Source organism: Schistocerca gregaria, chromosome 2 (assembly GCF_023897955.1).
Source record: "Schistocerca gregaria isolate iqSchGreg1 chromosome 2, iqSchGreg1.2, whole genome shotgun sequence".
Taxonomy (NCBI): Eukaryota; Metazoa; Arthropoda; class Insecta; order Orthoptera; family Acrididae; genus Schistocerca; species Schistocerca gregaria.
The window spans coordinates 194718562-194790650 of record NC_064921.1 but is presented as its reverse complement, the minus strand read 5'-3'; the positions used below and the strand labels follow the sequence as shown (position 1 = coordinate 194790650).

At 43.8% G+C, this 72089-nt stretch overlaps 1 pseudogene; it reads left to right on the top strand.

The window, feature by feature from the left end:
- Window positions 1-44554: 44554 nt before the first annotated feature.
- LOC126335617 (stress-induced-phosphoprotein 1-like) lies at window positions 44555-46601 on the top strand (annotated as a pseudogene).
- The last annotated feature ends 25488 nt before the right edge of the window (window positions 46602-72089 follow it).

Sequence of the window (72089 nt, the reverse complement as noted above, 5' to 3'; positions counted from 1 at the left end):
AAACGGACCTCATCAGGATACCGTACCTCCCCACTGGGAGTGATGGATGCGGCGCGCGCAGCTGACTTTTATTTGCAACTCGCGACTGGAATGTTCTCCTATTTTGCAGCGTGATAACCCTTCTGCAGGGCAGAAGTTCATTTTACCATACGGTTTTATCTGATAAAATTAGCAACTGCAAGCTGTTTAGTAAATACACCACTGGCCATTAAAATTGCTACACCAAGAAGAAATGCAGATGATAAACCGGTATTCATTGGACAAATATGTTATACTGGAATCGACATGTGATTACATATTTCGCAATTTGGGTGCATAGATCCTGAGAAATCAGTACCCAGAACAACCATCTCTGGTCGGAATAAAGGCCTTGAAACGCCTGGGCATTGAGTCAAACAAAGCTTGGATGGCGCGTACAGGTACACTTACAGGTACACGATACCACAGTTCATCAAGGGTAGTGACTGGCGTATTGTGACTAGCCAGTTGCTCGGCCACCATTGACCAGACATTTTCAGTTGGTGACTGATCTGGAGAATGTGCTGGCCATGGCAGCAGTCGAACTTTTCTGTATCCAGAAAGGCTCGTACAGGACCTGCAACACGCGGTCGTGCATTATCCTGCTCAAATGTAGGGTTTCGCAGGGATCGAATGAAGGGTAGAGCCACGGGTCGTAACACATCTGAAATGTAACGTCCACTGTTCAAAGTGCCGTCAATGAGAACAACAGGTGACAGAGACGTGTAACCAATGGCACCCCATACCACGGCGCCGGTTATACGCCAGTATGGCGATGACGAATACACGGTTCCAATGTGCGTTCACCGCGATGTCGCCAAACAACGGATGCGACCATCATGATGCTGTAAACAGAATCTGAATTCACCCGAAAAAATGACGTTTTGCCATTCGTGCACCCAGGTTCGTCGTTGAGTACACCATCGCAGGCGCTCCTGTCTGCGATGCAGCGTAAAGGGTAACCGCAGCCATGATCTCCGAGCTGATAGTCCATGCTGCTGAAAACGTTGTCGAACTGTTCGTGCAGATGATTGTTGTCTTGCAAACGACCCCATCTGTTGATTCAGGGATCGAGGCGTGGCTGCACGATCCGTTACAGCCATGCGGATAAGATGCCTGTCATCCCGACTGCTAGTGATACGAGGCCGTTGGGATCCAGCACGGCGTTCCGTATTACTCTCCTGAACCTGCCGATTCCATATTCTGCTAACAGTTATTGGATCTAGAGCAATGCGAGCAGCAATGTCACGATACGATAAACCGCAATCGCGATAGGCTACAATCCGACCTTTATCAAAGTCGGAAACGTGATGGTGCTCATTTCTCCTCCTTCCACGAGGCATCACAACAACGTTTCACCAGGCAACGCCGGTCAACTGCATTTTGTGTATGAGACATCAGTTGGAAACTTTCCTCACGTCAGCACGTTGTAGGTGTCGCCACCGGGGCCAACCTTGTATGAATGCTCTGAAAAGCTAATCATTTGCATATCACAGCATCTTCTTCCTGTCGGTTAAATTTCGCGTCTGTAGCAACTCATCTTCGTGGTGTAGCTATTTTAATGGCCAGTAGTGTATAAGTGGGAAGTGGAACATACGACTGATATTACTTGTCAGTTCATGTAATGATACTAACAGTCTTTCTGCTCTACTCCGTAAACCTTGCTCTTGCTTGTGAACTCCTTGTCACTTTCCATGTATCTAAGATTAGACCCTGCCTTCAGTGTACCTCCAAGCTGAAATGTAACCACCTTGGATAGCTAATAACTTATTACACGATCCAATTGTTTAGTGAAGAACCCGATTCACATACGTTTTGACCCTTTACTTGTCACTTCAGGGTTTTGGCAGAAAAACAGAATTTTGAATAGACAATTGCCACTTGGCGTTAATAATTTCAGCGTGAAATTTGATTCTGAAAATAATTATCGTAATTGGCGTAACTAATAATGTCAAAATAATACGCGGATAGCAGGTACTTAATTGGATATTTTTTTCGTTTCTTTTGTCCATACTGCCGCCAATGAAAGGAACCTACTCTACAATTAAAGCAAACAACAGTGCTGGTACACATATACCATTGTCAGAGGTATGAGAACGATTTTCGCTTATAACTTTCGACTCGGTCGTTTCTGGACATGGAGGGCCCACTACCTCAAACTGATACATTTACCCTTCTCCATGAACGGGTTGCCCAGACGCGTATTTATTCCAGATTTGTTTTAGCTCATAGCATCCATAGTACAGGATAGCGCCTTAGACTAACGGTGAAAACGTTTAATAATACGGTACCAACAGCCGTTATTGGCTGCTGCTGCAGTATTATTACACTTCATCGACCAGCCGCCTTCCCACGCTCCTTAGCCCATGATAGAGTCACAGTTAGTCGTCCTTGGTCCCGAGTTCGAACCTCTCTAAATTCTGAATAAATATCATCAGCAATGGCGGCCGACGAATTCCAGGATAACAGATCTCACTCGTTCTGCCAACGGCCTTGTCAAAGAAGGCGGATGAGCGGACAAATGCTCAGGTCACTCTCTTGGCACTGCAGTGAGAAACTTTCCCCTAAAGGCGGAAGACTCAGCAATAATCAACGGCGTTAGCATGGAGAAGGGAATGGAAACTACTGCGTTAAAGATAACGTGTATCCACAGGAAATGTGGCCTGTAATTAAAAATGTGTCATGATCATCGCTCCATTGGCAAAAAGTTCTAGAGCAGTCCTCCATGAAAAATAGATTGAATAACCAACGAAAGGATGGTGTTGTACGAGTCGGGGCGTGGAATGTCAGAAGTCTGAATGGGATAGGAAAGCTAGAAAATCTGAAAAGAGAAATGCTAAGATTCAGTCAAGATTTAGCGGGGATCAGTGAAATGGAATAGAAAGAAGATAAGTATTTCTGCTCAGATGGGTAATAGGGTAATATCGACAGCGGCAGAAAATGGTAAAACGGGAGTAGGATTCGTTATGAATAGGAAGGTAGGGGAGAAAGTGAGTTACTGTGAACAGTTCAATAACAAGGTTGTTCTCAACAGAATAGTCAGTATACCAATAGCGACAACAGTAGTTCAGTTATACATCCCGAAGTCGCAAGCAGGAGACGAAGAGATAGAGAAAGTAAAAGAGGGTACCGAACGAGTAATTCAGTTCGTAAAGGGCGATGGAAGTCTAATAGCCATGGCGGATCGTAATGCGTTTGTAGAGGAAGGAGTGGCAGAAACGGTTACGGGGGAATATGGGATTGTCGTTGGAATGAGACAGGAGAAAGAATAATTGAGACCTGTAATAAATTTTAGCTAGTAATAGCAAATACTCTGTTCAAGAATCACAAGATGAGAAGGTATACTTGGAAAAGGCCGGGAGATCCGGAACGATTTGAGTTAGATTGCTTTATTGTCAGGCAGAGATTCCGGAAGTAGATACTGGATTTCAAGGCGTAGCCAGGAGCAAATGCAGACTCAGATAACAATTTGGTAATGATGAAGGGTAGGCTGGATCTTCACTGCCTGGAAAGAATTAATGCCCAAAGATGTGGGATACGAAAATACTAAGAAATGAAGTGATAAGCTTAAAGTTTGGGCTATAGATACTGCGATAATGGCCATCAGGCATTTCAGATGAAGAGGAGTGGAGTATCTAAAAAGGGCAATCACAAAAGTTGGGAAGGTATAAGGTATAAGGGAGGCAACTGTTATGTCCATCTCATACTGCCCCCTCTCTGTCTGACCATGTCCTCAAAGTTGCCTATCCTGACTCACTTAACACGTCCAACAACATAGAGGAGTTTTTCTGGTTCTTACCCCCCCCCCCCCCCACACACACACACACACGCACCATTTCTTTTCAGATCGTACCACATTCGGTTGAAATCAATCAACTGCTTTAGGTGCAATGGTAGCGCATATTTAATATACACACATCAAAAAAAGTCTTACAACACCTCGTTCCGAGAGTTCCGGAACCTGTACAGAAAATTGAAATAGGTATCAACATATGAGTCGAAACAAGGCCCCCGTAGTAGACAACATTCCATTAGAACTACTGACGGCCTTGTGAGAGCCAGTCATGACAAAACTCAACCAGCTGGTGAGCAAGATGTATGAGACACGCGAAATACCCTCAAACTTAAAGAAGAATATAATAATTCCAATCCCAAAGAAAGCAGGTGCTTACAGATGTGAAAATTACCGAACTATCAGTTTAATAAGTCACAGCTGCAAAATACTAACGCGAATTCTTTACAGACGAATGGAAAAACTGGTAGATGCGGACCTCGGGGAGGATCAGTTTGGATTCCGTCGAAATGTTGGAACACGTGAGGCAATACTGACCTTACGACTTATCTTAGAAGAAAGATTAAGAAAAGGCAAACCTCCGTTTCTAGCATTTGTAGACTTAGAGAAAGCTTTTGACAATGTTGACTGGAATACTCTTTTTCAGATTCTAAAGGTGGCAGGGGTAAAATACAGGGAGCGAAAGGCAATTTACAATTTGTACAGAAACCAGATGGCAGCCATAAGAGTCGAGGGGCATGAAAGGGAAGCAGTGGTTGGGAAAGGAGTGAGACAGGGTTGTATCCTCTCCCCGATGTTATTCAATCTGTATATTGAGCAGGCAGTAAAGGAAACAAAAGAAAAATTTGGAGTAGGTATTAAAATTCATGGAGACGAAGTAAAAACTTTGAGGTTCGCCGATGACATTGTAATTCTGTCAGAGACGGCAAAGGACTTGGAAGAGCAGTTGAACGGAATGGACAGTGTCTTGAAGGGAGGATATAAGATGAACATCAACAAAAGCAAAACGAGGATAATGTAATGTATTCAAATTAAATCGGGTGATGCTGAGGGAATTAGATTAGGAAATGAGGCACTTAAAGTAGTGAAGGAGTTTTGCTATTTAGGAAGTAAAATAACTGATGATGGTCGAAGTAGAGAGGATGTAAAATGTAGACTGGCAATGGCAAGGAAAGCGTTTCTGAAGAAGAGAAATTTGTTAACATCGAATATAGATTTATGTAACAGGAAGTCGTTTCTGAAAGTATTTGTTTGGAGTGTGGCCATGTATGGAAGTGAAACATGGACGATAACTAGTTTGGACAAGAAGAGAATAGAAGTTTTCGAAATGTGGTGCTACAGAAGAATACTGAAGATAAAGTGGATAGATCACGTAACTAATGAGGAGGTATTGAATAGGATTGGGGAGAAGTTTGTGGCACAACTTGACTAGAAGAAGGGATTGGTTGGTAGGACATGTTTTGAGGCATCAAGGGATCACAAATTTAGCATTGGAGGGCAGCGTGGAGGGTAAAAGTCGGAGAGGGAGACCGAGAGATGAGTACTCGAAGCAGATTCAGAAGGATATAAGTTGCAGTAGGTACTGGGAGATGAAGCAGCTTGCACAGGATAGAGTAGCATGGAGAGCTGCATCAAACCAGTCTCAGGACTGAAGACAACAACAACAACAACAACATCAACATATGATTTCTGCTCTTTTTATTGCTCATGAAAACCACATATTGCATGTTGTACCATCATACAGCGAGACCTTCAGAGGTGGAGGTATAGATTGCTGTACACATCGGTACCTCTAATACCTAGTAGCACGTCCTCTTGCACCGATGCATGACTGTATTCGTTGTGCGTAGCATATTATCCACATATTCATCAGGGAACTGTTGTTACAGATTGCCCTACTCCTCAACGGCGATTTTGCGTAGATCCCTCAGAGCGGTTGGTGGGTGATGTCGTCCATAAACAGCCCTTTTCAATCTATCCCAGGCTTGTTCGATAGGGTTCATGTCTGGAGAACATGCTGGCCAATCTAGCCGTGCGATGTCGTTATCCAGAAGGAAGTCACTCACAAGATGTGCACGAAGGAAGCATGAATTGTCGCCTGGGAAGACGAATGGCTCGCCCATATGCTACCGATATGGTTGCACTATCGGTCGGAGGACGGCATTCACGTATCATATCGCCGTTACGGCGCTTTCCATGACCACCAGCGGCGTACGTCGGCCCCACGGAGTTGTCACCCCAAAACAGCAGGGAACCTCCACCTTGCTGCAATCGCTGGACAGTGTGTCTAAGGCGTTCAGCCTGACCACGTTGCCTCCAAACACGTCTCCGACGATGGTCTGTTTGAACGCGTATGCGACACTCATAGGTGAAGAGAACGTGATGCCAGTCCAGAGCGGCATGATGTTGGGCCCATCCGTACCGTGTTGCAATGTGTCGTGGTTGAAAAGATGGACCTCACCATCGACGTTGGGAGTGAAGTTGTGCGTCATGCAACTTATTGCGCACAGTTTGAGTCGTAACACAACGTCCTGTGACCGTACGAAAAGTGTTACTCAACATGGTGGCGTTGCTGTCAGAGTACCTCCAAGCCATAATCCTTAGGTAGCGGTCATCCACTGCAATAGTAGCACTTGGGCGGCATGAGCGAGGCATGTCATCGGCAGTTCCTGTCTCTCTGTATCTCCTCCATGTCCGAACAACATCGCTTTGGTTCACTTCGAGACGCCTGGACACTTTCCTTGTTGAGAGCTCTTCCTGCCACAAAGTAACCATGCGGACGCTATCGAACCGCGGTATTGACCATCTAGGAATGGTTGAACTACAGACAACACGGTCCGTGTACCTCCTTCCTGGTGGAATGACTGAAACTGATCAGCTGTCGAACCCCCTCCTTGTCATAGGCGCTGCTAATGCATAGTTGTTACGTCTTTGGGTCAGGTTTAGTGACATCTCTGAACAGTCAATGGGGTTTGGTCTTTTATACAATATCCACAGTCAACGTCTATCTTCAAGAGTTCTGGTAACCAGGGTGATGCAAAACGTTTTTTGATGTGTGTATAACTGCATAGGCGTCCGCGCCCAGAGCCAGTCGCCATAAAAGTGGCCGAAACGTTGATTTTCTCCAGCAGTAGTTTTATACAATATCATGCAGTACCATACCCAAAAAACTTTTATGTCGATCTTTAATATATTTCACATGTATTTTTGTATATAATTCACCTGTATCTCTAGCGAATCTCGCCAAAGAGTTTCGTTTTCATGCAGCTCATTGTTTATGACGTCATTTGTCTTGAACTATGGGTCTTACAGCGATAAATTTTGAGGAAACATTCAGTGATATATGAGAATACTGTCTGCAAAATGTGTTTGAACACAATTAGTAGTAAACGAGTAATACTGCAATAAGTTGAAATATCATGCCTGACGCGGCAATTTTAGTGCATGAGCAGCGAAAATGTAAGCGATAAACATTTCCCCTTTCATCATTTTGTGGGGCTTTTTAGAAAAAGTTACGCAAAGGTCTGAGTGTATGTGTAAAGTGTACTGAGTCTTACTAAACACGAATAGCACATCCAGCAATTTCGACTTAAAAGTGCATACTTTAACAGCTATGAGCAGTTGTTCACCTTCATTACTGTGAAACACATCTCTTCTCTGAACAAGTGCTGATAACTGTTAAGGTATAGCCGGCCCGTGTGGCCGTGCGGTTCTAGGCGCTTCAGTCTGGAACCGCGTGACCGCTACGGTCGCAGGTTCGAATCCTGCCTCGGGCATGGATGTGTGTGATGTCCTTAGGTTAGTTAGGTTTAAGTAGTTCTAAGTTCTAGGGGACTGATGACCACCGATGTTAAGGCCCATAGTGCTCAGAGCCATTTGAACCATATGAACTGTTAAGGTATCCATTTTAGGGCCCATACTTACTGGGCGTTTTTTCTTTTGTTAGTCCCTTCTATTTCCTCCCAAAATACGGAAAGCAGAAAGCTTGCAGTTGAAGGCATTGGTTTCACAGTATCTAAGACGAACAGATGTTAGTAGATATTAAGGGTTGCATTTTACTGCTCACGTTTACTAGACATTTTTGGATTGTTTCGGTCCATACTATCATATTTGGCAGTTTAGCTGTGGAGTTCTGGTTAACCATCTGTTTGGGGCAGGAGACGACAGTGTTATAATGCATAAGGGGCACACAAGAAGAAATTATCCGACACATACAACTGTTTTAAGCACCTTTTAAGCACATATTTTGAGCTTCACGGTCCATTTAAATTTCTGATGTATTTCTGGTACACGTAAACAGGTATATATCGCATTTCTGTGCGTATGTGACGTAAAAAAAGTACAATAGTGTACATGATTACGTCCATCAGTCGACACAAACAGCTAATCGACGAAATACTGTATACTATTTTTGTGACACATACGCACAGAAATACGATGTGTATACCTGTACACATGTGCCAGCTATGTATTATAATGTGAAATGAAGCGTGAAGATTAACATATGTGCTTGTAAATGACAAACGGTTGAAATTGACGAACTGCAAGGATAATAAATTGCTTGGGCCATGTTTTCAATCTGAAAACGCGTTGGGGCTGTGGACGCACACAAAAATGAAATTTTTAAAAAATGTTCAAAATCTACATGTTTGCTCGGAGGTTCGATGACATATTCTCTTATGAAGTCCAATGTCTTAACCTCCGTATTACCACATTTCGTTGTATTATGGACTGTGCGACTGGTGCCGGCAGAGGTTCGGGTCCTCCCTCGGGCATGGGTGTGAGTGTTTGTCCTTAGGGTAATTTAGGTTAAGTGGTGTGTAAGCTTAAGGACTGATGACCTTAGCAGTCAAGTCCCATAAGATTTCACACACATTTGAACATTTTATTCCGTTGTTGTCAACAGTTTAGTAATGAAATCAGACGCTAGCAGACTTGCAGAAGTGGATACAAGGGCCACAGAAATGAGTTCATTGAGCAGTAGCTGCGAAGGTCGCGAGTGCCGGGACTCTCGGAAGGGCAGCGACATTGGGAGGTACAAAGCCTCAGCGAGCGGCGGACAGCCATTGAGTGACGCGGGACCGACAAGTGAATAGCCAGCGGGCGGTGCCGGCGGAGGGGTCGTAGTCTCGTCGCTGTCGCCATTGTCACTTAAACGACGCACCTTTTCTCTAAACTGAGACGCTCTGGAAACTGCCAGCAGGGTCCATCACCTGCTAACAGGCGTCAGAGAACGGTGAAGGGTGAGGCGCATGAAAGTGACTCACGGAAAGGTTCCCTTCATAGAGCGGCATGGACCTTATCCGACATACCTATACAGATTGAAACAAAGTTTGTTTCCTTTAGTGTTATTTCCCTCGCCCCTTTGAGAAGGGACCGAACGACGACGGTACATTACGGCTCTCCAGACGAGAACGTTAATGAAATACTCGTCCTAGCGACGCCCCAAAAATGTATTTATTTAAAGAATGCAGCTCTCATGTATAAAACAACTTCAAACGCTTGATTGTTTTATAAATGAACTAATGTATTAAATATTTGGCGCCAAGCATGTAAAATCTCCTCTAGTTCGCATGTGACTTCGTGTCCCTAGACCTGTACTGCAATCTCCAGCCCCCATCTCGTGGTCGTGCGGTAGCGTTCTCGCTTCCCCCGCCCGGGTTCCCCGCCCGGGTTCCCGGGTTCGATTCCCGGCGGGGTCAGGGATTTTCTCTGCCTCGTGATGGCTGGGTGTTGTGTGTTGTCCTTAGGTTAGTTAGGTCTAAGTAGTTCTAAGTTCTAGGGGACTGATGACCATAGATGTTAAGTCCCATAGTGCTCGGAGCCATTTGAACCACTTTCTTGCAATCTCCATAAATCGTAGTGATTCCTTCAACTCCATTTCAACCACTACAGTTCCTGGTGTAACTAGTGACTTTTCAAGATCACCTATTCCAAGAACCAATCAAAGATTATGGTCGCAGAAGCGAGAACCTAATTATGTTGCTTTTATTTGTTTCGGATTATTCACCCGTAGAATAACTAAAATTTAGCCGCTTAGTAAGTTCTAAGAATAGTTTTCCACGTATCGCAATGTTTATGACATCATATCGTCCAAACTGTGTGTCGTACAATGATATCACGTAGCAGGTACATCATTTGGCATATGTTCTTACTGCCTGCAAAACGTGTAGCGAATATTGTAGGTAATAAAGAAGTAATAAATTTAAACGTCATGCCTGATGATGAAGTTTTACTACATCACCAACTAAAACGTACTAAACGATAAACCCTTTTTCTTTCAAAGTTTTCTGTTGGGTATCAGCGACAAATGTTTCAAAAAGAAATAAAATTACTTGTAAACTGTGTTGGAAGTCGCTTAACACTTTCTTTCTCAAATACTGGATGAATTTCTATATCTACATTAATACTCTGCAATTCGCACTTAAGTGCCTGCCAGAGCATTTCAGAGACTATTTCTCTACCGTTTAACTTTCTAACAACGCTTCCGTACTAGCTCTGATTTCACTTCCTTCATTATGATGGTCATTTCTCCCTATTTACGCTGACAACAGTAAAATATTTTCACATTAAGAGGAGGAAGCTGGTGTTCTCGCCGTAACGAAAAGCGCCTTTGTTATAATGATGTCCATCCCAACTCTCTTATCATATCCGTGACACTTTCTCCCTTATTTCGCGAAAATACAAAACGAGCTGCTCTTCCTAGAACTTTTATCGATGTCCTCCGTCAGTCCGTCAGTCTTTTTGTTAAGTATCCCATGTAGCGCAGCAGTACTCTAGCAGAGGACGAACAAGCGTAGTGTAGGCAGTTTTAGGCAGTTTCTTTAATAGACACGTTGCATCTTCTAAGCGTTCGGTGAACCAATAAAACGCAGTCTTTGGTTTTTGCTTTCTTACAACATTATCTATGTGATACTTATAGTTTAAGTTGGTCATAACTGTAATTCCTAGGCATTTGAATTTTTGTGAATTACCGTGTAAATGAAATTTAATGGATTTCTTTTTGTACTCATGTGAATGATCTTACATTTCTTCTTATTGAGAAACAGTTGCCACTTTTCACGCATTCAGATATCTTGTCTACGTCATTTTGTAATTGGTTTTCACCTTCAGTCGACTTTGCTAGACTAAATGACACGATAATCTGGAAACAATCTAAGAAGACAGCTCAGACTGTCTCCTAAATCGATTATGTATACTAGAAACAGCACAGGGCCTATGACACTTGGGGAAAGCTAGATATAACTTCTGTTTTAGTTGATAATTTTCGGTCGGTTGTTACGTACTGTGAGCTTTATGACAGGAAATCACGAATGCAGTCGCACAACTGAAGTGATATTCCATGGGTACGCAATTTGATTAGATGTCTCTTGTGAGGTGCGGTATCAAAAGCCTTCTGGAAAGCTAGAAATATGGAATGAATTTAAGATTCCCTGGCGATATCACCTGTTACTTAGCTATTGTGTTTCACGAGAGCAATATTTTCAAAATCTGTGCTAACTTTGTGTCAATAGACCGTTACCTTTGAGGTAGTTCATAATGTTCAAACACAGTATATGTTACAAAATCCTACTGTAAATCGAAGTTAGTAATTCAATGGAGTACGTCTATTTTCTTTCTTGAGTATTGGTGTGACCTGTGCAACTTTCCAGCCTTTTGGTACAGAGGTTTTGGATGATTTATATCTACGGGATTATTTTATCGGCTTACTGTGAAAGGAGCCTTATTGATATGCTGTCTGAACGGGAAGACTTGCTTCAAGCTGCTTCGCTACATGAAGGATATCTAATTCTACGTCATTCATGATGGCAGTTGTTCTTGGTTAGAATTCTGGAATATTAACTTCGCCTTCTTCGGTGAAGAAATTTCGGAAAACTGTGTTTAATAACTACGATTTAGTAGTGCTGTCATCGGTAGTATTGTACGTAGGCTGTTTAGGTTTTTATGTTGGTAACGCCACGTAGCGCTCTCTATTAAAATCGCTGACTGCGCTGCGTGCAGTCTGTGGCTGGTTGGACTCGCTGTTGGAAGTTTGTAGCGTTGGGCAGTTGGAGGTGAGCCGCCAGCATTGGTGGATGTGGGGAGAAAGATGCCAGAGTTTTGAGATGTTAATAGAAGCGGACGATCTGGAGATGTGTCCGTCAGAAAAAGAAATTTGTTAAACTGGATGTTACGAATATGCTTATCAGTAGTTTGAATCTTTTATTTAGCTGTTAGAATTAGCGCTCACTGTATTGCAGTAGTTCAAGTAACGAAGACTTTTGTGAGGTAAGTGATTCATGAAGGGCATAGGTTATTGTTAGTCAGGGCTATTCTTTTGTTGGGATTACTGAAAGTCAGATTGCGTAGAGCTAAAATATTGTGTTTCAGTTTAGAAATGATCAGAATAAGTGAAGATAAAACAGTCTCAGTACGTTCAGTTTCACTCTGGATTCTGAAAATCAAGTAAGGTAGAAGTTTTACCAGCACAGTCATTCTTCACTTTCAAAGGGGAAGTTTCAGTATTAACACTGATATCGCCCGTTGAAGGTATTTATTGTGTGTTACTGCTGGTGTGATTTACATACGACCAGAATCTCATTGGATTTTCTGTCAGATTTCGAGACAGAAGACTGCAGTGATTTGCATGAAGACCTATGGAGGACTAATGAATGATGCAGAGACTGGTAGTTGGCCGTGAAAGTAAATAAAAGTAACATATTACGCATACGTAGGAGAAGAAACCCACTACTGTACGACTACACGGATGATGGGGTATTGCTGGCATCAGTCTCTACCGTAAAATATTTAGGAACAACCCTCGCCGCTGTCTTATATGGAATAACTACGTAAAATAAACAGTAGGAAACAAGATGCGAGACTGAGATTCGTAGAAAAAATCTTACTGAAACATAATTCATCCACGAAAAAAGTGGCTTACAAAACACTTGTTCGACAGACTCTTGAGTAATGCTAATCACCCTGGGACCCTTACCAGATGGGGTTGATAGGAGAGGTAGAGAAGATTCAATTAAGAGCAGTGTGTTTCGTCAAGAGCGCATTTAGGTGGCGCAAGAGCATTACAGAGATGCTCAACAAGTTCCGGTGGCAGACGCTACAAGAGGGGCGTTGTGTATCACAGCGAGGTCTACGATCGACATTCTCAGAGTACGCTCTGAGAAGAGTCGGGCAACATATTACTTCTTCCCACATATGTCTCGCGAAATGACCACAACGAGAAAATTCGAGAAATTAGAGCAAATACATAGGTTCACTGACAATCGTTCTTCCCCTGCGGTATTCACGAATGGAACAGGGGAGGGGAGATCATTTAGTGGTACTAGTAGCCTCTGCTAGGCGCCGTCAGTTGGCTTGCGTATGATTCATGAAGATGTGAATATTGTCTGTGGAATATGCGCACCGTGAATTGCGCTGTCTCAACACGCATACACAGATTCTAACTTAAGTACTTGTTATCGTGTATTAAATCTTTTACGTAAGATTATACCCCTCCATGAGTAGATTATGACAGCATTTTAAATTTTCACGTTCGGCGACAACTTTTATCAAACGTTGAAAATTAAATTTTTATAGTTCCCGGAAACTCTTACACAGGCAACCTGAAACGTGAACTGGATGAGTGTTTTAGCTGTTGCAGTTATTACTCTATAAAAATATAAAATATGTATATGCGCTTAGAATCCTTAAAATGGATTGTTGTACACTGAAGTTTTTAAGTAAAATATTGATGTTTTTTTTCCTTCAATACAGGAAATTTATGGTAGTATTTTAGTAAAGTCAGCAGCTAGTGGTCTCGCGGTAGCGTTCTCGCTTCCCGAACAGAAGGTCCCGTGTTCGATTCCCGCTGGGGTCAGAGATTTTTACCTGCTCCGTGATGATTGGGTGTTGTTGTGTCGTCTTCATCATCATCATTCATCCTCATTACGGTCGGAAGAAGGCAACGGCAAACCACCTCCATTTGGACCTCGCGTAACACGGGGGTGCTCATCGTCCGCCTACCCTCTGTCAAAAAGAATGGGATTTCGTCATCATTTTTGAAAAATGAAGCACTTCACTACTTTGCTACAGGAAGTGAGCGGTAGGTGAGGTTTTTTGGAGGAAGAGTGTTTTGAAATGGATCTGGGATGTTAAAATTAGGGAAGAGGTCACCAAACTAATCCTTCGGAAATGGAGGAGGCTTAACTGGGAGTATCTATGACATGGAGAGGAAGAGGAGTATTGTTTAAATCTGGAAGGATCGCCAGAACTCTCGATGGATTTCGTTGTAACGTTGGAAGAGTTAGTTATATTATCATTGGGATTCGATACACTGAGTGTCATGGGTTACAGTTGTTGATAGGGATTGGAGGGAGTCATTTGTTGGTACAAGCGCCGCAGAGGCGATAATGAGGGATGAAATATTAGGGCGAGCGGATTCAAATTTGCGGAAAGTGTAGAAAGTGCAAACGTGTTTGGTGTGTGTGTGTGTGTGTGTGTGTGTGTGTGTGTGAGAGAGAGAGAGAGAGAGAGAGAGAGAGAGAGAGAGAGAGAGAGAGAGAGAGAGAGAGAGAGAGACAAAGAAAACTGATAAGTTCATAGAGGAACCTGGTGTGGTAAGACAGCAAGATATGGAAGGGAAGGCGGTGTGCATTTTATTGGAGAATTTGAAGGGAGTGGAGCAGAAGAGCAGAAATCAAGCTGACATCGGCAGAGTCAAGGACTGGTCGGATTACGGCTTTGTAAGTGTGGAGTATGGCAGAGGAATACTTCCTATGTTAGCCCGGTTAGTAGTTTCAGTTGTTTTAGTCTTTTATTATATGGTTAGAAGGTGTCACTTCCAAATAAGTTGACGGTCGACGGTTAGTAGAATAGGCAGAAGTCGTGGATCCGAATGCTTCGGGCGTTTCGTCCTATTATTATTTTCTGTTTCTTGGAATAGGTGATCTTGAGGAGTCACTAAGTTGCACCAGGAAGTAAAGTGGTTGAAATGTAGTTAAAGGAATCACTACGGATTATGGAGAATGCGGTACAGGACTAGGAACACGAAGTCGAAGGAGTACTAGAGGAGAGAGACAAGAGGAAGGAGTTTAGGTACATCAGCAATGTGGAAGATATAAGTACAAGAGTTGAGAAAGATCAGAACCTTGAGGCATACCTGCAGTGGGACGGAAGATAAGGAAATAAGAGCTGCTGATTGGTATATAAGAATCGCAGGTAAGGCAACAATAAGCGTCAATGTGATGTTGTTAATATTTTTGTCTCGTATCTTTAAGACACATAGGCCTCGCAGTGAGCAACTACAAGTGGTCATATTGTTACCTACACATGACTACTGAATACTACACTACAATCTACGAATACGCGACTAATATTCTCCGTCCTTAGAGTGATGAACAAGGCGAAATACAGCTGTAGTATTCCTGCTTTTTAGCAGTCTCATTATATGGCTATTTTAAATCTGTCCATTAAAAGTTTTTGTTTTTCATGATCATGGACGAGGGTTATCATAGACAGATTTACATCGTCGCGGACAGGAGTCTGAGAACAAAAATATAAACATGGATTAATAATGTATAGAAGATTAATTATATCTTTCCTCGAAGGTATGCAGCTGGATAAGAATAATGGGATAAGGACGGAAGAACAGAGTTGATGGGACTTATGAATATTGGGGCTGGTTTCATTGCCTGGGAGAGTGAGTGGACTGAAGTTTCGTTGGGAAAGGATATGGAATATATGAGTGTAGGATTGATGGAACATGTCGGTAGTAGACGCGACAGCGTAGCATGAGTGGAAATTAGAGGGGAAAAATAGAACTGTTGCAGTGAAGTTTGATGTAGGATGAGCCTATGAGGTAGTAAAGGGTATGTAAGGCGGCAGGTACACGGTATCGGAAGGCTAGGCGGAATGCAAGGCGTTCTAGGGTTTGATGACCGGCTCTTCAGTCCATTTCAGTTAATTATTTTGTACCCAGTACTGGCATTGAGCAAGCTGTAAAGCCCTCTTGATTCCGAACTGAATAGAAGCGAACGTGCGACAGTAAACGAGAATCCACTCTGGTGTAGACGCTAAGCGCGCATGAGAAAACGACTTTTGATGGTGTTCGGTTCTCATTCGCTTGTGTCCGCTCCTGTTTATTTGATTGTCCATCTTTTAGCGAACCATCAAATGAAGCTCACGTCCTCTCAGCTTCGGTTGCTCTTAGTATAGAATCTTTCATCTGCTATATTGTCATGTAATGATCCTAATAGAAAGATATAGATACCATCACCGGGTTGCAAGAGATCCACAGTACAAATGCCGAAGGGAAAAAAAAAAAACACTATTGGTAGAAAATTGCTGAAACACAACTGCTACTGGGAACGTGAGAAAGACGATACATTCATTAGACGCTTGCATCATGTGGGAATGAAGTGCCTAACCACAAGCTTCATAAGTTTTTTTATTGTGAAGGAAAAGCAAGCTTACTTTCTACTACTACTGCTACTACTACTGGTACTATTTCTACTTTTCTTTGGATTCTATTTCGCAATTTAAGGGAAGTTAATCCATGAAGAATACCTATTATTAATAGCGTGAGTAGTTCAACTAACCATGGTCTTTGATACTTGCCCTAGAGTAATAAATAGAGGAAGCAAGTTGTTGTTGTTGTTGTCTTCAGTCCTGAGACTGGTTTGATGCAGCTCTCCATGCTACTCTATCCTGTGCAAGCTGCTTCATCTCCCAGTACCTACTGCAACCTACATCCTTCTGAATCTGCTTAGTGTACTCATCTCTCGGTCTCCCTCTACGATTTTTACCCTCCACGCTGCCCTCCAATGCTAAATTTGTGATCCCTTGATGCCTCAAAACATGTCCTACCAACCGATCCCTTCTTCTAGTCAAGTTGTGCCACAAACTTCTCTTCTCCCCAATCCTATTCAATACCTCCTCATTAGTTACGTGATCTATCCACCTTATCTTCAGTATTCTTCTGTAGCACCACATTTCGAAAGCTTCTATTCTCTTCTTGTCCAAACTAGTAATCGTCCATGTTCCACTTCCATACATGGCTACACTCCAAACAAATACTTTCAGAAACGACTTCCTGATACATAAATCTATATTCGATGTTAACAAATTTCTCTTCTTCAGAAACGCTTTCCTTGCCATTGCCAGTCTACATTTTATATCCTCTCTACTTCGACCATCATCAGTTATTTTACTTCCTAAATAGCAAAACTCCTTTACTACTTTAAGTGTCTCATTTCCTAATCTAATTCCCTCAGCATCACCCGATTTAATTTGACTACATTCCATTATCCTTGTTTTGCTTTTGTTAATGTTCAGCTTATATCCTCCTTTCAAGACACTGTCCATTCCGTTCAACTGCTCTTCCAGGTCCTTTGCCGTCTCTGACAGAATTACAATGTCATCGGCGAACCTCAAAGTTTTTACTTCGTCTCCATGAATTTTAATACCTACTCCGAATTTTACTTTTGTTTCCTTTAGTGCTTGCTCAATATACAGATTGAATAACATCGGGGAGAGGCTACAACCCTGTCTCACTCCTTTCCCAACCACTGTTTCCCTTTCATGCCCCTCGACTCTTATTACTGCCATCTGGTTTCTGTACAAATTATAAATAGCCTTTCGCTCCCTGTATTTTACCCCTGCCACCTTTAGAATTTGAAAAAGAGTTTTCCAGTCAACATTGTCAAAAGCTTTCTCTAAGTCTACAAATGCTAGAAACGTAGGTTTGCCTTTCCTTAATCTTTCTTCTAAGATAAGTCGTAAGGTCAGTATTGCCTCACGTGTTCCAACATTTCTACGGAATCCAAACTGATCCTCCCCGAGGTCCGCATCTACCAGTTTTTCCATTCGTCTGTAAAGAATTCGCGTTAGTATTTTGCAGCTGTGACTTATTAAACTGATAGTTCGGTAATTTTGACATCTGTCAGCACCTGCTTTCCTTGGGATTGGAATTATTATATTGTTCTTGAAGTCTGAGGGTATTTCGCCTGTCTCATACATCTTGCTCACCAGCTGGTAGAGTTTTGTCATGACTGGCTCTCCCAAGGCCGTCAGTAGTTCTAATGGAATGTTGTCTACTCCGGGGGCCTTGTTTCGACTCAGGTCTTTCAGTGCTCTGTCAAACTCTTCACGCAGTATCGTATCTCCCATTTCGTCTTCATCTACATCCTCTTCTATTTCCATAATATTGTCCTCAAGTACATCGCCCTTGTATAAACCTTCTATATACTCCTTCCACCTTTCTGCCTTCCCTTCTTTGCTTAGAACTGGGCTGCCATCTGAGCTCTTGATGTTCATACACGTGGTTCTCTTCTCTCCAAAGGTGTCTTTAATTTTCCTGTAGGCAGTATCTATCTTACCCCTAGTGAGATAAGCTTCTACATCCTTACATTTGTCCTGTAGCCATCCCTGTTTAGCCATTTTGCACTTCCTGTCGATCTCATTTTTGAGACGTTTGTATTCCTTTTTGCCTGCTTCATTTACTGCATTTTTATATTTTCTCCTTTCATCAATTAAATTCAATATTTCTTCTGTTACCCAAGGATTTCTAGCAGCCCTCGTCTTTGTACCTACTTTATCCTCTGCTGCCTTCACTACTACATCCCTCAGAGCAGGAAGCAAGTAATTTACGTAAATTTTGTCTCACTCTTGTCCATCGTGCATCGAATGTCGACCGTTCAGACCACTTTGTAGCTTCATGAAAACTCTGATATTTCATTTTACTGTGTATGTTACAAAAACATTCATTACACATGAAATTAGATTAAATGTTATTTTGAGTCTAAAAGGACTTGATTCATTCCTCTTTTAGTGGGAAGAGCTGGAGGATGCATGACTGCACAGTGTGGGCCAAAGTTTGGAAAGCAACTCTGAGTGAAACTGCTAATTTATTATAATGAGCAACAACCCACATGAAACACATGAACTCATATCAAACCATTGGTAACAACATACAGTCCTTTAGCGCATGATAACCATGGTTAATTAAAATTGCAGTATGAATTACTTCAAAGGCAAGGGCATGAAAGCTGGGAGACCACGCAGGGAGGAGAGTAATACTGCACAGACGTTAGAGTAATCACACGCAACGTAGTGACTGAAATAGACACAAGGACAGCACGCTCACTTACACGACATGCACCGTGCTTGTGTTTGGCTGGCAGTCGTCCCTCGCCATATGACTCCGCTATGCCTGGACGGTTATATATCGACAGTAGGTCGGTGGTCATAACGTTCTGGCTGATCACTGTAAGAATGAGGCGCATCACACCATATGATGGATCTGCTTACTTTGCAAGCAGATATCACAAACTCTTTGATATATAGCAGCTATTGAAATACTAAACAAATAGTAACGTAAATTTATCCGGTTACTAACAGGCTTTCTTCGTGTTGGTCGTCAGTAATTAGTGTTCTGCTTTTAAATTCCCTCTTCAGTTGTAATGAGAAACCAGCGAAAAGCGTCAGCCGACATATGTAACAATAATTAGATCAATGATAAGAAAAGTTGGAGCTGCAATTGCGTATTTACATACACACTTTAACATATTCACTGAGACATGTAGACTCTTTTACCATACGCCACTTCGCTGACTACGTTAAAAATAGTGTCTCTTCATTTCAAATAATCCTCACTGAATATCACAGCTTTACATCGTGGCTCTAACTGTATGGAGTTGTATCTGTGTGCTGATTATTAGCACCAAAAATTTAATAACACAGCATCCATAGGTTCCTTATGTCATGTCGTGTTCTCTTCTATCCCCTCAACTGAACTGTTATTCGCAGATACAGGCGAATGGTAGTGAACACTGACATATTGTCGGCTTTTCGGCTTGTGTTCGGTTCCATGGTGTAAAGAGGCTTGCTGGCCGGGGTGGCCGAGCGGTCCTAGGCCCTTCAGTCTGGAACTGCGCGGCCGCTACGGTCGCACGTTTGAATCCTGCCTCAGGCATGGTTGTGTGTGATGTACTTAGGTTGGTTAGGTTTAAGTAGTTCTAAGTTCTAGGGGACTGATGACCTCAGAAGTTAAGTCCCATAATGCTCAGAGTCATTTGAACCATTTTGCTCTGATTTGGTGCAGATCTCTGTGCTACTCTAGCCTTTCCAAGCCTCTTCATCTCCGAGAAACTACTGCTTATTGTATTCGTCTCTTGGTCTTCCTCTACGATTTTTACCTCCCACGCTTCCCTCCAGTACTAAATTGGTGATCCCTTGATGCCTCAGAACGTGTCCTACCAACCGATCCCTTCTTTTAGTCAGCTTGCACATTCTTCTGTAACACCACGTTTCAAAAACTTCTATTCTATTCTTGTCTAAAGTGTTTATAGTCCATGTTTCACTTCCATCCACGGCTACACTCCATACAATTACTTCCTGACACTTATACCTATAATCGAGGTTAAAAATTTGTCTTCTTCAGAAATTCTTTCCTTACCATCGACATGCTACATTTTATATCCACTTTACTTCGACCATCATCAGTTATTTTGCTGCCGAAATAGCAAAACTCATGTACTACTTTAAGTGTCTCATTTTCTAATATAATCCCTTCAGCATCCTGATTTAATTCGACTGCATTCCAGTATCGTCGTTTTGTTTTTGTTCATATTCATCTTATATCCTCCTTTCAAGACACTATCCATTCCATTCAACTGCTCTTCCAAGTCCTTTGCTGTCTCTGACAGAATTACAATGTCATCGGCGAACCTCAAAGTTTTTATTTCTTCTCCATGGATTTTAATACCTACTACGAATTTTTCTTTTGTTTCCATTACTGCTTGCTCAATATACAGACTGAATAACATCAGGGGTAGGCTACAACCCGGTCTCACTTCCCTCTCAGCCACTGCTACCCTTTCGTACCCCTCGGCTATTATAACTGCCATCTCGTTTCTGTAAAGATTGTAAATAGCCTTTCGCTCCTTGTATTTTACGCATGCCACCTTTATAATTTGAAAGACAGTATTCCATTTAACACTGTCAAAAGCTTTCTCTAAGTCTAAAAATGCTATGAACGTAGGTTTACCTTTACTTAACCTTTCTTCTATCTGAAGTTGTAGGGTCAGTATTGCCGCGCGTGATGCTACATTGCTCCGAAATCCAAATTGATGTTCCCCAAGGTCGGCTTCTACCAGTTTTTCCACTCTTCTGTAAAGGATTCGTGTTAGAACTTTGTAGCCGTCACTTATTAAACTAATAGTACGCTAATTTTCACACCTGACAGCAGCTGCATTCTTTGCAATTGTGATTATAATATTCTTCCTGAAGTCTGAGGGTATTTCGCCTGTCTCATACATCTTGCTCACCAGATGAAAGAGTTTTGTCGTGTTTAAGGGTTGAAATGAACTGTATGTAAAGAAAAATTAGAACAGTACATATATGTGAAAACGTATACATGATACGCAAATGAAAAGTAAATGAACATCACAACATTGGTAGATATATGAGACCGAAGCCTTGCGCGACAGAACTGTTGAATACAACATTCTCAGTGTTCTTGGCGCGTCAGTTCAGTGTAAAGCCTCGAGTTTTCGACGATTACCTCATCGTCTTCGTCAGGGACTGTTGACGAAGACGATGGAGGTAATCGTCGAAAGCTCGAGATTTTACCCTGAACTGACGCGTCAAGATGCCCAAGAATGTTTTAACACAGAGGTAGACGCAGTTACGCATAACTGACAAGTTATAATGATTCACTCTGCCTTCCCCCGCGCTCCCGTCGTACTCTTAACTCTCGTTCTTAAACACGAGTTTACGTACATACAGAAACAAATGGTTATGACAACAGCAATGTAAAGGTTGAAATGAACTGTATGTAAAGAAAAATTAGAACAGTACATATATGTGAAAACGTATACATGATACGCAAATGAAAAGTAAATGAACATCACAACATTGGTAGATATATGAAACCGAAGCCTTGCGCGACAGAACTGATACTAGATACTAGATGCAAGAAAAATGTATTTTCATTTTGTGTCTCTCTTACTTTATCTTTCTGATTCTACTTGCACTTTTAAAATACAATTTTATTTTACATGTACTAACATAATTTAATTATTTAATAATAAAGTGATAATAATAATAAATTAATAATAAATTAGTTAATTGGTTGGTACGTAAAGAGTATTTTTCCTTACAGTCAAAAGTTCTAAACTGTAGGGAGAAACAGTCTGAAAAGCTTGTAAGGTGTTGCAGGGGAGGCTGTGCTAGAAACAGTTGTTAAGGAAAAGATTCATATGGTGCACCGCTATAGAGTTATTTAGCATCGAAGTTACCCAATCACATCGTCGCGCCCACAGATGCAAGCAGCCTACTAGAGACAGAGTCGGCAAACTTGTTATCGCTTGGGTCCTTAAAACCGAACAAACTTAGCTCTTGCCCACCCAGTTTAAAACTATTTCTTCCGAAAAAGACAAATTTTAATTGGTAATGAGCATTTGAACATGTAGTAACAAACGAACACAGTAATGTCCCTGCTGCATCGCATTTTAGCGAGTGCGGATGCTTGAATTTGCGCTCGCAGCGATCTGAGTGGCTCATTTCAATATTTAATAACTCGGGAACAGTGCAGCGCATCGAATGTTTTCTTAACAGTTAGTTCTCCGCACAACCTCCCACGCAACAAGCTTTTCAGACTGTTTCTGACCACCCCCGGTATTCATTTTTTCCTTTCCCATGCACTTCGCAACGGTATGGAAAGATGTAGATGTAGATATCGTGAGAATTTTTATGAAATTCGATCTGAATTAGACTTTGGAGCTATTGTTTTTATGATTAGATTGGTTGGTTGATTTTGGGGAGGGGACCAAACTGCGATGTCATCGGTCCCATCGGATTAGGGGATGGTTGGGAAGGTAATCGGCCGCGCCCTTTCAAAGGAACCATCCCGGCATTTGGCTGAAGCGATTTAGGGAAATCACGAAAAACCTAAATGAGGATGGCCGGAAGTGGGTTTGAACCGTCATCCTCCCGAATGCGAGTCCAGTGTGCTAACTACTGCTCCACCTCGCTCGGTGTATGATTAAATATCTCCCGCAGCTGTCATTTTTCCTATATTTTTAAGCTACTATGTAATTTCAGTAATGAACAATTTTCAAGTATCTCCATAAAAATTCAGCGCATTACGTCACGGCAGTCTCTTCACATGTTACATTTCATTGACGTCCACAGCCATTGTGCTTTTGAGGATAAGTGTTGCCGTACGAATAACAAGTTTAATACTGGTGCGTGTCAAACATTTAAAATTATCTGTAATTCCACGTACAATAGCAACCATATTATACGTTATGACTGTATAGTGGTTAATGTGGACGTAGCCCTACTTAAAATGCTGCTGAAAATAGTATAAGCTCTTAAATGGAAGTGAAAGGAAGACGGTGGACTCTGCCGATAAGATAAGAATATAAGTTTTTCAAATCTGGTGTTAACGGCAAAGTACTGTAGAGTAAATGGATAGATCGAATAACTAATATCGAGGGACTGAATCGAATTGGAGAGAAAAGAATTGTGTGGCACAACTGAAATAAAAGAAGGCATATGTCGTAGGATACATTTTGAGGCCATAAGGAGTAGTTAATTTGGTAATGAAGGGAAATGTCAAGCGTAAGAATTGTAGAGGGAGATCAACGATTGTGTGCAGAAGTGGGTTCAGTTGGACGTACGTTGCAATAGTTATGCTGAGATGAAGAGACTTGGACAGTGTAGACTAGGGGGGAAAGCTCCACCAAACTAATCTTCAAACTGAAGACCACAACAACAGCAGTCAGAAATTTTAGTAATTTAGGTTCCTGGCGCAGCTGTGGGTTAGGGTGGATTTATTTGTCCATTTCCTGCCTCGAAGTTGGTATAAAGGAAAGGGTTTTACCCGTTCCCAAATTCTTTCGCGGATAGGTAGCTGAAAATCATAGCAAGTCTGAGATAGTCTTTTCTAATAACAAATTTCGACTAGTGCCCATTATCTTAAGATACAAATTATCATCTCAAAAGTGCACTTTCAGCACTTGGAAACATTTAAAAAAATTGTGGAATATAGCTGTGTTCCTGGCTGTGCATTATAAGAAATGCATTATGAAAGGATTCTGCATCTTAAATTTCCCTAACTCTATAAGCGTCTTTTTAAGGGCGTAAGGGTGTCGTTAAAAACCAGCAGCATCCCCCCCCCCCCTCTTTCCCTACCCCAGTACTGTAGAACCCTCGTTTTTTGGGGTGGCGTCACAATTCGGAAAAGTTATTTCGATGTCTTGAACAGATATGGAACATTAGAGATGTTAAATTTGGAACGCTCCATACAACACGGCTTGGACAGATGTACAGCTCTTAACTGAGGTTATCTGAAATCCGAGACCATCGGGAGCGAGGCGAGGTCGCTTCCGAGGCAAGTGCTGGTGGTCCTCTCTTTGCAGCGAGCCGTCCGCCTGAAAACTGCTAACATGTATCCACTGCACGCCAACGACAGGTATCCAGCGGACAAATGGCGAAGCAGGGGGTACGAATAAGTTGTCACTTCGCATCATGTCAGGTGACTTCTTCACTGTAGACGACAAGCTGTGTTGGTACGCAGCGGCGTGTTCAGAATCGGCGTAATGCCGCCCAGCAAGCGGTGCCGCGTCTCCATTCTGAACGCGCGGCTGGTCGCGCAGAATGCTGGCGCCCGAGGAGGGCTAAAGGGCCCGCCCCGCAGCCGGCCCTTTGAGGGCAGCTGCCCTTTCTGCCCTTTGTACCGTCCGCGGCCGCGGGCCACCGGCGTGGGCAGTCAATGGTCAGCGCAGCCTCCTCAAGGCGAAGCCGATGCGATCACCACCAGAGCTAATCCAAGGCGCCTGCAGCAGTACAGACGTACAAATTCTTTTAATGCTTTTTGCTAAGCGATCTGTTCCGAGGACGTTGGGTGTACTGTCGGAAGTAATTCGATTCTCCAGCCAGCTTAAGGCCATGCTGATAGACCCCTGGGTACAGACTTCTTCGGACTTCAATGAAATACTATACACACTCAGATCCAAAGTATGCGGACACCCCTACATAACGCAGAACTTACCAGTAGATGTCACGAGAGGCGGACCAGTGGAGCACACTATAAGAGGAGGTGGGGAGTACTGTGTTGTCAACAGAGAAGCAATAACAGAAGAAAACTCAGTGACTTCGAACGTGGAATAGTTATTGGACGTCACCTGAGTAACAAATACATCAGAGACATTTCAACCCTTAGCTGCCCAGATCGAAATATTTCTAAGATATGGGAACGAACACGACCCTTCTTACATAATAATTCTATGGCAAATTGTTAGGTTTCCATAAAAGTAATCATCACACCACACAAAATAAACTACAGATAATCATAAATGAAAATGATGCGGTGCTCGAGATCTACACACGGGCGTGTTCATTTAAGAAATATTGACAAGGTATCATGGCGAATCCGGCTTTTAAGAATATACAGGAGTTATTCATTAAGCCATGTAACTAAGAGATACCTCACGACAATGCGACAACATGGTAATTCCCGATTTATGCTGAGCCGCTAAGGCAGTGTGTATTTGAATGCTTATGATGGTATATACACACATCAAAAAAAGTTTTGCAGCGGCTCAGTACCGAAAGTTCCGGAACCTGTACAGAAAAATGGAATAGACACCAACATAAACATCATTGCCGCCCTTTATATTGCTCATGAAAACCACACATTCCATGTTGTACCACCATACAGCAAGATCTTCAGAGGTGGTGGTCCACATTGCTGTACACAGGTACCTCTAATATCCAGTAGCACGTCCTCTTGCATTGATGCATGCCTGTATTTGTCGTGGCATACTGTCCACAAGTTCATCAAGGCACTGTTGGTCAAGATTGGCCCACTCCTCAACGGCGTTTCGACGTAGATCCCTCAGAGTAGTTGGTGGGTCACGTCGTCCATAAACAGCCTTTTTCAGTCTATCCCAGGCATTTTCGATGGGGTTCGTGTGTGGATAACACGCTGGCCACTCTAGTCGAGCGATGTCGTTATGCTGAAGGAAGTCATTCACAAGATGCGCACGTTGGGGGCACGAATTATCGTCCATGAAAGCGAATGGCTCGCCAATATGCTGCCGTTATGGTTGTACTAACGGTCGGAGGGTGGCAGTCACGTCTCGTACAGCCGTTACGGCGCCTTCCAAGACCACCAGCGGCATACGTTGGTCCCACATAATGCCACCGCAAAACAGCACGGAACATCCACCTTGCTACACTCGCTGGACAGTGTGTCTAAGGCGTTCAGCCAGACCAGGTTGCCTCCAAACACGACTCCGACGTTTGTCTGGTTGAAGGGATATGGGACACTCATCGGTGAAGAGAACCTGATGCCAGTCCTGAGCGGTCGATTCGGCATGTTGCTGGGCCCATCTGTACTGTGCTGCATGGTGTCGTGCTTGCAAAGATGGACCTCGCCATGGAAGTCGGGAGTGAAGTTGTGTATCGAGCAGCTTATTGCGACAGTTTGAGTCGTAACAAGACGTCCTGTGGCTGCACGAAAAGCATTGTTCAACATGGTGGCGTTGCTGTCAGGATTCCTCCGAGCCATAATCCGTAGGTAGCGGTCATCCATTCCAGTAATAGCCCTTGTGTGGCCTGAGCGAGGTATGTCATCTACAGTTCCTGTCTCTCTGTATCTCTTGCATGTCCGAACAACATCGCTTTGGTTCCCGCCGCGACGCCTGGGCTCTTCCCTTGTTGAGAGCCCTTCCTGGCACAAAGTAACAATACGGACGCGATCGAACCGCGGTTGAACTACAGACAACACGAGCCTTGTACCTCCTTCCTTGTGGCTGTCAGAGCCCCTAATAGTCGCTGCTCATGCATCGTTTTTTGAATCTTTGGGCGGATTAGTTACATCTCTGAACAGTCAAAGGGACTGTGTCTGCGATATAATAACTACAGTCAACGTCTATCTTCAGGAGTTCTGGGAACCGTCGCGATGAAAAACTTTTTCAGTGTAGTTTCAGTACAGGTGGTCGCAGCAAAGGGTGAAATCCAGCACACACAATGGAACTCTAAATTTGTTGTGCACGAGTAAAAGTAGAACAAAGATGTATCAAAATCAACTAAGATCCTTCAAAATAGTTCCCCGGTGGATCCAGACAGCTTTGCCAACGACGTGGAAGGCGCTGAATGCCATTCGCATTGCCATCAATGTGTCCCACCCGTCATCGAAATGCCGTGAGGAGATCTGCCCTTTCTGCAAAGCGTCTCCCACACAATGGTTTATTCGGCCGCGGAATGAGATCTAAGTCACATGCATTGGGGTCTGGTGAGCACGTTGGGCCAGTGAGGGTTTACAGCCCGAACGCTGTACACAGTTCTTGATGACGTCTGCTGTGTGGGCTGCAGTGTTACCAGGCACTATGACTGCATTATCCAGCAGTTCCGCATGTTTTCGCCGTCACCCAGGACTGCTCGTAGTTTCGCAAGACAATGAGTAGCATTCCCGCTAGCAAGAATGCCAATTTTTACGTTTTCTCGCTGTTCCGCTCTGCTTACATCCATCTTCTAGCACGGCCAAGCTTACAATGAATATTTCAGGCGCTGGTATCGAGCCATCCTCGTATCTGGTAGCAATTGTCGGTTGATTTCAGTGCAGTTTTCCGCTGACTTTCAAATACAGTTACTGCCGATTACAACAGTGGCACATGTTCGCACGATTTACCATAGTTGCCACGGCTTTTTGATGGCCCTTGTATAAAGTCTCCGTACTTTTAGTTCAATTCCGTTGAAACCTGTTGCAACTGGCAATGGAATAATGCGCGCCATTTCAGAAACGTTACTGTTCGTACCACCAGTTTCTTCACGTGCTACATCCCGGAAAATTTGGCACAAAATGCATCTTGATGTACAGAACAATGAATCCCGTCTGCCGAGCGTTGTAAATTTTTGCTCTTTCATAGTTACCTAAACCCTTAAATTCTTTCTGCCTGATACTCTAATATCGTTTCACAGTTAATTTACAGTACCCATCATTTACGTGACTGCTTAATATGTACTTAGAATTCCATCCCTCTCATCTGTCCTTCCCATTTATGTTTGAAGGCTTGTGACGATCGATTGCTAGACTGCTTATTTTTGTGCATACACCCACTGGACTTGTGAACTTCCTTTGTACCACGATCAAACAGCGAAGGGTAAACAGCGCTGACACTATAAAACGAAACGATCGTATGGCGCCGGCCGGGATGGCCGAGCGGTTCAAGATGCTACAGTCTGGAAGCGCGCCACCGCTACGGTCGCAGGTTCGAATCCTGCCTCGGGCATGGATGTGTGTGATGTCCTTAGGTTAGTTAGGTTTAAGTAGTTCTAAGTTCTATGGGACTGATGACCTCAGAAGTTAAGTCCCATAGTGCTCAGAGCCATTTGATAACGACGTGAAAGGTAGGAATTGAACAAAGAGACATTTTACACTGTAGCTGATGTGCCCATAAAGTAAACACTGTTCAACGAAAGCGCCGCTGGTGTAGAGACCAAGGTGGAGTGGAGAACCTCTTTCCAATTCCGAGTTGTATTCTGCAGTTATTTTTTGGTACTTTTTGCATTTCGAAATTAGCAGGCGTAGAAAGGTTAATTCGGTAAGCAGATCAATAGAAATAATTAAAATGTATTCAAATTAATTTCTCAAACGACTTGGATCAGTAAAGGATTAAAAATCTGCTCTTGGTCGATTTACGATATGTTTTTCACTCACTGTTACATGTCCTCATTTTACTTCAAACAACTAGATGGATGGCACTTGTCGTATAAAAATTCGCAGCAGATATACTCGCTTCACCAAGAACAGCTAACGAATGCAACCTTTGTGCAACTACATCGTTCTTTCCGAATATTCGGAGGAAAAGAAACTTGGTTTATTTTTAAAAACATTTCTTTGTTGGGAATTAATTTTGATACACACCGCGCATACGATAACATTGTATGTAGCCGTGCGGTCAGGGGCGCCTTGCCACGGTTCGCGCAGCTACCCCCGTCGGAGGTTCGAGTCCTCCCTCGGGCATGGGTGTGTGTGTTATTCTTAGCTTAAGTTAGTTTAAGTTAGATTAAGTAGTGTGTAAGCCTAGGGATCGATGTCCTCAGCACTTTGGTCCCATAGGAACTTACCATCACCACCGAAATATCGACACTGAATTATGCTACGAATCGCTATTCCATCTTCTCGGTTGTGCAATTCCTGCTGCGTTTCCAGAAGTGAACTGTAATTTCGAAGTCTCGAACCAAATTTTTTAACTTGGCGATAAAAATAAACATCAGACGTCACTTCCACCGCACAAGTCGGTTGACCCTCGTCATCTACAAACGTGCTATCGTGCATGGCGATGATAGTTTGTCCACGCTAGGAATCTAATATCAGACAAAACTTGTTATCAGCAATGTGCAGTTTTAAAATGTTCTCAAGATAGGTTTTGTGAACTGAATTCTGTTATTTCTCGGATTGTTACATAAACATTTTCTATAGAGACGACTAAGCGACTGACCTCTCCTTTACCCCGAGGACTAAATTAATGATTACTTTCTTATAAGCTCGGGAAAAGTTTAGAACATCAATTATCCAGACGCTGAGATGGAATATTGTGCTGTGTACGAAAGTGTTATTTTAGGCACATTACAACTGCAACAAGGGTTACTTTTTCTCCCATGTGCGATAGCGTGCATCGAACGCTCTTCTTCGCAGCAATTTTAGTCGGATTATATTCGCACAACGACGCTTAAAATTTTTCTTTTTTGCTAATTCAAGAAGTTTGAGAAATTTATTTGTCCATTCTGTTATGATTCCGTGTTGATTTACTTATCTTACTAAAACTCCTATTCCTGCTAGTTTCGACGCGGAGAAAATACAAATGAGAAAAAAAGCAGAATGCAACTGGAAATCGAACAAAGGTTCACTGCTTACCATCCGGATGCATTGGTCGCTACGCCAGCAGCCTTTGCGTTTAACAGCAAATATATACCTTATGGTAAATACGTCGACATTGTGAATTATAACATTTTCACGGCGAATTGACTGTTCAAACAAATTTCGGGCTTGCAGCCGGTCGTCGTTCAATACCTCGCACGATATTTCAACTGGGCACCTGCCACTCTTCTTCAGGTGCGCGCTGTAACTATTCTGCGCATGTGTCGAAAACTTGATAGATGGACCACACAGCCCACCGGCAGCGCCCTCGCTGGTGGAGTAGCGGAACTCAGTCGCCCTCAGCGTTGCTGTTTGCCGCGGCCGTCGGCGCACTCTGTCTTCTTCGATTTGAGCAAATCGTGGAGATGATGGGATTCCATGCACTGTCCAGTTGGCAGCCGCTGTCACGGTTCAACAGATTTTCCGCCAGGCGTATTTCTACGGATTCTTTAATAATGGAGTCCCAGAAGGACGTTGCTGTGGACAAAATCATTGTATTTCTACTGGACATTCAATGGAGTATGAGAAAACAATGTTCAGCAATAGCGGATTAGCTTGGCTGCAAAAGGCGGGTGTAACGTTAATGTTTCAGTGCAGCCTTCTTTCACGATGCAAGTGTTTGACCTATGTAAACCATACTACATTGGTACTGTATCTTGCGAATTCCGGTCTTTCGTAGTAACAGATTGTCCTTCACTGATTCCACAAGGCCCGCAATCTTCGATGGTGGGCGGAAAACCACTTTTACCTGAAATTTTCGGAGGATTCTTGCTATTTTAAACGCATTGATGCCAACGAAAGGAAGAAAAGCTAAAGATTGTTCAAGCATGTTCTCCTCTTTATCAACTTCCTGCTTCTCAGTTTTAACTGTTAGTGGCCTGTTAATCTGCCGGATAGAATACCCATTTTCACTGAATACTGTCTTTACATGGCGAGTTCTTTAGGTAAGCTCTCTAGATTTGAGACAGTTGAGCTCAACGAACAAGTGTTTTAAGCACACTCACGGTTTGCGATGGGTGATGCCAACTCGATGATTGCAGGTACAAATTAGTATGAGTGGGCTTCCGATAAACTGAACGCCCTAGAGAACCATCATTCTTCCTTCGAACCAGGACACCCAAGAAAGGCAAACAACCATCTTTCTCTATTTCCATGGTGAACCGGCTGGAATGGAGTTGAGGTGATGTAGAAACCTCATTAATTTGTCTTCTCCATGAGGCCATACTATGATAGTATCATCTACATACCTCCAAAAAACTGTTTCAGGGCAGCTGATTCAAGCGCTCTCTCCTCAAAATCCCCCAGAAAAAGGTTGGCCACCAAGGGAGACTGGGGGCTACCCATGGCGACACCGTCAGTCTGTTCAAAATATTCTTGATTAAACATAAAATAAGTTGAGGAAAGAGCGTGCCTAAACAAAGCAGTGATATCAACAGGAAACATGTTACCAATCAGTGTCAAAGAATCTGCAAGAGGAGTTTTTGTAAAAAGTGAGACCACATCAAAACTTACTAGAAACTTGCTTAAGTTTCTTTCTTCGATTTTTAGGCAAATATTTCTGTGCGGTCCAAGATATGTTGATGAAAATGCTTATTCCATCAATTCTGAGTGATTGCGTATCATGAACTTTAGATCCCGTCTCCGGCCATCCTGATTTAGGTTTTCCGTGATTTCCCTAAATCGTTTCAGGCAAATGCCGGGATGGTTCTTTTGAAAGAGCACGGCCGATTTCCTTCCCAATCCTTCCCTAACCCGAGATTGCGCTCCGTCTCTAATGACCTCGTTGTCGACTGGACGTTAAACACTAACCACCACCACCACCACCACCACCACCATGAACTTTAGAGGGGGGAGAAGAGGGGGAGGAGCAAAATGTCTTAGTCCTTCATTTTAGGTCTTACGCAAGCGACCTGCCAAATATGAGCCGAACTGGTTGGTGATGTCTCAGATCTTCCCCTTGTGTGTGGCTAAGAGTCATGGGAAGGTCTTCCGCTTGTCAGTGTAATGTAATAAAGTATTCGACCTTTTTATTTGAACTCTGACGGACAGGAAAGTCTTCTCGACGATAGTTGCCTGGGTTTAGTATTAACTCTTGCTCTAGTGGATTCAGTGCTTTAAGCTGCATTATTTGTGACAAAGCAAGAAAAGCGCGGCACACATTTCTAGCTGCTCGTTACAATCTAAAAGGACAGTACACGTGAAGCGGCACGTATTTCTTAGCAGTTTACGATGCGCCTGCTCTCAGGAATGTGTACACTTGTGCAGCTAGGGCGTTCTTTGCCAGCGACTTTCCGCAAAGTCGTAAAAGTTGCGGAGGTCAGCAGTGCGGAGAAGACAGTAAGGTAAGGCGCCGGGCCGACCAGTTCATTGATCTGCGGCCTTGGGGCAAGCACGAAGTTCAGGATACCGCAGGGCTGACACTCTGTAGCAAAAACAGTAGTGACAGCTAGCTGGCGTACGACGCAGCTACCTGGACGTTTACGAACGTAACGTAATTCCTGGACGATTATTAAAGTATTCTGTCACAGTTATACAGTTCGTTATTTTTCTGCCTAAGGTGTACCATTTCGTCACCAGTGCAAGAATAGGGATGAGGTAATCTAAAGAAGCAAAAGGAAGAACACAGAAAGTATACAGTAAGTGACCAGCTACAGCTGGGCTAGAAAAACAAAAATCTTCGAATTCAGTTTTTCGCTTTTACACACCTTGAAATACTGTCCGGAAACTTAGCAATGGCGGCCGGCCGGAGTGGCCGAGTGGTTCTAGGCACTACCGTGTGGAACCGCGCGACCGCTACGGTCGCAGGTTAGAATCCTGCCTCGGGCATGGATGTGCGTGATGTCCTTAGGTTAGTTAGGTTTAAGTAGTTCTAAGTTCTAGGGGACTGATGACCTCAGAAGTTGGGTCCCATAGTGCTCAGAGCCATTTGAACCATTTGAACCTAGCAATGGCAACAAGTAAAATTAACATTTTGAAAAGAAGGGCTTCAAATATCTTAGGCAAAATAGAATGCAGCTTACAGTAAAATTAAAAGAGTCAACACATTAAATATTTTGGTGAGAGAATCCAGAAGAATGGCCGTGATAAGGAGTTTAAGGTACTCAGAGCAACGAAAACGGAAACTGGCCTTTCAGTTAGCTAGAGATATGTACAATATATCAATATCCTGTCAAGCATAGTTCCAGCTCTACTAAAAGCAGAATATTTATACTCAGCCGAATGCTTGAATTTGACTATGGCAGGACAAATAGAAAAGCTGGAAAACAAAGAGAGGAAGATGGCAAAAAAAATACTGGGAGCAAATTAAAAACAAGGATGAATACACGAACAGAAGTAATGAAGTTCTGCACAAGAAAACTGAACAGCTAAATGTAACGATGAGAAAACGCAGTTTGATGTTTTATGGTCATCTGGTTCGAATGAATGAGAATAAGATATGCAAGAGAAATGAAAAGTGATCTAAAAGAGAAATATGTTTCGCAAGGTTTTAGTACTGACACCAGAGAAAAGCAAAAAACCAAAACAACGTGCTTAGAAATCCGGAAACAACATCGATAATAAATAATAATGAAAAATTATTGGAAAAACCGGAAGCTCAGTCATAAGCAGTTATGTACATGGTCCATATGCCCAAACTGGGAAGAAGGAAGAATCAATCATCAAAAATAGCCGCGGCATTTTGAATGTGAACACTCTGTGATAGGTACAGGGTACACATTTGAATACTGTGAACATCAACTGAAACAGAAGAATATCGTCATCACTTCATTTAAATTTCCACTACACGTTTCCAAAAGTTGTATCTGTCTTAAGAGCAGTCATTTTTAATAAACTTAACAAACAATTTTGTCTATACGTTCCTGTGGCGTCGTCTGACCGTTTGTAAAACAATATTATTTTGTCTTCTCTCCGACCAACGTACCTCACCTCGTTTAAATATGCACGAATTGACGACCGATAAATTTCTACTTGTCTAAGTTTCAGGTAAGCACATTGCTGGCGCATTCGCACACAAAGTTATTTCTGCGAGAGATCTTTCCCGGAGTAAGATTACGTTCGGCGGTGCTTTCCGCTGTAAGCTCGAAGGGAGCGCGTGGCGTGTTAGCAATTGTTTCCAGAGTTCGATGAGCTCCACGCAACCGATCAGAGTCTTATGGACTAGCAGGTATCGCTCAGGAAGCTGATTCACTTTGTTCATTTTGTTGTTTCCAACCAGTCAAATTACAAACCAACTATTCAGTCGAAATTTCTGAAACATGTTAGTCGTTCACTTTACGTACGTACAATGTAAAACTAATTTGCAAATACCTGCTAAAACATCAGACTAAATGCTCCTGTTGTCTCAAAAGAGAGTTATCCGATATGCGTGTTGCATTATTTTGCCTGTGAACTGGTATTAAGAGAAACATTAGGATGAACGGTCACAGCTTCCAGAAAGAACCCATGGAGTTCAATGAGTGCAGTATAAGACATATCAACGCACACTGTAGCACGTTCTGGCTTTTAGCCAAATCCACTTTGCTTCTCGCCTGACCAGCTGAAGCACGAGTCGCACGTGAAGTGATTGAATGGTCTTTCACAATACTGTTGGTAGCAGGATGGACAGAATGAAGAAGAAGGAACGTGGTCGTTGGTGTGTTCGTGCACAAATGTAACACAAAGGGCATTGAAACTCCTCGGCACATTAAAACTGAATGTCGTAGTGAGACTCAGACCTAGGACATAGGCAAAGGTACCAGGTTCGAGTCCAGATCCGGCACACAGTTTTAATACGCCGGGAAGTTTCAAATTAGCGCACACTCCGCTCCAGAGTGGAAACACATTCTGAATATTGCACATTATCGTGCATATGGTGATGAATCACTGGGGATAGTAATGTGAGTAAAGTATCTAGGTTTGTGCGCCTAAAGCGACCGATAGCGGACCGATGTGATAACGATAGCTGCAGGAAAAGCAGACGGCTCACTGAGGTTCATTGAATGAAATCTAAGGAGATGAATTCAACCACGAAATAAGTGCCTTGACTTATAAAAACCTCGTTTGCCTGGTTGCTGAGTCTTGGTCGTCAGCCAGTCGCCCTCATTAGGTAACAATAGGTAGAGGAGATGAAGAAGTTCCAAAGAAGAGCAGCACCTTCTGGCACGGTTTAGTTTAGTAAGCGCGGGAGCCTAGCGACGATGCTCATCACAGTGCAGTGGCAGACGCAGTTTTGAAGTTTGCTGGCAAATTAATACTGCTGTTCACGTCGGGGCTCGAACCCGGAATCTCGCTTCTCGCGAGAAAACCACCCATCTAAGCATGCCTCGTGACTCGTCCTCACAGTCTTTCTTACGCTAGTGTCTCCCTTCTTAATTCCAAACTCTTCGACACAATGATCTTTCAAATGTAAGCAGCAATCTGCGGTTTTTTTGTTGATGATGCTGTGGTGTGTGGGTTGGTGACGCAGATGAGTGACTTTAGCAGGATACAAGACGACTTAGACAAAATTTCTAGTTAGTATGATTAATGGCAGCTAGCTATAAATGTAAGTTAATGCGGAGGAGTGGGTAAAACGAATCCGTAATGTTCAGATACAGCGCTGACCCAGTTACGTCGTTTAAATATCTGGGCATAAGGTTGCGAAGAGATATGAAATGGAACAAGGATGTGAGGACGCTCGTAGGGAAGGCGAATGGTCGACTTCGGTTTACTGAGAGAATTTTAGCAAATTGTGGTTCATCTGTAAAGGAGACCGCATATAGGACGTTAGTGTGACCTATGCTTGACTGCTGCTCGAGTGTTTGGTATTCCCACCAGCTCGTATTAAAGGAAGACGTTGCAGCAATTCATATGCGGGCTGCTAGATTTGTCACCGGTAGGTTGGAACTACACACAAGCTTCACGGAGACGCTTCAGGAACAGAAGTGGGAATCCCTGGAGGGAAGGCGGTGTTCTTGTTGAGGAATATTACTGAGAAAATGTAGAGAACCGGTATTTGAAACTAACTGCGGAATGATTCTACTGCTGCCAAAGTACATTTCGCCAGAGGTCCACGAAGATAAGAGAAATATAGACAATCATTTTTGCGTGTTTCTGTCTGCGCGTGGAACAGAAAAGGAAATGACTAACAGTGGTACCTTCCGCCACACGCCATAAGGTAGCTTGGGGAGTATGTATGTAGATGTTGATGTAGGTGTATGTATGTAGATGTTGATGTAGACATAAAAGTGAATTTGTGTCGTCATCTTTTGTGTATACAGTGGATACTGAAAGTATCAACCATCGAGGTCCCTCCTCCACACTTCCCCTTATAATCAAATTAGTAATTAATTGACACGCGTGTATGCATCCTACCAACCTGCTGGTAAGGTTGTACCATAAATGTCTAGTTTTCCGATTCAGCACCTTCACATTAATTATTATATCTAACAACATAATCTTCAACATTGTTCTGTAGCATCCTATTTAAAAAGCTTTTGTTCTATTCTCGTCTTAAGCCCTCAGGGACTCAGAATTCGTTTGCTGGGTATGGACTGGGAGGCCCTGAGGTTCCTGAACTGGCGACTGGTAAGCGCCGCCAGTCTTCTGTCACCGTATGAACTAGGCATGCTTCAGCGACCAAAGTGCAGTGCGGCAGTAGAACGTTGTGTGTTGCAGGGAATGGGAATTTGGCTTGACCACCAGGATCGCGAGATGGTAAAAACGTCTGTAAAAATATCCCTCAACCTCAAGGTATGCTATGCACTGATGAGATGCATGGCTATTGAGGTGAGATAGTCGTTAATGGGCAACCTCCGGGGAAGCTACCGAACCTCAGCTGTATAAGGCTTACCTAGGCACATGGGGCTCTGTCTGAGTGGACTTATATGTTGGGGATCACAGTGGAAGTTTCGAAATTCAGTTCTCCTCCTTCCAGCAGAAAGAGTGGGCCGTTGTACGAACCCCCAGTCAAACACGAGGACTCGTGCAGCCAGTCCTCCAGACTTGGGGATTACACAGTCTTCTAGTCTCTTGTAACTGAACACAAGATGGCGGCCAGAATGTGTTTCTTATACTCAAAAGGAAAGTGGAGAGCTTTGAAAAACGTGCACCTTTTTAAACACAAAATGGTTTAAGGGCATATGGACGTTTAAAATCTGTCATGTGCTTGCAAAACGGGACCCTTTTGGTAGAAACATCTAATTCTCAACAAATGAAGAACATCCAGGAAGCTCAATTCCTTGGGGAGTATGCAATAGAAACTGAACTGTACAATACCCTGAATTATAGCAAAGGCGTTGTGAGTTGCAGCGATCTGGTTGACATTCCCCGAGAAGAACAGAAAGCTGACTGGTCTAAGAAATGCATCAGTGATATGCAAAACATAATAAAAAGGATGGATGGCGATCTTGTCAAATCAGATTCGTTTACACTGTCTTTCAGCAGCACAAAACTTCCAGAGCACGTTAAGGCCAGTTTACTTTGGTTCAGCATGCAGCCTTATTTTTCCAACCCAGTGTTCAGTTTTACGTGCCAGGACTTTAGGCACAACATTTTGAGTTGTAAAAGAGAACCCACCTGTGGCAAATGTGATGAGGCCGCCCTTGAAGTCTTAGTTGTTCATCTGTTACCATGTGTGTAAACTGCTACGAGGATCACCCTGCCTGGAGTAGGGATTGCAGTGCTTTCTTCAAAAAAGGAAGATACAGGGGATCAAAACAACTAAGCCTGTCTTGTATGGTGGGGCCAAAAAGGTCTATAAGGCCATGCGGTCACTGAAGTTCACTACTTCCTTTGCATCTGTACTTAAACAAATAGAAGACTGATGCTACTACACAAATGGAGATTGCTAGTATCAGCAGTTAGACCTGAGTTTGCCAGTGCACTTTGCTGCTGCAGTTACTCCAAAGTCTACACTTTCTCCCACAACAGTAGACAAGGCCATAGCAGTTCACATCGCGGAGCTCCTGTTCCTCCAAAGGTTCAGTCTGGTCCACTGACCAGCGCTGCCACTATCACTGTCGCGCTTATGGCTCTGAAGTCTACCTAGGACAAAAAAATCAACCACAGGTGGAGCCAGAAAGTAAAGAGTCTGATGATATCGATGTCATCCTATCTGAAGTCACTCACGATTCTACCTGGAGAGCTAATGGACCTTGTTGTTGGACTGATGCAATCGTCTCTCCCCAAGGCTGAGCCTCCATCCATTACAGGTTCCCCTCTCCATTGGAAAGACAGCGCGAAAATGAAAACCTCATGATAGATAGCTCCCATATTGCAGTGGAAAATTAATGGATTCAGGGCACATGTGGACGAACTGAAACAGGTAGCACAGGAACGCCACCTGTGCCTCTGTTTACAAGAAACACTTCTTAAAGTCAGTGATGCCTCTGTGCTGCAGGGCTATACGCTTCACCAAAAGGATGACCTTACTGGAGACAGAACCAAGGATGAGGTTGCTGTGTTTGTCACCACTCCTCTGCTCTCCCCCTGGCTACTGACCTGCAAGCAGTTGAGGTTGGCGTCACTAATATATAGCTGTCTTTATGGATGAGCCGAAACAGGGGGACTTTGTTGGTTGCTATGTTGTTTTCCCTGATCGGTCAGTGTCCGACTGCCTGGGAACTTTACTGTCTTTGACACAGAATTATATGCGATCTCGGGGGACTGGAGCGGAAGAGACACGATTCGGGCACTCAATTCCTTGTCTGTTCCGATTCTCTGAGTGCCCTTCACTCTGTGCAACGCTTGTACCTAGCAGATAAAATAGTCCAGAACATCAGGACGCCCTTCTCTAACTACAGCTGCTGGGGAAGGAGACGTCTTTCTGCTGGGTACTAGGGAACATGGGTACTGCGGGAAAAGAAAGGGCGGACGCAGCAGCCAAGAAGGTGTGTAGCGATCCTCAGTTATTCCAGTGTGCCATCCCTTTGCATGCTCCCTACTCGCTGGTGAGGTTCAGTCATGCGTCGACGGGAAGACGAGTGGCTGGAAGTGACTGATAATAAGCTCCATTTAGTAAACCTCACTACATGCTCGTGACGTACTTCCTTTCATCCACGAAGACGGGCTGACGTCCTCCTTACTCGCCTTCGCGTAGGCCACAGCCCTATAACGCATGGCTTCTTGCTCTGGCGAGAGGCCCCTACAGTGTGTGGCGTAAGTGGCGTATAGGTCACTGTGCGCCACATTTTACTGGACTGTGTTTTATTTTCAGGCAAGCGGGCAGCGGCTAATTTTCCAACAGATCTGTCCTCTGTTTTATTTGACGCTGAAACGAGTGTGGTGAGAGTTATACGGTATTGTGATTTGTCCAACTTGTTTCCTAAAATTGTAGATAGATGTTCTGAATGTGTTGAAAAGGTGACAGGCTCACCCATTTCTTTTTTTTTTTTTTGTAAGCCTTGCTTATATCTGTTCTGTGGTGTCATTTCTGTTTTAGTCCTAGGCATCGCACCTTTCACATTTATCCGTCGCCTTAAGGCGTGTGAAATGGAGTGACTGAGTGGGCCAACGCGGGTGAGGTGGGAGTGAGTGAATGAGTGTCAATTCATAGATTCCTTCCTCTCTGTATGATGACAATTTCTCTACTTCTATCCACATTCGTTGAGCCCCGATAAGCCTCAAAAAAACACACACACACACTCACTCAATCACACACACACACACACACACACACACACATACATACGTACACACTTGTCTCAATTATCGCCCACGTTTCACTTCTCTAGAATAATATACGCCAGATAAACACCATCAGGAAAAATTTTCTAAAATGTACTCTTATATTCGATGGTAAACTTCTCATTTCCAGAATGCTTTTGTTGTTAGTGCCCGTCATCATTTTATACGTCATCTACTTCGATCATGGCAGTCATTTTGTTTCCCAAATAGCAAAACTCGTCTACTGGTTTTATTGCTTCATTTCCTATTCTAATTCCCTCAGCATCGCCTAATTTCATTCGACTACATTCCATTATTTGCAAATTATAAATAAAAGCTCAATATTGTGTATTTCTAATCAAAGAAGGTACAATACTCGTGATTAGCAGTTTGTCAACTGAAATGTTAACATTAAACACTAAGTAAATATAAAGGGAGCAAACGTGAGAAACGTTAACATGAAACTGTGCGCCAAACCAGGACAGACCTTTACCTTTCGCGGGCATATGTTCTACCGCCTCAAAGCTTTAACCAAGGCTCGTGATCCCCCCCCCCCCCCCATCCCCCTTCGCATTATAGCTGTTTTTCCGCTAGTCTTTCACAGCCGAGACTAACAATGAACCTCGCAAAAACAGTGCCTACATAAGCTGGCCGCGGTGGCCGAGCGGTTCCAGGCGCTTCAGTCCGGAACCGGTCGACTGCTATGATCGCAGTTTCGAATCCTGCCTCGGGCATGGATGTGTGTGATGTCCTTAGGTTAGTTAGGTTTAAGTAGTTCTAAGTCTAGGGGACTGATGACCTCAGATGTTAATTCCCATAGTGCTCAGAGCCATAGTGTTCAGAGCCAGTGCCTACATAACAATTTAAATTAAACAATCTCAGCATGATAAAATTAATACAAGACAAGGTTGAAGAGGTGTTACACATGGTATAGTTATGTTTTTATTTTGTTGATATTCATCCTGCGCTGTCCTCTTTATCTCCAAATAACTATTGCATGCTACATCAGTTTGAACCTGCTTACTGAATTCATCCCTTGGCCTCACTCTACAATTCATAACTCCCGTCCCCCTTATTTTCGTCCAGTGCCAAACTGACAATTCCTAGATGCCTCAAAATGTATCCTACCAATGATGACTTCTGCTAGTCGTGTTGTATAACTGCTAGTTTTCAGATTCCGTACCTCCTCATTACTTATTCGACCTCCCAACTAATCTTCAGCATTCTTCTGTAGTGCCACGTTTCCATATTTCTTATTATCCTACATCAGTTTGAACCTGCTTACTGAATTCATCCCTTGGCCTTGGCCTCACTCTACAATTCATAACTCCCGTCCCCCTTATTTTCGTCCAGTGCCAAACTGACAATTCCTAGATGCCTCAAAATGTATCCTATCAACCGATGACTTCTGCTAGTCGGGTTGTATAACTGCTAGTTTTCAGATTCCGTACCTCCTCATTACTTATTCGACCTCCCAACTAACCTTCAGCATTCTTCTGTAGTGCCACGTTTCCATATTTCTTATTATCTCCTGTCTGAACTTGTTATACACCACATTCCCTTCAATACACGCTACACACTAGACAAATACCTTCAGAAAATACTTCCTAACACTAAACTTTATATCCGATGTTACCAAATTCCTCTTCTTGGGAAATGTTTTCCTACCTATACCCAGTTTACATTGTATGTCTTCTCTGCATCGGCCATCGTCAGTTATTTTATTGCCCAAATAACAAAAACTCATCTACTACTTTACTGCCTCATTTCCTAAACTAATGCTCTTAGAATCACTTGATATCACTTGACTACAATCCATTACTCTTCTTTCACTTTTGTTGATGTTCAGCTTATTACCATTTTCAAGACATTATCTATTTAGTTCAACTTATCTTCCAGCGTACTTAGCTGCTTCTGACAGAATTAATTTATCATCGGTAAACCTCAATTTTTTATATTTTCTTCCTGAACTTTAAATGCCTTTCTAAATTTCTCCTTGGTTTCCTTTAATACTTACACAATGTACAGATTGAATACCATTGCCCATTTGCTACAACCCTGTGTTACTTCCTTATCAACTACTGATTCCGTTTCATGTATTTCGACTCTTATAAATGCAGCCGGCCGCGGTGGTCTCGCGGTTCTAGGCGCGCAGTCCGGAACCGTGCGACTGCTACGGTCGCAGGTTCGAATCCTGCCTCGGGTATGGATGTGTGTGATGTCCTTAGGTTAGTTAGGTTTAAGTAGTTCTAAGTTCTAGGGGACTAATGACCACAGCAGTTGAGTCCCATAGTGCTCAGAGCCATTTTTTTACAAATGCAATCTGGCAGGGTCAGTATTACCACGCGTGGTCCTATATTTCTGCGGAAGCCAAAATGATTTGCCCTGAGGTCGGCGTCTACCTGCCCTTTGACTACTCTGTGAATACTGCGTGTTAGTATCAAACTGTTTACTCATTGTTGATAATCTCTCTGAAGTTTGGGGCTACGGTCATATAATTCTGTTTAAATGAAAGTTGCACCATTTGTACAATTGTATATTCTACTATACAATCATGATATTGGTCTTTGGCCATTTTGAAGTATCACAATGTTAAGAACGATCAGACCTCTGTGAAAGTAGTCACCGTCGAAATACGATGGTTGGAACTTAAATAGTGACAACTATTTATTCACAATCTATACAAAAGAGTTACATGTTTGCACTTGTTACTGTTCTTCAAAGTAGTCACTAGCGTTGTGTAGAACCCGTTGTCAGCGATGTGGAAGGCGTAGTATACCGTCAGTAGAGCCTGTTCTGTTGATGGTGCGAATGGAGCGGTATACTGCCTGTCGGATCTCTGGAACAGTTCTGAAGCGAATGCCACGAAGTGGTTCCTTCATCTTCGGAATCAAATCGAAGTCACAAGGACTTAAGTCCGATGAGTAAGGTGGATAGTACAGTACTTCCCAGTCCCATCGACCGAACAGAGCAGCCACAGCTTGGCGCTGTATGCGCCCGCTCATTGTCGTGCAAAATGATGGGTGGGTTGCGCAGAAAGTGTAGTCGCTTCTATCGCAAAGCTGGTTGCACGTGATGTTCCAAGAACGAACAGTAGTACTGAGCATTGACGGTCTGCCGTGGAGGAAAGTAATGCATTAGGATAACACCATCACAGTCGTACACGAGAATCACCTTAACTTTAGACTGCTCCATTCGCACCATCAACAAAAAAATGGCTCAGATGGCTCTGAGCATTATGGGACTTAACATCTGAGGTCATCAATCCCCTATAAATTAGAACTACTTAAACCTAACTATCCTACGGACGTCACACTCATCCATGCCCGAGGCAGGATTCGAACCTGCGACTGTAGCAGTCGCGCGTTTCCGGACTGAAGCGCCTAGGACCGCTCGGTCACACAGTCCGGCTGCACCATCAACAGAACAGGCTCTGCTAACGGTATACTACGCCTTCCACATCGCTGGCAACGTATTCTACACAACGCTGGTGACTACTTTGAAGGACAGTAACAGGTGCAAACATGTAATTCTTTTTTATCGGTTGTCGTTGTGGCCGAGCGGTTCTAGGCGCTTCAGTCCAGAACCGTGCTGCTGCTACGGTCGCAGGTTCGAATCCTGCCTCGGGCATGGATGTGTGTGATGTTCTTAGGTTAGGTAGGTTTAAGTAGTTCTAATTTCTAGGGGACTGATGACCTCAGATGTTAAGTCCCAGAGTGCTTAGAGCCATCTGAACCATTTTGTATCGGTTGCGAATAAATTGTTGCCACTATTTAAGTTCCAATCCCCGTATATTGCATTTGTGTATATAATCCAAGTGTCACAGGATGTAAAGAGAACATGTTCACAATGTGTCTGGTGCCGGTCGTGGTGGTCTCGTGGTTCTAGGCGCTCAGTCCGGAACCGCGCGACTACTACGGTCGCAGGTTCGAATCCTGCCTCGGGCATAAATGTGTGTGATGTCCTTAGGTTAGTTAGGTTTAATTAATTCTAAGTTCGAGGCGACTGATGACCACAGATGTTAAGTCGCATAGTGCTCAGAGCCATTTGAATGTGTCTGGCAGAAGTAGAACAAAAATGTCTGACATACATTCAGTAATTGTGCTACAAAATAATTACCAAAAACAGTCATTACATGCGCAGATACTATGATCTAAAATCACACCGTGAACTTCTCTCCAGGCTGTCATGTGCGTGTAGTTAAACGTTTAAGAATTGTGGGCCAGCCTTGGCTCTGTCACTTAACATACTACAGCGCAACGACCTATGCAACTACAAGGGACTCCTGCGGAGTACAAAAGAAGTGCATCACAATAAAAAGTTTCAATTTAGACTAGGGAGTCTTGTAGTCATCACTCACATTTCTCTGCTCTGCTCGAAGCTGCGAAGTATTGCACATCTTTCTGTACAATGGTAAAGAAAGTATTTTTCCAAGTCCAAAGTGCTTTTCTTTTCAGAGTTCACTGGTGGAATTATATTGTTCCTTTCGATAGATCCATTATTATTAAACACAATGTCATTCAAGGAAATTAACTACAGAGATGGCATGTTACGTTTTTCGATCCGCTTGAACAATGACGAACTTTTACTGAACTGGAATATTTTTTATGCGTACATAGAGATGCCCCAAAATATAATACCGCAGAACACAATACTTATTTATAAATGAATAGCACAATATTGTTTGTATTCTGTAGGATTAACGTACTTATTTAACCGCTTTTCGGCTTGCAAGATGTCATCAGACTTGTCTAAAAACGGTTAACTAAACAAATTAATCCTGTACTTTCTCATTTACAACGGTGTCGTTGTCCAAGAAGCAACGAGAGAATGAGCTAAAGCAGTAACCCTGTATTGCTCATAGTTATTATTTTTCAAGCACTATTAGTTGTACACTTCACAAATTATCTTAACATACACGCTTGTAGTGTTTGTGTCACCAGGACTCAGGCGTGCTGAAGTCTTGGTATTGCATATCGTAACTCAAAGGCACATTAATTGTTTTAAAAGCAGAATGAGATTTTCACTCTGCAGCGGAGTGTGCGCTGATATGAAACTTCCTGGCAGATTAAAACTGTGTGCCCGACCGAGACTCGAACTCGGGACCTATGCCTTTCGCGGGCAAGTGCTCTATCATCTGAGCTACCGAAGCACGACTCACGCCCGGTACTCACAGCTTTACTTCTGCTTCGGTAGCTCAGATGGCAAAAGCCGGGTATGGCACGAAAATACTGAAAATCCATTATCTTTGAGCTGCAGTTGTTTGCTTGACTCGTAGTTCTGGATGTTTCGTTACCTGTGAGAATCGAGTTTTGAGTGTTGTGCAAGTGAAATGGATAAGGTTAATGCATTGAAGGACAAAGGAAATGCCGCCCTGCAAGCGGGCAAGCTCGACGAAGCGATTAAATGTTATACCGATGCAATAGCACTGGACAAAAACAATCACGTTTTATACAGTAACCGTTCAGCAGCGTATGAAAAAGCAGGAAAGTTCTCTCAGGAACTGGAAGATGCGGAAAAAATCTGTGGAATTGAAACCTGATTGGGCTAAGGGTTACAGCAGGAAAGGATCTGCTTTAGCATATCTGGGCCGTCTAGCTGAGTCTGTTAAAGCATACGAAGAGGGTCTGAAGAAAGAACCTGACAATGCCCAGTTAAAGAAAGACTTGGAAGATGTAAAAGCTCAGCAGTTTGCTGAGAAGGGGATGGCAAACCCATTTAGAATGCCAGATTTATTTATTAAATTGAGAAGTGATCCTCGTACTCGAGCGTATTTGGAAGATCCTGATTATGTGAAATTGATAAATGAACTGCAGAATAATCCAAATAGCCTAGGGACCCATTTACATGATACCCGAATTTTAACAACACTAAGTGTTTTACTTGGATTAAACATTGATCCTCATGGAGATGAAGAAATGGAAACTGAACCTATACCCCCTAAACCCGAAACACCCAAACACCAGTCACAATCGAATACAAAACCGAAAGAAGAGAAGACAATTGAAAATCTCTCTGAAAGTCAAATAAAAGCACGGAAAGAAAAAGATCTTGGAAATGAAGCGTACAAGAAGAAAAAGTTTGAAGAGACTTTGAACCATTATAACAAAGCAGTTGAACTCGATCCGACTGATATGACCTTTCTTAATAACATAGCAGCTGTGTATTTTGAACAAAAGGAGTATAAAAAGTGCATTGATCAGTGTGAAAAGGCTATTGAAATTGGGAGAGAAAATAGGGCTGATTTTAAATTGATTGCCAAAGCCTTTACCACAAAAAATTTGGGGACCTGTACAGTGCAAAAACTGCATTTGAAAAATCCATGTCGGAGTTCAGGAACCCTGAGGTGAAGGCTTTGCTTTCAAATGTAGAGAGAGAGATAAAAGAAGTGGAGCGAAAGGCATACATTGATCCAGCTAAGGCAGAAGAAGAGAAGGAGAAAGGAAATGAACTCTTCAAAAATGGCAATTATGCAGAAGCTGTCAAACACTACACAGAGGCAATAAAGCGGAATCCTGATGATCCAAAACTATACAGCAACCGTGCTGCATGTTACACAAAACTTGCTGCATTTGACTTGGGACTAAAAGACTGTGAGAAATGTCTTGAATTGGATCCAAAGTTCACTCGAGGTTGGACAAGAAAAGGTAAAATTCTGCAGGGAATGCAGCAACCTGGCAAAGCCATCTCAGCATACCAAAAAGCACTGGAACTAGATCCATCAAATGCTGAAGCTATTGATGGCTACAGAACCTGTACAATGGCAGTAAACTCAAATCCAGAAGTTCGTAAGAGGGCAATGGCTGATCCTGAAATACAAGCTATTATGCGAGATCCAGCCATCAGAGTTATTTTAGAGCAAATGCAGAATGATCCGAAAGCTCTTGCAGAGCATTTGCAAAATCCTGAAATTGCTTCAAAGATTCAGAAGCTTTTGGAATCAGGATTGATTGCTATTCGTTGATGTAACGAGAGAGACTAATTTGCACTGACTCATCCGTTTGATCTGCACAGGTGTTGTAACATCACCAGTGCTCAGTCATCTTCGCCTGAATTGTGTGCATTTATTGGCAAATAATGTAATTGTTGTATTGTCTATGTTTCATTGTATTTTTATATTCAGGATGTGTTATTTAGACGACTGATGAATGTTTAGAAAGCCATTTGACTATTTGTTTTACTGCCAGGTGCACAGATAATTTGTTACGAGCTAACAGAAGACAGTGATAGTGTTTAATGACACTAGGAGAAGTTTTTTGATTTGTTGTGAAACAGAGATGTTATGTGACCTTTAATTTCTACTGACACTGTAAATTATTGGCATTATTATGTGATTGTTGAAAGTGCTATTTACTGTATTCTTTCAGAATACAAAATAAAATTTATAGGGGCATATGTTCCATGAAGGAGATAAGCCCTTTACCTTAAAAAAAAAAAAAAAAAAAAAGAGTTGGTAGAGCACTTGCCCGCGAAAGGCAAAGGTCCCGAGTTCGAGTCTCGGTCGGGCACACAGTTTTAATCTGCCAGGAAGTTTCATATCAGCGCACACTCCGCTGCAGAGTGAAAATATCATTCTGGAAACATCCCCCAGGCTGTGGCTAAGCCATGTCTCCGCAATATCCTTTCTTTCAGGAGTGCTAGTTCTGCAAGGTTCGCAGGAGAGCTTCTGTAAAGTTTGGAAGGTAGGAGACGGATACTGGGAGAAGTAAAGCTGTGAGTACCGGGCGTGAGTCGTGCTTCGGTAGCTCAGATGGTAGAGCACTTGCCCGCGAAAGGCAAAGGTCCCGAGTTCGAGTCTTGGTCGGGCACACAGTTTTAATTTGCCAGGAAGTTTCTTTTAAAAGCAGGTTGAGTACATTACACTTCCGTGAATTGTTTTCATCGACAGACGTGTAAGCTTTTGTCGAAGTTCTCATACTCGTAAGAAGCACGCAATTCTTTTTCTGGATTTACTCGAGAAAATTTCTACTCCGACCTACTTAGCACAATGGATGTAACTACACTCGTAAGCCACGGAACAATGTGCAAAGTCTTCTTTCAATATTTTCATTTTTATTTTATACAGTTACTAATCAACTTAACTGGCCCTCCTATGTCAAAAGATATGTCGGTACGCATGCGACAGGCACCATTTCTACACCCAACGGAAGGATTGGTTTACTGTAACTATCTCACAATGCACCCTCAAAGTTTAAATATTACGCACTTCCTGCATCTTAGGCTAAGGGAGCAAGGCGATTTGTTCTTTTTGGTTTGGTGTGTTCATATCAGTTGTTTTTTTGTATTACATATTGTCTACGGTGGGTTTCAAGGGCCTTATGGAGGCACCATTTAATTCATGGACGGTTCATGAGGAAAGCCTAAAAAAGCCGCTTTTCACCATATTTTCTTCATCAGCAGTAGATATCTAAATTAAGTACAGCAAACTGCTCAAATTTTAAAGGTCTGTTATCTAGGCATTTGTCTGGAAGTACCATCTTCTCGTTTTCAGAAATCTTCACCCATTACGGAGAAACACATCAAAAACATGCTTTTCGGTGCCAAAACCGATCCGCGGATTCGAAGAAGGCTATACACAGCAAATGGATGAAATTTTTACCATATTTCTTTAAGAGCCCGATGTCGAACAACCTTGAAAATTTTCTATATCTTTATTCGTTTCCGAGATACAGTGGTTCAAAGTTTCCCTGCTTGTACACGCAAAATACGCCCATTAAATCCAGTGTGACGCGAAAACGTAGTTTATAAAGTGACTTAGCACAGAGAAATATGCTGTAATGGGTAACCGTTATCATCTGGAAACCCTATACTATAATACTGAAGCATCTCGTAGTACCTGCAAAATTTTTGAGCACGTAAAATCCGATCTGAGGTGTAAAATTAGTTTTACGTTATTCTGCATAACTAAACTATCAAAATTTTACTAAACCATGAAGTTCTTTTCATATGAGTGACATGCCCTTCTGTAGCAGGCAAAACGAGGAATGAATCAGAAAAACAGAGGAATGTGCTCATCTTTAAATGACTCTTACTGGAAGATGTGTTACCAGCTACCTCGTCCAACCTTCCTCAGCCCCTTTAAAATTTTTGCCAAAAATTTTAGCATTCGAACATATTCGGCCTTTTACACGATGTGATCAAAAGTATCCGGACACCCCCCCCCCCCCCCAAAAACATATGTTTTCATATCAGATGCATTGTGCTGCTACCTACTGCCAGGTACTCCATATCAGCGACGTCAGTAGTGATTATGGATCGTGAGAGCAGAATGAGGCGCTCCGCCGAACTCACGGACTTCGAACGTGGCCAGGTGATTGGGTGTCACTGGTGTCAAACGTTTGTACTTGAGATTTCCACATTTCTAATCAAACCTGGGTCCACTGTCTAAGATATGATAGTGAAGTAGAAACGTGAAGGGACAGGCGCATCACAAAAGTGTACAGGCCGACCTCGTCTGTTGTCTGACAGAGACCGCCGACAGTTGAAGAGGGTCGTAATATGTAATAGGCAGACATCTATCCAGACCATCACACCGGAATTCCAAACTGCGTCAGGATCCACTGCAAGTACTATTACAGTTAGGCAGGAGGTGAGAAAACTTGTATTTCATGGTTGAGCGGCTGCTCATGAGCCACACATCACGCCGGTAAATGCCAAACGACGCCTCGCTAGGTGTAAGGAGCGTAAACATTGGACGATTGAACAGTGGAAAAACGTTGTGTGGCGTGACGAATCACGATACACAATGTGGCGATCCGATGGCAGGGTGTGATTATGGCGAATGGCCGGTGAACGTCATCTGCCAGCGTGTGTGGTGCCAACTGTTAAATTCGGAGGCGGTGGTGTTATGGTGCGGTCGTGTTTTTCATACAGGGGGCTTGTACCCCTTGTTGTTTATCGTGGAACTATCACAGCACAGGCCTACATTGATGTTTTAAGCATCTTTTTGCTTCCCACTGTTGAAGAGCAGTTCGGGGATGGCGACTGCATCTTTCAACGCGATAGAGCACCTGTTCATAACGCACGGCCTGTGGCAGAGTGGTTGCACGACAATAAGATCCATGTAGTGGCCTGGCCTGCACAGAGTCCTGAACCCTACAGGACACCTTTGGAATGTTTTGGAACGCCGACTTCGTGCCAGGCCTCAAAGATATCTCTCCACAGTGCAGCACTCCGTGAAGAATGGGCTGCCATTCCCCAAGAAACCTTCCAGCACCTGATTGAACCTATGCCTGCGAGAGTGGAAGCTGTCATCAAGGCTGAGGATGGGCCAACATCATACTGAATTCCAGCATTACTGATGGAGGGCGTCACAAACTTGTAAGTCATTTTCAGCAAAGGGTACAGATAATTTTGATCACACTGTGAGACAGTGAGATAGTGGCAGTGGGAAAGAGATGGAGAAGAAACAAATACTGGAAGAGTGTAAGTGGTTGTCATACAGAAAGAGCGAAGGAGACAACAGCACTGTGAGATAAAGAGGGGGACGCAGTGGCAGTGGAAGAAAGTTGTCGGTGCTAGGGAAAGAGTGAAGGAGACAGTGCCAGTGGGAGACGACTAAAGAGTAGCAGAAAATTGAAATGGGTGAAATCCAGTGATAATGAGAGACAGAGTCTGTGACAAAGACAGCGAGGAAAAGAGATATAGTGGGAGTGAGAGGAGGTACCACCAGTTGGAATGAATGAGGTAGTAGCAGTAAGACAGAGCAAGAGGGAGACAGTGCCAGTGGCAGGAGACAGCAGTAGTACGATAGAACGAAGGGGACTGTGACACAGGAGACGATGACAGAGAGACACAAAGTGATAAAGACAATGAGTTGGCTGAATAAGTGAGCGACAATGGGCAACTGGTAATGGATGAGTGTGATCGACTTACAGTGATGGACTAGTGGGTGTATGTGACATTCAGTTTGGGAAACTTGTGTTAGTTTGAGGTGAGTGGCACGTTAAAAAGAGCGCGAATATGTTCGCATGCCAAAATTTTTGAGGTAGACAGATTGAGGCAGCTGCTGCCCCACTTTTCAGAGTCTTTTAAAGAGAAGCATTTTGGCCTTTTTTGTGCTCCTACGAACTACTACACAGTGAATGGCAAAGCGTACTTGCATTGTTCCACGTACTATGCCTTCTTCCCGTTTCAGTGGCGTGTTGAAGTGAGGAAAGGACAACTGCTAGGTTCCTCGCTTAATATGATCATTGGAAGCTTCCCGTAAACAATTCGTGTCAGTATGTGGCATCTTAAGGTTCGTATAAGCAGTTGACAGCGGGCTCGTGCGCATGCGCAGAGCTGAATTCGCGTATGAGCAGTGCCTTCCTCCCGCTTCTGGCTACTTGGAGCTGTATGAGCAGTAGCAGCAAGTAGCCAGAAGCTACCCGGAAAATTTTTTCTGGCGCGCCCAAGCTGCCAGATTCGCGCATGCGCAGACTAAGCTGAGTTATAGTGAGGGTCCTTCCTCACGTGATCCGTGTTCCGTGTATGTTTCGTGTCTTCATTTACAGCTCCCACGTCAAATGAAAACAAAACAGATTTCTGTGGCCGGGAGCCATCAAGTGTATTAATATACATTCTCATAACCATGAAAGACCAAAATAAATTAGTAGTTTCAGTTTTCTGATTTTATATTATTTCCACGTTATTATCAATCAACCATTAATGTCTTAATGAAGCTATTTCTGTCTGTTTTATAGAGAAATTTGCTTCAGTGAATTTTTTTTCCGCTGAGGCAGTTAATTTATTTGAAACGAAGTGTTTCATTCCGGACTATTGGCTACCCTCAACCTCGTTCAATTCAAAGTGCAAATTTTCATTTTCTCGGACGAATGATGTTATACCATAATAAAGAACTGGACCCCCAAGAAAACTGGTATCACAAAAACTACATCATGTACTTCAGAGTGCATATGGACAGAGAAATGTGCAATTAGAACGGAATGTAGCATTTTAGTACGGTTTATGAAATTCCCATGCTGCTGGAGTAGTCTCGGATGTCCTTTAAGGACACTGTAAGATCTCTTAATGCTATATACGTACGGACATACGTAAAAATTTACTTGAAGCTGACTACGTAGGCAAATTTGGTCAGTAGTTTTGAACTAAATATTTTGTTTCAAATGTGACAGCTGTAGCAGAATTTTACAAATCTGCCTTCTGTGAAAGTGTTTTTCGATCGCAAGGTACTTGTCTAATACTTTCTCTACTCCTGAAGTTATTTCTTAATTTGTGTTTACGTCTTAAATTTATAGAATGCCATTCTGTTCTAAATTTTAGACTGGCAGCATACCGTGTTTTATCGTTTTAACTCCCCACATGGATTCATATTTATTCCTAGAGTAGAATATAAACTGTCAGTTGTCCAGTTTCTTTGCCTCTCAGACAACCATGTTAATTTTATCACGTTTTGAAATAGTCACGAAATTTATTGTCCTTTATTCCGGTGTAAGCTACACAAGGAACTGTCTCTTTTTTTGTTGCAAGAAATTTGTATTCAGTCCTACTAGCTTTTTGCAGTGCTTTGTAGATGTAAACCTACTGCAAATGCTACATAACAATATTGCAGAGTACGAATTAAAAAATCTGAAGTTACCCCTTAGCAAAATTTTATGGTACTTCGAGCTGTGGAGTCTAATTTTGAAATGATATTTGGACAAGAACCGCTTCCTTATTTGCATCCTTTATCTGTGTGGGATATGATAAAACAATTGCTCTAAGTACAACTCAGTATGTCCTCTCAACAACATGCCGCAAGGCTACACATGGTCACGTGATGCCCCACCAGAAATACGACGAAAAGCGTATGAGCAGAGCAAGCACCAAGCACGGGCTGCCTAAGTCATCGTAGCTGCGCATGCCCAGTACAGCTTGTTGTCTGCCGCTTTCTGGTAACTGCTCAAACTAACCTTTAAGTAGCACAAATTATTGTCTCAGTCTCGGGTAAAACTGTAGGAAGGCGGCGGCCGTTAGGCTGGGTAGAGGCCTGGAAACTCTTGTGTGACGGACACTTTGTTTACAGCATTTGGGAGCGGACAGCGCACACCGCCGCCGCCCCGGGCAGCCGTGTCGGCTCTCGCCCGGAGTGTCAGCAGGTGGCCCATCTAGCCGAGAGCGGAGAATCCGGCCGCCGCCGCAGATGGGTGCGCTCCTGCGTGGGTGGCGCCCGCGGCCCGCGGCCTGCGCCCTGCACATACCTGCGCCTCGCCATTGTGCCGGCCACTCCATTAGCGGCGGCGGTGTGCGGGGGCGTGGCCCTAATGACCGCCACCGCCACCCAGGGCGCCATGTCACCGCCTCCGCCGCGCATTGTTCTCACCCCGGGCCGGCCGCCACAAAGGGAGCGTGTCCACACGTGCTGGCCGGCCCACAAAGGCCTGCGGCCGGCACCGCCAGTCAGAAACAACTTCTACACAGGTAGTCCCGGAAAATATTTTCACCAATCTGTGCAGAAAGAAGAAACTGTCACCGTTTTTATGTTTTTCGTTGATCTGTAGTCCCTAAAAAAACGAACCACCAAAATATAATTAATGCAGAGTAATGAAATTTCGGGAATACATTTGTCTACGTAATATATTTAACTGGTTAACACTGTTAGTTCACACATTACTGTAAGCGCGAGATGAGCCATTGCAAATGTGAAATGTTGGTACTTTAATAACTGATGTAACCGCCAAGTGTGCAAAACATGCATGCATTAGGTTGTACAGGTTGTTGTTGTTGTTGTGGTCTTCAGTCCTGAGACTGGTTTGATGCAGCTCTCCATTCTACTCTGTCATGTGCAAGCTTCTTCAACTCCCAGTACCTACTGCAGCCTACATCCTTCTCAATCTGCTTAGTGTATTCATCTCTTGGTCTCCCTCTACGATTTTTACCCTCCATGCTGCCCTCCAGTACTAAATTGGTGATCCCTTGATGCCACAGAACATGTCCTACCAACCGATCCCTTCTTCTTTTCAAGTTGTGCCACAAACTTCTCTTCTCCCCAATCCTATTCAATACCTCCTCATTAGTTTTGTGAGTCACCCATCTAATCTTCAGCATTCTTCTGTAGCACCACATTTCGAAAGCTTTTATTCTCTTCTTGTCCAACTGTGTATAGCCCATGTTTCACTTCCATACATGGCTACACTCCATACAAATACTTTCAGAAACGACTTCCTGACACTTAAATCTATACTGGATGTTAACAAATTTCTCTTCTTCATAACGCTTTCCTTGCCGTTGCCAGTCTACATTTTATATTCTCTCTACTTCGACCATCATCAGCCATTTTGCTCCCCAAATAGCAGACCTCCTTTACTACTTTAAGTGTCTCATTTCCTAATCTAATTCCCTCAGCATCACCCGAGTTAACTCAACTACATTCCATTATCCTCACTTTGCTTTTGTTGATGTTCATCTTATACCCTCCTTTCAAGACACTGTCCATGCCGTTGAACTGCTCTTCCAAATCCTTTGCTGTCTCTGACAGAATTACAATGTCATCGGTGAAGCTCCAAGTTTTTATTTCTGTACCGGATGTCAATTTTTGGGATGGAGTTCCATGCCTGTTGCACTTGATCGGTCAATACAGTGACAGTTAATCCTCGGTGTGGGTGACGCTGGATTTGTATGGTATGCCAGAGACAGGGACAGATCTGGTAATCGAGGAGGCCAAGGCAACATGTCAACACTCTGTAGAGTTTGCTAACAGCCGCTCACATGGTTGCAGATGACATGATATTCGCTAAGTAAAAAGATGGCAACAGAAAAAAAAGAGCACAGAAAAATATGTCACGAAAGGCGCCAATAATAGCTTAAAACACGCTGTAGCATACATTAAATAAGGTAGTGTAAAAGTATCAATATAAAACTATATTTCAAAAATGTAATAATGTTTTTCTGTGTTTGTACCACCATACCATTTTCTGCATGTTTTAGATTAAAAAACCCCACTGATGATGGTGATAGTTGTCGCCGAAACTAGTTTGGGATAATAGAGAAATAAACAAATTACACTGTGTTTTGCATCAAGGCCGACTCTATTTATGATATTACTGTTTTTCTATGCAAACACGGACTAAATGGAAGAGTTCCAAGATAATATTATTGTCTGTAGAGCGTGTTGGGTTACAATAGCTGAATGCAAGCGATCTTTAGCCTGTTGGAAAACAACACTTGTAGTGCTGTTCACGAATGGCAGAACAGCAGGTCCAATCACCAGACTGATGTACACATTTGCAGTCGTGGTGGCTGTTTTACGAAATTGCACTCCAGACCATATCTCCAGGTGTAGGTCAGAGTGTCTAGCATGCACACAGCTTGATTGAAGGCTCTCAACTGGCGTCCTCCTAACCAACACACGATCATCAGAAAACACAAAGGCCTCTACTGTGCCTTCCAATGAGCCCTCACTTGACACCTCTGAATGGGGTGCTTGGAGTCATGGAATGCACGCTGCAGGGCGTCTGGCTCGGAGATGTCATCTAAGTAACCGCTTTTTTTGCAGTTCGTTGAGTCACTGCGGCGACAACTGCTGCTCGAATTGCTGCTGCAGATGCCGTACGGAGCGCCAGACCAATAAGCCGAAGACGATGGCCTTCCTTCCGTTAAACGCCACGTGACCGTCCAGAGTCCGTTCTTCTTATGACCGTACCTTACCGTGACCACAGCTGCCAATAACGACGTATAGTGGTTAAATTCCTGCCAAGTCTTTCTGCAGTATCACGCAAAAACATCAGCTTCTAGTGCTCGTATTATACGACCCCGTCCAAACACAGAGAGGTGTTGATAAAAGCGTCTTTATGGCCTTAAAACCATTCTTGACTAACATCAGCTCGCCATGTCCAATCTCAAATGTAACTAACGCTCACAACCATTGCAGCGCGTATTTAAAGCAAACTTGATTTGCATTCGTATCGTGGCGCTGCTAGCGCCGCTCTTGCGCAACTGTCTCAAAATCGAACAAGCTTCAAATGGTTCAAATAGGTGCAAGCATTATGGGATGAATACACTAAGCAGATTCAGAAGGATGTAGGTTGCAGTAAGTACTGGGAGATAAAGAAGCTTGCACAGGATAGAGTAGCATGGAGAGCTGCATAAAACCAGTCTCAGGACCCCACAGCAACAACAACGATTTCCGAAATGGAATGTTCAAAATTGGTTCAAATGGCTCTGAGCACTATGGGACTTAACTGCTGAGGTCATCAGTCCCCTAGAACTTAAAACTACTTAAAACTATCTAACCTAAGGACATCACACACATCCATGCCCGAGGCAGGATTCGAACCTGCAACCATAGCGGTCTCGCGGTTCCAGACTGAAGCGCCTAGAAACGTTCGGCCACAAAGGCCAGCACAAAATTGGAACAGACATCATCCTTCAGACGTAGAAGCACGCCTATCAACTATCGTTTACGTCGCACAACTCCTTCTTGGTGCTGTGATTTTTTTCGTCGGTGTATGATATTATTAATATCTTCTAAAAATGTGGTCTGTCTTTACAACTAAACAAAAAGCTATTTATTTTTGCCCCGTATGTGTTTCGCCTGTTTTCACTTTTGAACCGTCCTCAATGGCCTCTACACGATCTGATCAGAAGTATCTGAATACCCCTGTATAATGCTGAACTGACCACGAGATATCATTACAGGCGTAACTGCCAGTATAAATGCTGGCAGGAGTTTGTGTTATGAGTAAAGACACAATAACTGCGCGATGGGTCTGTCAGGAGAGCTCAGTGCCTTGGAACCTTTCGACCATTCTAGAGCTGTCCAAGTCGACTGTCGATTATATGATTGTGAACTGAAAACGCCGGCCGCGGTGGTCTCGCGGTTCTAGGTGCGCAGTCCGGAACCGTGCAACTGCTACGGTCGCAGGTTCGAATCCTGCCTCGGGCATGGATGTGTGTGATGTCCTTAGGTTAGTTAGGTTTAAGTAGTTCTAAGTTCTAGGGGACTAATGACCACAGCAGTTGAGTCCCATAGTGCTCAGAGCCATTTGAGCCATTTTTGAACTGAAAACTGTAAGGAGCAACCACGGCTCACAACTAAGCCAACCAGGCCGACCTCTTGTACTGACAGAAAGGAACCATCGAGCATTGCGGGGAATGGTTATAAAAAAACGCATGAAATCAGCGGAAGGAGTCTCTCGCGAATTCCAGAGTACGGTCATCAGTCCGGCTATCACAATGACAGTGCGTGAGGAATTCAAAAGAATGAGGTGCAATGGTCGAGACGAGATGTTAAACCAAAATCTTCCTTCAAATGGTCGAGCAGCTCCTCAGAAGCCACACATTCCTGACGTCAACGATACGCGATACTTGAGGTGGCGTAAAGAACGACAGTGGATGAATGTAAACGACGAATTGGGAGTGATGAATCGCACTATATCAGTGGTTCCCAATCTTTCTTGCACCGTTACCCCTCGTTGCAATTAGACGTTAGCTAGTACCCCCTCTCCTGTCTCCCCCTCACCACGTCCCGTGGCGTCTGTTGCCACCCCCTCTCCCCTACAATGACACCAACTTTAGCACCTAACTAAACTGCAGAATGAAATACTTTTCTTGATATACCTTTATTTTTAAAATAATGAAAGATGTGAAAGATGAATGACGCTTGCTCCAAAACATATAGGGTGTTTCAAAAATGACCGGTATATTTGAAACGGCAATAAAAACTAAACGAGCAGCGATAGAAATACACCATTTGTTGCAATATGCTTGGGACAACAGTACATTTTCAGGCGGACAAACTTTCGAAATTACAGTAGTTACAATTTTCCCTCTTTAAATTTTCTAACCTACCTGCCCGATTAAGGGATCTGACATTCCACGCTCCGACCCGTAGAACGCCAGTTTTCTTTCTCCTGATAACGACATCCTCTTGAGTAGTCCCAGTCCGGAGATCCGAATGGGGGACTATTTTACCTCCGGAATATTTTACCCAAGAGGACGCCATCATCATTTAATCGTACAGTAAAGCTGCATGCCCTCGGGAAAGATTACGGCCGTAGTTTCCCCTTGCTTTCAGCCGTTCGCAGTACCAGCACAGCAAGGCCGTTTTGGTTAATGTTACAAGGCCAGATCAGTCAATCATCCAGACTGTTGCCCCTGAAACTACTGAAAAGGCTGCTGCCCCTCTTCAGGAACCACATGTTTGTCTGGCCTCTCAACAGATACCCCTCCGTTGTGGTTGCACCGACGGTACGGCTATCTGTATCGCTGAGGCACGCAAGCCTCCCCACCAACGGCAAGGTCCATGGTTCGTTCATGGCCGTATATTTTCAATTCACTGTCTTAGAAGCTTAAATTACTTACACTGCCAAGGGACTGTAGAACTTAGTGTTTTACATAAATTTCAACATGATACCCTAACCGTTCCTGAGAAAATGAGGTCTTCACAACGGCGGGCAGACTAACTGACAAGAAAGTGACCCTAAGGGTGCCGTTTCTACCGTCGGAGGTACGGAACCGTAAAAACGGAAACATGATAACGCTCATAGCTGAATAACCGTTATGCTACAGTAGAATATGGTATATGTTTGATGTATTTTAAGTGAAAAACAGCTCGATTATGTAAAAAGTCAGTTCTGTTCTTGTGCTGGTCAGACCTGCTTAGCCGATCGTTTCTTCCCTAAATCGACATGTTGCACGTGTCACTCTGGGCTGTGTACACCATAATGAGCGTGCTTTAGTACACGTAGGTCCTTCCCGTATCTGATAAGACATTTGACGACCGGATGTTATATCCAGACGCTTCTTACTCTTATTTAATGCCCTCCGGCTGCAACTGACAAAGAAGTTTATCCTAATACATTTTGACATAATCTGGTGATGCCTTACAAGAGCGAAAAGCGTAATTGTTATTAATAAAAAACAGTTTTGCAACCGAGACTGTTTCCATTCAAAATATTCATAACCGTTGCTGCATCAGACAGACAAAATGGAGTGGAAGCAATATGTTTGGTGTATGCGTAGTGCGAGTGGCCTTCAGTAAATAATGCAACATATTTTTTTCTAAAGATACTTATTCAGGATTGATATACGTTTATTATTGCCCACACTTTTGTCTACATCATCGTACTTTTCAACATAACCTCCGTTCAGTGCGATGGGATTACGCTACCTCACTAGGAGGGCCTGCACGCCAGCATCGTACCACTCTAATGGTCGACGTCAAAGAACAACGCCTTGCTGCATCAATAACCTCCTCATCATCTACGGGTACTGCTTTCTGCAGAGTGCATCCTTCATTGGTCCAAACAGATGAAAGTCGCAAGGTGCGAGACACGGGCTGTAGGATGGTTGATGAAGAACAGTCCAATGAAGTTTTGTTATCTCGGGTGCGCAGACTTGTGTGAGGCCTTGTATTGTGATGGAGAATAAGTTAGTTTGCATTTTCGTGGCGACGAACATGTTGAAGTCTTTCTTCAGTTTTCAATATTGCAGGATTAATACACTCCTGGAAATGAAAAAAAGAACACATTGACACCGGTGTGTCAGACCAACCATAATTGCTCCGGACACTGCGAGAGGGCTGTACAAGCAATGATCACACGCACGGCACAGCGGACACACCAGGAACCGCGGTGTTGGCCGTCGAATGGCGCTAGCTGCGCAGCATTTGTGCACCGCCGCCGTCAGTGTCAGCCACTTTGCCGTGGCATACGGAGCTCCATCGCAGTCTTTAACACTGGTAGCATGCCGCGACAGCGTGGACGTGAACCGTATGTGCAGTTGACGGACTTTGAGCGAGGGCGTATAGTGGGCATGCGGGAGGCCGGGTGGACGTACCGCCGAATTGCTCAATACGTGGGGCGTGAGGTCTCCACAGTACATCGATGTTGTCGCCAGTGGACGGCGGAAGGTGCACGTGCCCGTCGCCCTGGGACCGGACCGCAGCGACGCACGGATGCACGCCAAGACCGTAGGATCCTACGCAGTGCCGTAGGGGACCGCACCGCCACTTCCCAGCAAATTAGGGACACTGTTGCTCCTGGGATATCGGCGAGGACCATTCGCAACCGTCTCCATGAAGCTGGGCTACGGTCCCGCACACCGTTAGGCCGTCTTCCGCTCACGCCCCAACATCGTGCAGCCCGCCTCCAGTGGTGTCGCGACAGGCGTGAATGGAGGGACGAATGGAGACGTGTCGTCTTCAGCGATGAGAGTCGCTTCTGCCTTGGTGCCAATGATGGTCGTATGCGTGTTTGGCGCCGTGCAGGTGAGCGCCACAATCAGGACTGCATACGACCGAGGCACACAGGGCCAACACCCGGCATCATGGTGTGGGGAGCGATCTCCTACACTGGCCGTACACCTCTGGTGATCGTCGAGGGGACACTGAATAGTGCACGGTACATCCAAACCGTCATCGAACCCATCGTTCTACCATTCCTAGACCGGCAAGGGAACTTGCTGTTGCAACAGGACAATGCACGTCCGCATGTATCCCGTGCCACCCAACGTGCTCTAGAAGATGTAAGTCAACTACCCTGGCCAGCAAGATCTCCGGATCTGTCCCCCATTGAGCATGTTTGGGACTGGATGAAGCGTCGTCTCACGCGGTCTGCACGTCCAGCACGAACGCTGGTCCAACTGAGGCGCCAGGTGGAAATGGCATGGCAAGCCGTTCCACAGGACTACATCCAGCATCTCTACGATCGTCTCCATGGGAGAATAGCAGCCTGCATTGCTGCGAAAGGTGGATATCCACTGTACTAGTGCCGACATTGTGCATGCTCTGTTGCCTGTGTCTATGTGCCTGTGGTTCTGTCAGTGTGATCATGTGATGTATCTGACCCCAGGAATGTGTCAATAAAGTTTCCCCTTCCTGGGACAATGAATTCACGGTGTTCTTATTTCAATTTCCAGGAGTGTAGCTGCCTGCGGCCGTCCGACATGCGGGAGATCGCATAGGTTTGCGCGGTCTTGCTCTGATGATGAAGACGCCTCGTCCAACGACTCACCGAGCTCTTGTTCACTACTAGGTCACCGTAGATATTTTTCAAGTACCTATTAATATTTGCGATGTTCCGGTTTCCCGCCAAAAGAAACTAATGACACTTCTCTGCTTGGAAAGCACCTCCGCTGCAGACGCCATTCTGAAGACTATGTATAGCGCCATCACCTATCGAAACTTCATGAAACTACAGACGCTGAAGCAGGAATACTGCAGGATGTCCCTTAAAAAAGTCCGCATTTTTCCAACCGAAACTCGCCGAGAAAAACTGTGTTGCATTACTTACTGAACGTTCCTCATAGATACACTAAGGTGACAGAACAAATGCGATACGTCCTAATATCATGTCGGACTCCTTTTGCTCGGCGTAGTGCAGTAACTTAACATGGCATGGGCTCAACAAGTCGTTGCAAATTCTCTGCAGAAATACTGAGCCGCGTTGCTTCTATAGCCGTCCATAACTGCGAAAGTATTTTGTTATACGGACTGACCGCTCCATTACGTCCCAAAATACTGGATGGGATTCATGTCTGGCGATCTGGGTTGCCAAAACAATCGATCGAATTGTCCAGAATGTACTCCAAACAAAATCACGAACGACTGTGGCCCGGTGACATGGCACATTGTTGTCCATAAAAATTCCAACGTTGTTTGGGAACCGAAGTCCATGAATGGTCTCCGGGTAGCCGAACATAATCATTTCCAGTCAATGATCGGGTGAGTTGGACCAGGGAACCAGCCCACTCCAGTACGGAGCTACCACCAGCTTGGATAGTGCTTTGTTGACAACTTGGATCCATGGCTTTCAACGCTGCAGACGGATAAACACAGCTGACGCACGTCACTGTCCAAGGAATTCTTGGTGAAGGCACAGAACAACATCACAGGAGAATTGGAATGCGAAAACCTCACCTAATATTCCGTCTGTCGATCTGTATTCCTATCTGCCATTGGAAATCTTGAACCATTGGGTAAATCCCATGTATCTTCCTGGCGCCATACCGCGCAAGCGGGAACAAACAGCGCCTACCAAACTGTCCTCTCACGCATCAAGAAAACGCCCAATTCACGCCTACTAACTCTTGACTGCTTCCGATAAGTCGCAACGATTCTCTTATAGCCTGTCATGAGACAATGCACTTTGCATTCGTGTCAAACAGCGTAGAGAGCAAAGTTTGTTAGATCCAAGTAGGCGAGCTTCACTAACTGTGCGCGTTATCAAGACCTTAACTCAGGATCACATTTTGATTTACTACATGTCCGATGACAGTAGTATTGTCAGAACAGTTTCGAACTTTGTTTAATGCAGTTTCAAGTAGGTTTGCACTTGCAGATGGACGCATACCGTCGCCTTCCTAGGTGCGCATTCTTCTTTCGCTTTCTTCAATTTCTTTGCAATGTGTTAGATCCTCATACAGATGCGAGGCACAGTATCCACCGTTTGGCCGTTAAGAGAGTCATATGTTCAGCTGTTTTTTTTATTTTTTATTTCTTCCTCATTTATTACAGCAGGTCAACCCGTCTCGTGTAATTTAAATATATGTTAAATTAGAATGAAGTCATACAATGCTCATGTTAAAAGGCAAATACCAGGGCAGGCACCTTATACAGGGTGTTACAAAAAGGTACGGCCAAACTTTCAGGAAACATTCCTCACCCAGAAAGAAAGAAAATATGTTATGTGGACATGAGTCCGGAAACGCTTACTTTTCGTGTTAGAGCTCATTTTATTACTTCTCTTCAAATCACATTAATCATGGAATGGAAACACACAGCGACAGAACGTACCAGCGAGACTTGAAACACTTTGTTACAGGAAATGTTCAAAATGTCCTCCGTTAGCGAGGATACATGCATCCACCCTCCGTCGCATGGAATCCCTGATGCGCTGATGCAGCCCTGGAGAATGGCGTATTGTATCACAGCCGTCCACAATACGAGCACGAAGAGTCTCTACATTTGGTACCGGGGTTGCGTAGACAAGAGCTTTCAAATGCCCCCATACATGAAAATCAAGGGGGTTGAGGTCAGGAGAGCGTGGAGGCCATGAAATCCATCGGTCACCGAATCTGTTGTTGAGAAGCGTACGAACACTTCGACTGATATGTTCAGGTCCTCCATCGTGCATGAACCACATATTGTGTTGTACTTGTAAAGACACATGTTCTAGCAGCACAGGTAGATTATCCCGTATGAAATCTTGATAACGTGCTCCATTGAGCGTAGCTGGAAGAACATGGGACCCAATCAAGACATCACCAACAATGCCTACCCAAACGTTCACAGAGGATGTGTGTTGATGACGTAATTCCACAGTTGCGTACGGATTCTCGTCAGCACACACATGTTGATTGAGAAAATTTACAATTTGATCACGTTGGAATGAAGCCTCATCCGTAAAGAGAATATTTGCACTGAAGTGACGATTGACACATTGTTGGATGAACCATTCGCAGAAGTGTACCCGTGGAGGCCAATCAGCTGCTGATGGTGCCTGCTCACGCTGTACTTGGTACGGAAGCAACTGCTTCTCCCGTAGCACTCTCCATACAGTGACGTGGTCAACGTTACCTTGTACAGCAGCAACTTCTCTGACGCTGACATTAGAGTTATCTTAGAAGAAAGGTTAAGGAAAGGCAAACCTACGATTTTAGCATTTGTAGACTTAGAGAAAGCTTTTGACAATGTTGACTGGGCAGATGGCAGTTATAAGAGTCGAGGGGCACGAAAGGAAAGCAGTGGTTGGGAAGGGAGTGAGACAGGGTTGTATCCTCTCCCCGATGTTATTCAATCTGTATATTGAGCAGGCAGTAAAGGAAACAAAAGAAAAATTTGGAGTAGGTATTAAAATTCATGGAGAAGAAGTAAAAACTTCGAGATTCACCGATGACATTGTAATTCTGTCAAAGACAACAAAGGCCTTGGAAGAGCAGTTGAACGGAATGGACAGTGTCTTGAAAGGAGGATATAAGATGAACATCAACAAAAGCAAAATGAGGATAATGGAATGTAGTCGAATTAAGTCGGGTGATGCTGAGGGAATTAGATTAGGAAATGAGACACTTAAAGTAGTAAAGGAGTTTTGCTATTTGGGGAGCAAAATAAATGATGATGGTCGAAGTAGAGAGGATATAAAATGTAGATTGGCAATGGCAAGGAAAGCCTTTCTGAAGAAGAGAAATTTGTTAACATCGAGTATAGATTTAAGTGTCAGGAAGTCGTTTCTGAAAGTATTTGTATGGAGTGTAGCCATATATGGAAGTGAAACGTGGACGATAAATAGTTTGGACAAGAAGAGAATAGAAGCTTTCGAAATGTGGTGCTACAGAAGAATGGTGAAGATTAGATGGGTAGATCACATAACTAATGAGGAGGTATTGAACAGAATTGGGTAGAAAAGGACTTTGTAGCACAACTTGACAAGAAGAAGGGACCGGTTGGTACGAAATGTTCTGGAGCATCAGGGGATCACAAATTTAGTATTGGAGGGCAGTGTGGAGGGTAAAAATCGTAGTGTGACCAGGAGATGAATACAGTAAGCAGATTCAGAAGGATGTAGGTTGCAGTAAGTACTGGGAGATGAAGAAGCTTGCACAGCATAGAGTAGAATGGAGAGCTGCATAAAACCAGTCTCAGGACTGAAGACCACAGCAACAACAACGATTTCCGAAATGGAATGTTCAAAAATGGTTCAAATGGCTCTGAGATCTATGGGACTTAACTGCTGAGGTCATCAGTCCCCTAGAACTACTTAAACCTAACTAACCTAAGGACATCACACACATCCATGCCCGAGGCAGGATTCGAACCTGTAACCGTAGCGGTCGCGCGGTTCCAGACTGTAGCGCCTAGAACCTCTCGGCCAACGTGGCCGGCTGTAATGTCTCGTGCGTCTAGCTCCAACTACCATTCTGCGTTCAAACTCTGTTAATTCCCGTTGTGCGGTCATAACAACGTCGGAAGTTCTTTCACATGAATCTGATGAGTACAAATGACAGTTCCCTTTTATGCCTGTGTCTTGCGTACGCGATGCCACTGCATCTGTATATGAGCATTTCTCTATCCCATGACTTTTGTCACCACAGTGTGTATATCTGTCCCATTTGCATGGTAACAAAATTCTGAACCATCCTTTACACAGCGCCGAGGGATAGTTTCGAGTCGCGCTATGTTACCCTGCATACGAGGAGGAGTGAGCACATTTGATGCGCCTGCCTGAACTTAACACGGCTGATGCCAGCAGCCTGGAATGGGGGACGATAGCTGACACGACGCGAACCCTCCTGCAGGTTGTCGGCTGTCAGAGAGTAGCGACTGCTAATGAAGACAGCGCCGCGCCCGGCCAGGCAGAAGCGGCCACCTTTATGGGAAAGGGTGGGGGGGGGGGGGGAGGGGGGGCAGTCGGCGTTACGGACTGACCTCCCAGGAAGCGCCGGCCATCATGGCGGCGAGACGTGACTAAACGAAATATCGGTAATGGTGTCGGCGGCGCGTTATTAGGCGGGTCGGCTATTATTTCTTGTTAGGAGCACGCACGGGCCGCGGGCCGCGGCACGAAGCACGCGCGTGGGCGGCCTGGAAGCTGGGAGCTGCGCACAGTGGTTCCAGGACGTCTCCAGCACCGCCCGCTCCCAGGGTACCTCTCTACCAGCTGTCGTACCACTTATACCAAAACCTACTGGCCTCTGCGTCAGAGTTCGCCAACGCATCTTAATGCGTTAGCACTAAAGAGCAAGGAAGCAGGGAAGATAAGGCTTTTATGCTCAATCGAAAAATAGTTCAAATGGCTCTGAGCACGCGACAGAACTAGCCCCCCCCCCTCCCCTTCTAACAGCCGTGTACGGCAAGTCTCTAGAGGAATGGAAGGTTCCAAATGATTGGAAAAGAGCACAGGTAGTACCAGTATTCAAGAAAGGTCGTCGAGCAGATTCGCAAAACTATAGGCCTATATCTCTGACATCGATCTGTTGTAGAATTTTAGAATATGTTTTTTGCTCGCGTATCATGTCATTTCTGGAATCCCATGGATTCCGCAAACAGCGATCGTGTGAGACCCAAGTCGCTTTATTTGTTCATGAGTCCCAGAAAATATTAGATACAGGCTCCCAGGTAGGTGCCATTTTCCTTGGCTTACGGAAGGCGTTCGACACAGTTCCGCACTGTCGCCTACGGAATATCAGACCATCTGTGTGGCTGGATTGAAGAGTTTTTAATAAACAGAACACAGAATGTTGTTCTCAATGGAGAGACGTCTACAGACGTTAAATTAACCTCTGGCGTGCCAGAGGGGAGTGTTTTGGGACCATTGCTTTTCACAATATATATAAATGACCTAGTAGATAGTGTCGGAAGTTCCATGCCGCTTTCCGCGGATGATGCTGTAGTATACAGAGAAGTTGTAGCATTAGAAAATTGCAGCGAAATGCAGGAAGATCTGCAGCGGGTAAGCACTTGGTGCATGGAGTGGCAACTGACCCTTAACATAGACAAATGTAATGTATTGCCAATACATAGACAGAAGGATCCTTTATTGTATGATTATATGATAGCGGAACAAACACTGATAGCAGTTACGTCTGTAAAATATCTGGAAGTATGCGTGCGGAACGAATTGAAGTGGAATGATCATATAAAATTAATTGTTGGTAAGGCGTGTGCCAGGTTGAGATTCTTTGGGAGAGTCCTTAGAAAATGTAGTCCATCAACAAAGGAGGTGGCTTACAAAACACTCGTCCGACCTATACCTGAGTATTGCTCATAAGTGTGCGATCCGTACCAGGTCGGGTTGACAGAGGTGATGGGGAAGATCCAAAGAAGAGCGGCTCGTTTCGTAACAGGGTTGTTTGGTAAGCATGGTAGCGTTACGGAGATGTTTAGCATACTCAAGTGGCAGACTCTGCAAGAGAGGCGTTCTGCATCGCAGTGTAGCTTGCTGTCCAGGTTTCGAGAGGGCGCCTTTCTGGATGAGATATCGAATATATTGCTTCCCTCTACTTATACCTCCTGAGGAGATCACGAATGTAAAATTAGAGAGATTCGAGCGCGCGCTGAGGCTTTCCGGCAGCCGTTCTACCAGCGAACTATACGCGACTGGAACAGGAAAGGGAGGTAATGCAGTGGCACGTGAAGTGCCCTCTGCCACACACCGTTGGGTGGCTTGCGGAGTATAAATGTAGATGTAGATGTAGATGTATGGGACTTAACATCTGAGGTCACCAGACCCCTGTAACTTAGAACTACTCAAACGTAACTAACCTAAGGACATCACACACATTCATGCCCGAGGGAGGAGTCGAACCTGCGTCCGTAGCGATCGAGCGGTTCCAGACTGAACCACTCGGCCCCAACGGCCGGCATGCGCAATCGAAGACGAAGTCGCTAGACATGGAGCAAAGCTCTTAAAGCATTTCAGTAGCGAGCACTGTTCAATCTTCCTCACAATGCAGTGTGTGTCATGAGAAGTCTTTCCGCTGTAATGTATCCTTAATGTGGCATTAAACAGCAAAGATCTATGATGGGGATAATTAAATCTGCTCAGTGATAGCGTAGCATAATTATAGTTTTGCCAGGTAAAGGACACACCACAGTAACGATAGCAAGTCGTAATTCTCATTGTCTAGTTATTAAATAACGTGTCTGATGCTGATTTAACTTCTGAAAAGTAAAATAATTGTTCTTGCTGATCGCCGATTGTATTAGGCCGTGGTCGCTGCAGGATGTTTAACTATTAGATAGCGGGTTGATCGTGAAAAGTATTAACTTAATATCCATATCAAATAGTGGTATCAATACTAATTCGGGCTTCGTGATACAAGCTGTAGGTTCTAAGTGAAATGAAATGTTCACGCAACTAGATACGATACACGAAGAGTCTGTTAGCTTTAGAACGTTGTACGCCACCCATCCTTAGACATCTTTTGTTAGAATAGAAAATACACAGCATAAAAACGTGAGAAATCTATAAGTGGCTACATTATTGGAAGATACTTTTGATAATTATGCCTAGCTATTATTCAGAACAATATAAAATATAATACTTGTCAGTTACGCCTACCTGCTTTTATATTATAAGACAGAACAAACGAGAGTGATTGACGAACACGATCTTCTTCCCTCAGCAAACTTCTCCTATTTCAACAACTGACATACAGTATTTTATACTCTGACACAAGAAAATCGCAGTACCAACATGGATTAGTGCGAGATAAACGATATTTGGTAGTTCATCTGAAAGATAATGTCAATTCATATTTCTCAACGGTCGCATAAGAGAAACGCTACTAGCACCACTATGATGATGGAAATCATTCTGACTTAAATACGTGCTGCAACTGAGGTGAACGTTAGTTATCTTTGAGACTGGACGTAGTGAGTTGGTTATCCAAGAATGCCTTTAAGGTGACGAAGACACCATTATCAACAGCTCGCTGAGTTTGAACGAGGTCGTGCACTACGGCTACGAGAATCTGGATCTTCCTTCTGTGATACTGCAGAAAGACTTGGCAGGAATGTAGCCACTGTACGTAGTTGTCGTCAACGGTGGCCGCGGGAAGGTACGGTCGCAACAAGTCCGTGCTCCGGACGGCCATGTGGCGCTTCCGAGAGGGGAGAACGTCGTGTTCGGCGTAAGGCTGTGGCGCATCCTACTGCTTCTGCAGCAGCAATTCGAACAACAGTTGGCGCCACAGTGTCACAAAGAACTGTTGAAAATCTGTTACTTCGAGGACAGTTCCGAGCCAGACGCCCTGTAGCGTGCAATCCAGTAACCCTAAACCACCGCCATTTGCGACTCCAGGTGTGTCACGCAAGAGCTCATTGGAAGGCAAGGTGGAGGATACCTGTTGTGTTTTCTGATGAAAGCTGGTTCTGTCCCAGTGCCAGTGCTGGCTGTGTGCTGGTTAATAGGAGGCCAGCTGAATGCCTACAACCAACCTGTCTACAGCTTTGACACAATGGACCTGTGGTCTGCTGAACCATTTCTTACGACAGCTGGAGCGCTGTCGTCGTTATCCCACGCATCTTGACTGCAAATTTCAACGTCAGCCTGATGATTCGACCTGTTATGCTGCCATTCGCCAACAGCGTTCCAGGGGGTGTTTCACAACAGGATAACGCACACATATCGCGTGGACCAACCACGCGTTACTTCCGGACACGTATTCTGTGTTCGAGTTTGGTCCACCAGCGGATGGAACTGGGTCCTGAGAGCCGTCCACAAGGCGTGCATATACACAGACATACAGAAAGCAGAGCAAATGCTCTCCGAATGTGGAGGTGACTGGATAGAGTCGAGTGCAGCGCTATACTACACGTTCCGATCAATCTACTTGGGCTCGGCAGTGGCAGCTGTGCTACATTTACAATCAATTTTAGAACACAGAACGCGATGTTATGTCATTGTCGCATATACAGATATTACCTCAAATAGATAGAATTGCGAAAAGTGACGATGGATTAGGTATATATTAACAGAATATAGAGCATAATGCGGTGAAATTGAGGAAGTACTTTGCTATCTTCTTGTTCGCACCGAACAATTTGTATATGGGACCAAGTATGCTTCAACAGGAGGAATCCCGGAAAACATGGACATCGAAATGAAGGGAATAAGGGTGGCAGTCAATTTGTTCCCATTGAGGCTGCATTATGTTGTATGTCTATTGAGGCACAAGTGATTCCGGATGCATCAGTCACGTGACATAGCCTGCATTCTACTCGTATACAGCTATGTGTTCCGTATGTGTTTTAAAGCACTGTCTACTTGCGATTATTAGTGGTAAACCCGTCGGTCATCACAGGACTTCCATCTCATGTATGAAGAAACTTGACACATTCCTCTAAAGGAGCTTTGATTTATGTTATCGCCCCTGTCGTATCTTGGGTGTAAAATCGAGACTTCAGGGTCATAAATATCTTAGCGGTAAGAGCTTGTGATGTGCTGCAACCCTTGTGTTCATATTTGTCCAACTGATGCGCTGTTTACAGAGTTAGTGACTGAATGACTTGTAATTTTCACATGTCATGTCAGACGCTGCTGCTATGCGTTTATCTGTTTCACTGTAGGATGTATCCCCCACTACTATCTTTTTATGTAAGCCTTGTGCAGGCATCGTATAATTTATGAACCGTAGGCGGATGTGAACAGTGGACACTATGCGTCTCTGCAATGCTATATTGTGATCCTATCATGCAAAGGAAATGTTTTACGATTTGATAAGATAGTTCAGCGTAGAGAAACTGTGAAGAAGCACGTATGTCTGATAGGCCGGAAAAGTATTCCATCTAACATTCTAGCCCGTTTTTAAGTGCAGAACGTTGTGTTTATGTTCTCTATCTTACCAATACCTTCCAGCTACAGATCCTAGAACAATAATTTAGAGTTGATAGCTTCGTTGATTTAGGTAAAAATGTGTCCAACTCAATTCGTCTCGAACTCCATCGCATCTAAAAATAAGTCTTTTCTTGTTCTTCTTAACTGTATGCTATTACACTACGGTGCTTTGAAATCTGTTACCATACATCGATAAGGGGTGCTAAGCTCCTCGACATGGTCACATCTTGAGAAATCTCATGCACTTGGATGGGTTGGGACGTGGAAACCTATATTCATTCACGAGACGTGGATTGTAGCGCTCTTCTTCTGTTCGGTTGGAGATTAATTGTCCCTAACGGTGCTGCAGCGTGTGTTGGTCAGTGACTGTGTGAGGCTAGTCTTTTACCTCAAGCCCGTGCTCTGTGACTCCCATACGCTGAGAGATAGATCTAAATTAAACACTATGCTCGAAGTGTTGCAAACATGTAGCGTTATCTCATAGACTTTGATCATGCATGTGTTCGAGAATTCACAATGAATGGATGTACTGCACAGTAATATATTCACATTCGCAATCATACTCGCAAAGTGATGTAAAAGGGGCGGTTAAGCTGTGATACTGAAATTGGGGGCCATGCGGTCACATCAATGGTCGGTGTCGAAAGTAGTGTAAAAGTGTTAAAATTGTTCACAATATCAACTATGATGCTTATTATTAGAGTATATCGGTGGTGCCTTTTTCATCCTACCCATCCACTGAGATGCTGTTGGTTACGAAGTAATGATTGAGTGACAATACTTGTTTGAGTTGGAGGGAGAGTTTTGGTGGCTGGGCTATATCTTCTGGGGTGCTTAGCACGGGAACAGTGATCAGGTACATGTGTGCAAAATTATGAATGAGTCGAAACAGAATGTAGAGTTATCAGCGATTTCGTCAGTGTGAGAGATGAGTGTAAACGCAGAGCTCATGAATCACACTCGGACTTTAATTTGGAGACTCTACACAACGCGAACCAACTCTTCCGGTTTCCATATGTTGTAGCTGTCTTCTATTTAAAATCATCCGATATGTGGCATGTTATGATATCGCCCATAAGAATATGATTTACACCGTGCAACGTCTAGTTTCCTGTGAAAGCCCGTGAATGAGAACTTCTTAATGTCAGTTTAGAACCTGGCGCAGGCCTCGAAGTCGTGGCAGAAAAACCGAAATATTTGGCAGTGTACGAAGCGTGTTAGAAAACATTGTTTCAAACAACTGAACGCGACCACAGGGGGCGTTCCTTGCGATTTACAGTACAGCACGTGGGAAACGATCATTCTACTTGAGTAGAGGTGATGAAACTTTAAACAACCCTCTGTAATCTATCAATACGTATGTATATAATAGGTTCGTCCCACACAGGTAGCAGAAGCAGCAGCAGTTTCACTGGTAAATTCAGTGAGGGACGAAGTATGCCATTAGGAATGCATGAAGGGCTGCACGTTGTGCTATTCTGGGAAGCATTGCGAAATCTCTGTGTCTCTCTCTCTCTCTCTCTCTCTCTCTCTCTCTCTCTCTCTCTCTCCCTCTCTCTCCGCGCTGGACCCCTAACGCAGCTTGGCGGCATTACATGAGTAATGGCGTCTATGTGAGTTCTATATCAGATGTAGTTATTTGAGCTTCTATAGTTGTTAATTTTTCTCTGTTGCGGAGTACTGAATAACGATGATAGAATGTTGGGCTGATAGATATCAATGGGCGTGGATCTGTAGTACTTGTATGTAGTCTGCTAACGCGCCACAATGCGCGCATTTCCGCTGAATGGCCAAAAGACGGTCCTCTCGCACTAACTCAGTTCGCTTTATTTCTAGACGAGTTGCAGAAGGTGGTGCATATGGCTTTGTCCGACTTCTGAAAAGTTTAGACTTAAAATGGAATGATCACATGCGCAACACTGTAGAAATGGAAACATTTGTAAGATGTGTAGGGACTAACTAAGCCCATGTTGAATTTTTACTGTAGCAGATAGGTTCGAAGAAGGTGACTAATTTCGAGATATGATTCACTTGTGGCTGTGATCCTTCTCAGTCAGTGGATACGTAACGGAACATCTGACATGATATCGAGACAGAATACGTTACCCATACTGGGTTAATATCTAGCGGCGTGAGGGAGTTGCAAATACCGGTCACATACCGCGTTCCTTAGCCAAATGACTTTCAAAATTCACCGATTTAATGATGAGGTTGCATGGTGGGCTACGTGTTAGTCTGATAATACACATTTCTACGGTTACCGTCTCGGTATTTGTCTAGAAAAAAAAGCACCTCATTCAGAGGTAATGTCGTACCTAGAATTATAAAGCAAGTAAATAACTTTAGTCGCTACAGTCTGGAACCGCGCGACCGCTACGGTCGCAGGTTCGAATCCTGCCTCGGTCATGGATGTGTGATGTACTTCGGTTAGTTGGGTTTAAGTAGTTCTAAGTTCTAGGGGGCTGATGACCTTAGAAATTAAGTCGCATAG